Source organism: Watersipora subatra, chromosome 6 (genome assembly GCF_963576615.1).
Source record: "Watersipora subatra chromosome 6, tzWatSuba1.1, whole genome shotgun sequence".
NCBI lineage: Eukaryota > Metazoa > Bryozoa > Gymnolaemata > Cheilostomatida > Watersiporidae > Watersipora > Watersipora subatra.
Window position 1 is genome coordinate 42,599,746 of NC_088713.1, and position 60,948 is coordinate 42,660,693.

The window sequence follows — 60,948 nt, forward strand, 5'->3', positions numbered from 1 at the left end:
GTTTGGATTCTCTTTATTTCGATGGCGTACTCGAACATTGTAGTTATTGTTTTGACATGTGATGTTATTACGTGATGTTAAAGGCCAATAAAAGGCTCAATATAAAACGTCTCGTAGTAGTAGTTTATGACAAACACGTTGGGTTCTACCGGAAAGCCCCTATCAAATATAGATGCTCGTTACTTTACCGTTTTATTTCCGCCAGGTCTAATCATCTAGTCGTAATCTGATCATGTGACCCATACTTCCTGCCAAATAGCGCGAACAATTTCTGCAGCATTTTTCGACCATCTATTACAGGTGACAAACAGGCTCGTCATGTTTATCAGAGGATGACACGCACTCCTTTGAGCTAAGGTTAAAAAAGTAAACAAATTGTTATGGTAGGTTTTGAGATATCAGTGCTCAAAGTGACAGCATTACAATGATGATGAAACAGACGTGTAAGGACAATAGACATGGTTTTATTGAATGTGTGAAGTATATTTGTGAAACCATTTCGATGAATGTTGCATGAAAGTGTAAACAGAAGCAAGCCATCGTGTTGACCTACAGTACATCCCATTTGAGCCGTTTTGAAAAGGGATTCCGGCATTTTCGTGATGACTGCGATTAACTGTTCGTTTTTGAGCTTTTAAGAGCATTCCCACACATTTTGCACCTACAACACAGCTGAGTAAGAAACAGTGCTTTTTTATATACCAAATAACTAATGTGAATTTTGTTGCAATTAAACACTCACTCATAAAACCTCTTAACATGGACACGAAGCTGAGTGGTTTACTGCGAATTTAACTACAATGGGCCACTCTTTCATGTGAATCAATAGCTCCTACTAATGTAATATTGAAACTAGTGAAAAAGAAGTGTGAAACTACATTGTTTAGTAAATAAGTAAAATATACAGAGTTTTAACACTAAAACCTTGATAAACTATAAAACATTGACATATCATTTAAAATAAATATATACAATGCATGTAATGAGCACATTCAAAGAATTATAACAAAAACCAAAAAATTCAATGGGGAGATAATTACTAATTGTCACAAAGGCTCTTATTTATAGTACATGTTATTGTAGAACCTCCTACATGTGAGTTTGCTGGGGACTGTGCTGCTGTGACATGTGAAGCAGGTGTTGGAAATGCTGTTGATGAAGAAGGCTGCCCTCTCAGAGGCTGTCCTTGCCGAGGGTCTGCAGGTCAGAGCAAGTACCTATGAGCAGATTTTATACAAAACTATTACCCTGGCAATCTATTGAGCTGTGATACAAAGATCATGCAAAGATCATCCATCATGCAAAAATACCACCTATATATAAACTTCAGTCTTTGTTTTTTGAACACTTTATGTCAACTTATAGCGATTGAAATCCAGTAAGAAAAAATCATTATAGCAGAAGATTTGGTCTCCTAACCTTCCATTCATGAGGCAACAAGCAACAAGCTAACCTATTAAGCTACATGAGTTACAATAGATTTATAGTCAGATAGTCATTATTTGAGTTAAAATATGTATAGGGATTCGAGGTTAAACGCAACGTCACTAAAGCTTGCTCTCACAGCTCTTATTAGTAATTGTAACAATACTATACTAGCTCACTCAAATTAGCCAATGGTCACTACATTACCTGCCATTGTTTGTAAACTGTTTTTATTACCTGCGCAACGTAGGGCATTTACCTAGTATTTTATTATTAGTGAGGAACACAAGCAAAAAACAATCAAAAATTCTCCAGTTTTTGTCAAATAGTATTGCATAACTACTAAGGCTACATAACTGCCATACAGCAATCTAATATTTTGATCGTTCTGTGTAATAAATATCTGTACAACTATTCCGAAATGCAGCAATGTGGTCAAGTGCTGCAGATGATAGTGTGCTTAGCTGAAAAGGTTAACTGCCATGCCACGTAATCCTTTTTAGCTTTCATGATTTTTGTTGGAAGTTGGGAGATTGTTTTGAGTGAGAAAATAGAGTGTTTTTAAATACTAGCAACTAGTCAAATGCCCGGCTTTGCACGGGTGTTAAAAACAGCTTATAAACCGTGGCATGTAATTTAATTTTCTAACAATTGTCATTAGCCTGGCACATTGCCAATGACTAATTTGAGTAAGCTAGTAAACTTACTAATAAGAACAGTAAGAGCAGGTTTTAGTGACGTTGCGCTGTAACAGGGAGTACTATGAGTATTTTAACCTAGATAATGACTCATATCACAATAAATAAAATGCATCTCACATAGTTTAATGGATTCATGTATCACCCGGTCAACGAGAGGTTCTGAGATCAAATCTTTTGCAACACACATTCTTCATTGCTAGATACTAATAAATTGGTGTCCACATTTATTATAATCTAGCTCCAATATATGTCACTAAGCATTTATTTTTGTTGCAAAAAAGAGCATTTCGACTCATTGCAAATCTACATCATATTCCTGCATATATTATTCCAACGAATGATCTTACCAAATCTCTGAGTTTTTCTTACTCTGCCTATGCTAAATATTTATTTTACTTCAATTCAATGTTTCAAGATTTTTCATGGTGTGCATCCTTGTTTTTTACATGACAATTACAGGTTCTCAACTCATTTCAACTTACGTGATATGAACAAATTGCATACAATCACTAACAATCCTTTTAAAAATGTCATTGCCAGCTGCTTTAACAATCTTCCACCAAATATCCGTTCTCTTAGCAGAGAAAGGCATTTTAAACGCTATTTGTCAAACTATTTATTCAATTTTAATGGCTAACTGTTGCTTTTTTCCCCTTTTTTTGTTTTTTTTTACTATTGTTGTATGGCCTAATTTAAAAAACATTTCTATTTGTGAAATGAAATTATTGCCAATAAAGTACTATATATAACTATAGCTAGAAAGACCAAATGACAGACTTAGAGATTTATATATATACATGTAGATGCAAAATAATATATTTTTTATTTAGACTGTCCTCCACTAGTTGGTTGTTCATTGGACTGTTCTACTCAAGGAGGTTATGGGAGAGATGCTAACCGCTGCGTCATCTGCGAGTGTGGTGAGTGTGTTTTAACATCCTTTCCTTTTTTACAACCAAAAAACTATGTTTTGATTGCTTATTACAATGTTTTCAATTTAGCTTTAAAAACCATTGAATCAGATACGTGAAATAATATAAAATTATTCCATTGATGTAAATGAATCTGCTTTTCAAAATAAAATTTAGGTCAGAAAATGTACAAATAATTGCATCTCATGATATCTGATAGCTGTCTAAAGTGGCAAAGAATCGAAAGAGCATCTAGTGAGTTTGATTTCATAAATTGACAGCCATTTTGCATTTGAAAAGCTTCCACAAAACTTGAAATTAGTATATGAGTATAATAGGAGGGGTAATTAGTGACATTTTTTGGTTTTTGATGTATGTACTAATTCCTTTTAACTCTTTTCACTTAAATATTTGTATGTATATAGTTTAATATGTTCTCTAACAAGGTATATCAATCAGTTTGAAAAAACCTTTCAAGGTGACCAAGGGAGCCATTTCATATAAAACCTTGTTAATGGCACAATTTACTCCGCATTTTTCAAAAAATGATTCACAAATATTGTGTATCAAAAGTACTTTTACCAAGAAATTGGCCAAAGTTAGAATAAATTAATTAATGTATGCTTTGAGGAGAAGAAAAAGGAAACAATTTGGCCACCATCCAATGCTTGTTATGTGAGAGAGAAGACAATACCATACATACAACAGTTTTTCCAAAAAGTACCCTGACAAAAATTACCATGCCTTTCCCTATGTATGCTTTAATTTATGTATTTAATTTTTGTATGCTTTGAATTTCATGTATGCAAATGGTGAGGCCAATTTTTAGCATCTAGAATAAATTAATCTGTTGCCAAAATTGGAATGCTAAGTATTAGCTAAACATATCTACTAAACTACACCCATGTTGTTTTTATTGGCACCAAAGTTTGTAAAAGAACAAGTAAAACAAAAAGTTTTAATGCTCGTAAATATCCAAATCATAACGGTGTAAAGGAGGTGCCTTTCTTTAAGATAATCTAATCATAGTACATATCTAATTGCTATCCGTTTCAGAGGTCAAGATTGTTAGATAGCCCAGTCCAGGGGTTGGCAACCTTTTCCACTTAAAGAGTCATTTGTACCCATTTTGTGCAGGAAAGATTGCATTGGGAGCCACGAACCCCTTTGATAATTTAAATTGAAAAATAAATATTACATGTAGCTTTTTTGTTTAGCTTTTAATGCTTTTATACCATGTTTACACCAAAAAACTAGAAGGTGTGGCATGTATAATGATTTAACTGTTGAGAAAACAAAATTACACTTTTGCAAAAAGCAGTAAAATAATTTTGGCGGTTTTATTTGCGCATAAATTGTTATAAAGTGTACTATCTGTAATAGTGTTGTTGTTCATCAGTAGTGTTGTTGACAATATTGCGGACCTAAGTAGCTGGCCAGCCTTACTAGATTTTTAGTCATTTAACCTAGTTTGTTGACATAATATCAGAAGGTATCTCGTAGCGATCTGGTCCTCCATGCGAATCCGGTAGTACGTTTTTCTGTACTTTTATGTTAAAGTTAAAGCCGCAAGACGATTATGTGATAAGGTACTAATAATAATACAACATAAATAATGACGCATAGCAAGCAACAATGTTTGATTTATTACCATAATTACAATTTTTTAAATTATATTACAAAATTTAGTGATTAAACTTCTATAATTTTATGAATTATTTGACATATGGTAAAAAAATGAAAAAGAAAAGAAATGCAGTCAGAGGAAGCTGCAGCGAGGGGATGAAAGAGCAGCATGCGGCTTGGGAGACGCGGGTTGTCGACCCCTGGCCTAGTCATAGCATCTAAGGCTAATCTACCAATCTTGAGGCGGGTAGTTTCACTATAGTATTTGGTAGCTATCTACCCTAGATGTGATAAATTGAATAAGCTAAAGGTTTTATCAGTATTCCAAAGTTTTGAGATCAATGAATCTTTATAAACTAATAATTATCAATTACTCAAACACCTGGTCGGAGAATGTCTGGCCAGTATGAAAGGCAAATATCTAACACAATTATAAAAAAAATTGGAAACTACTATATGCAATTTAGTTGAAACTATTAATAGTAGCTTTAGAATAAAATATTTGGGATTTTACTCAGATGATTTGGAATAATTTTGGCTCTTCTTTATAAAAATTTTAAATAAAAAATGAAATAAAAATTTTTTTTGCGTTATAATTTTTAAAGTGCAATAAAAATTTATTGCATTCATGTATGCAAAATTAAAAACCACCTGATTTATTGCTTTTAGTTATTTCGGATTTCAGTAGTTCTCTTTTGAGGTTTTTAGAGACAAAATCTCTCCTATTATTTCTTTTGAAAAATTTGATTTATAAACAAGAATACCAGCTTGTTTGACACTAGAACTATAATGTACACCTTGGTTAACTTTGGCAAGTGTGTGTTCGTCACAGTAATAAGTTGAAGCCATTGAAGATTTTGTATAGATTTAAATGTTTGTATTGTTTTTCCTATTATTGGATTACGCAATTTGTTGTAGCTGGATGTCCTCCATTTACTCTCGATCCATCTTGTAATGGTAAGTCAACCTAAATTATAATATATTACTATATATTTATTTCAAAGAAAATATAGGTTTTAGTTTTATTTCAGAACAATAAGTTATTTAGTATCATTGTGTCGCAAATTAATTTTTTTTACAAAAAAGCATGGTTTTATGCTAAGTTCTGTCTATTCTTTAGATTTAAGTGACCAGTAGTAGTATGATTGAAATTTTCTGGATTCATACTTAGTCATGTAAATTAGTAAAACATAAAATTTTATGAAGTTGACAAGCTAGTAAACTTTAAATTTTACAATCAGCGTGTAATCAACTTTTCAGAAATCTTACAATCTGCACAAAAATTTCAAATTTTAAGCTGTTGTAGTATTTGGCACTTATAAATTATGTCGTGTATAAAAGCTTTGGCATTATAGGTCAAATTTTTATATACAAGTTTTTGTTTTATTCCAACAATCAGAGCTGTAACATAAGAAAGAGTCAGTGTAACAGGTATTTTTGTTCGAAGGACACAGAGAATGTTGAATCAAAAAACTAACATTTTCAATAGACCTACAATATTCAACTGCTAAGGTGGTAATTCAGAGAGCTAGTTGTTATAAAAAAGTATATCATCTTTAAGAAGGTGCAAAAATAACACTGCTGTAGCTTTAGTGGCTGTCAGAAAGAGAGATTAGAAAAATTATATTTGAGTTGCGAAAGTGTTTGAAGCGGGTCAAAGATTTGGTATTAAAGATTAGCAAGGGGATAAATGCAAAGCTAGTTTATGAGGTCACAAAATACGGTTTGAGGGGTTCACAGAAACCACAATTTTATTATTAATTATGCTCATATACAAACGAAATTTTACAATGTTCAGCGAAGAAAAACAACTAACAACCAGCAACAATAATATTTTCCTGACTAGAAATTCTCCTGTCATACAGCCCACGACCAAATAAAAGTGATATTGGAAAAAGAAAGGGTACTGATGGTTGAGAAATGCAATATTAGCAGTCAAATGGCACTGCAGTGCAATAGGATAACAGCAATGGTAGCTGTAATGTACTGGGTGTGGGTGTTATTACAGTATGTACAACAAATAGCAATAATGAAAGAAAAAGATTATTTGTTTATATCTCTCCCACTGCAATAGGAGAAATGCAATATTGGCCAATATTAGAAGTAAAATGCACTGATATTATTAGAATAACCAATATTATTAATATAGTAATAATATAAAACCAATGCACAATTTTGTTTACATTTCAAAACGTCATAGCTAACAATATCAAGAAGTTGTGATATTTATATAGATTTTTAGAAAATCTGTACTACGTAGTCATTGTTCTGTAGTCATCCAAACTTATAATTAGATATTGTAATAATCTCATAAGGATCGTTAAAACAAAAAATCATCGTCATTTCCTTTACTTACACTGCTTTGGACATCAGTTGGAATACCAAAGTAGTCAAAAGTGTTCAAAATGTCAGTTACTTTGAAATCAGCAAAAAAGAAACGATTATATTTCAGTACTTCTACTTTAATTACAGAAACCTTTGGCAATTCGACAATGCTATAAACTGGTGAAATGTGCACGTTATTTTTTTGTGAAATGCGCACAACTTAATGGTTCTATTCTCTGTCACTCGGCATTTCGTTTTCCGGTCTTAATTTTGATAAAAATAAGGCTTGGCAAGTTTTAATAACGATTTTCGGCCAAATTAATCTGTCTATTTGTGTATAATCCGATTAGAAGGGTAAGTTTTAAGATATTGTCAAAAATTTACAAAGACTTGATAACATATTTAAATAGGTTTGTATGTGTTTTGTATCGTTATTATACTTAAACGACTCCATTGAAAAATTGTTAAATTTGTTGATGAGATTTCGGTTCAAGGGTTTGCGACGTGTTGATGAATAATTTCCGTAAGTTGTGTGCACACGCATTTATCATAAATCTCTCAAACAATCGCTCCGCTCATGTTTGGTCGTGGGATAATATCCTGATAAATTAAATTATCAGGATATGGCATGAGTTACTAGTTACCAAGCTTTTGGCAATTTTATTAATAATGTTATTTTACATGTACATGCATTTTATTTTGTAAAATGAATGCGCAGATAGTATCTCAACAATAGCATTTAGCATTTAAAGGGTCACATCAAATTTTAAAAAGTTTTATCAGAAAGTATAAATATTTTTTACTCATTTGAAATGCTGTTGCTGTTTATATATAATTATTATATATATAATATATATAATATATTATATATATAATAATTATATATATAGTAATATATATTAATATAATAATATGATGGTAATATAATTATATATTATATATATAATAATATATAATAATAATATATATATAATAATATATTATATATATAATATATTAATTTATCTATATTTATATATATGTATATACATATATATAAGATATAAAAGCTTTTTAAAAGAATAAGCTATTTTGCAAAACCAGCTTGTAGTTCTCAGCTGTGTTATGTAGCCATTGTACCAACAACTGCATAATATCTTTATAATTTTAGCTCCTGTTTGTAACTTCAACGGGGACTGTGCGGCTGTCTCCTGTTTTGCTGACTTTGGAAATGCTGTTGATGAAAATGGCTGCGCGCTACCAGGCTGTCCATGCCATGCTGGTCGAAGTAAGTATTGTGTGATATGTAGACTCAGGTCTGATGGGGTAATTTAATCTGGCACTATAATTTAAATAAAGATTTGACAAGTTCGGCTAAATTTGATTCGGAGTTTTGCAGCGTGAATGGTTTTTAACAAAAAATTCATTGAAAAAAAATTGCTAGCCTAAATAATGAGCAGGTAATGACTTCATAGCTGGTCTAATTAGGTTCGAATCAAAATATCGTTAATTTCAGTTTTTTTGTTAATCATTCAAAGTGGTGATGTATAACTCATTAGAAAAATAACTTGTCCAACTCTTTTGTAATTTAGAAAAGCAACACATAAAAAATAACAAGACTAAATACTATAACCTCTCTTGCATAATCTAAAAATTAAAAAATTTCCGACCCACTTTTTCTTTGGTGAAGTGCCGATAACTCTTACTCATGTAATTTTGAGTTTTATAAATTCCAAGTTATTTGTATAAAAACATCTCAATTTTGTATAAAATCTAGTGATTTATTAGAAGAATTAAGTTTTATAGCATTACACAACTTGGTATTGAAATACATAATTTACAAATAACTAAATTTTATGAAAATATCTCCTAATGGAAGCTTTAAATTTCTAACATTTTAAACTTTGGCATTTTAAAATATGATGCTTGCATTCAATTGGAACCTTGTATGTAAAATATCATAAGTCTAGAGCCTTGTTTACTGTTTGAGACATTTTAGCACCTTGAAACAATTTTATTTTTGCAGATTGCCCTGTGCTTAGAGGATGCACAATTAACTGTACTAACCGAGGAAGTTACATGCTTGACAGAAATGGCTGTGTCACCTGCGAGTGCAGTAGGTTTAACTCATGTTATAGCAGTTTCTATTTTATTGCACTTTAAATATGAGTGTAAAAAAAACATTTAAACTGACGTTTTATGTATTAAATATTATTCATTCAAAGAGAAATAATTCCATTGTTTATTACTATAGTTACACATATAGGGGTCAAACCCAAATACATTTGTAACTTTGTTGATATAATATCATCAAGAGTTATGTTCTCTTGTTGATTGTTACTTTATATTTGGAGTCGTGATCTCATTTTCTTGTATTAACTGAGGATAATGTTTTAAGCGCCATGCTACTCACAAAGCCTCTAGGAATAAGTGCTTGTTTATTCTTTTTTGATTTATATTATTATCAAATTATTATTATTTATATTATTATATTATATATTATTTATATTATTGCTGATGATAATAATAAAAATAATAATAACAATGATAGGAATAATCTGCATATTACATAATGCGTTTTTGTTATGTTATGTTATAGCAATGATATACAGCCCAACATGGGGGCTGTATATCATTGGTTATTGTTACATTCTCTGGCTTAAAGTATAAGTCGGGAACAGAATTATAATATACAGCTAAACGAACACTCTAACTCAAGCTTGATTAACTGTATATAAAGTGTTGGCATACCACCAGTCTTAAAAAATATTCGTTAAAGTATTTCACGCCAGCAAATAAAAAAATCTTCTGGTGAACTAAATATACAGACTCACTAAATTGATTTGTCTTTTTTGTCTTTTTATAGAAAAATCCAGATATTCAGTATTCTTTATTTGTAGGACAGAGAAGACCCTTTAACCAGGGTAGGTGTCCACGCTTTGGAGCAAGTGGCACAAGGGCATGTCAGAATGACGCTGACTGTCCCGGATACAGCAAATGCTGCCAAAAGAGATTAGGTCAGGAAGGCAAAGTTTGCCATCGCAGAAGGTAAGTCATAGAAAACTACCAGAATATATTGAAAAATGAAATGCCAGAACTGTGTTGGCTTTCATAGAGCAAAATATCAGTTCTGTCAATATACTAACTATTGTATAGTAGTGTATTGAGTATATTTTAGTATACTAAAATATTGTGATGGAGTTTTGTTTGGGTCAATGGAATACTATACTGTATATCATACATTATAGTAGTGGCGTACACAGGCTGATAGTTATAGGTATAGTATAGGTATAGTGGTATAGCCTTTATAACATATAGGCCAAAAACTCTTACTGCATCCCCGTCCATGCGCTCCATGTCCTTAGTGTCCAAGTGCTGTATACCCGTTATGATTCCAGCTTTTCTCCACCTTCCACAATTTCTTTTTATTAATAAACTAGCCAAATACCCAGCATTGCACAAGCATTAAAACAGCTTATAAACAGTGGTGGGTAATGTAGTTGCATGCCACTTGACATTAGTCTGGTCAATAGCTAATTTGAGTAAGCGAGTATCCGTATTGCTAAACTTACCAATAAGAGCCGTGAGAGCCAGCTTTAGTGATGTTGCGGCGTAATGCAGAGTTGCTAGGCTTATTTTAACCCAGATAACGACTCATATTGCCCAATGGATCCATAGTGTCTTGGGTAGTGCAATAGGTTAGCTTATCACCTAGTGAACAAGATGTTCTTAGATCGAATCTTCTGAGATATGGATTTTTATTGCTAGATACTAATTACTATAGCTGGACAGAACAAACAACAAACATATGACAAACTTTGAGACTTATATATAAACTGGAAATAAATGATGTACTCTAACTTGGATTAGTTTAATGCTAGCATAATATGGAACTTAAAAAACTATTCTGGATCGCTTTGTCTCTAATCAGCTCATTGTCATACTGCTTGTCTGATCATGCTTTTGTTGACATATAAATACTATCCCCTGCTCTTGTTGTCATATAAATAGTATCACCTGCTCTTGTTGTCATATAAATAATATCCCCTGCTCTTGTTGTCATATAAATAGTATCACCTGCTTTTGTTGTCATATAAATAATATCACCTGCTCTTGTTGTCATATAAATACTATCACCTGCTCTTGTTGTCATATAAATACTATCACCTGCTCATGTTGTCATTTAAATACTATCACCTGCTCATGTTGTCATATAAATACTATCACCTGCTCCTGTTGTCATATAGCTTCTGTTTCTTTTAGAGGTTTTTGGTGAATGCTGACAGTCATAACAGGCAGCCTAAAAGATGAGACTAGGTGAAAGGTTACAGACAGATGCATCAACTTAACTAAATTTCAATGTTCTGAAAAATATTCTTTCATCATTTTTTTTACTGTTTAATATAAATATATTACTTTAACCTTAGATATAATGACTAATGCTATTATTTCTTCGTTTCAATGGGTTGACTGACTCTGAAAAACTCGTAGACTGTGATCTTTATAAGCACAGTAAAACAGACTCAAAACAAAAAGAAATTATTTTTAGACTTGGAAAACTAGTGAAATTTTTAAATATCAATAACATTTTGTTGCTTTAATCTGATCAAATGAATTAAGTTCTTAATTAACTGAAATTTATTTTTAATTCGATTTTATAAATTTAAAGTTGAATGTTAAATTAAAATTTAAATTTTTGAATTTCAAATTTCACTGAAATAAATTTTAAATTGGTAAATTTAAAATTTTAATTTTCAAATTTATTTAAATAATTTTATTTTTTTTAATTATTTACTGAAATTGTTGTTACCAATCTAAGATGACTAATCGTGATTGACTTAATTAATTGTTTTATTCTCTATTCTATGAGTTGGTAAATCATTTGGTTGAAGTATGAAATGTTTAATCAAACCAGCTGGGTAGTTCGAAACCACACAATCAGATGTTATGTGGCTAATAATTATTTTAAAATACACTCACTTGAGTTTTGTCACATGTAAAACTTTTTGCTGTTTACTATAAAGATATTACTCTAAACTTGTATCTAATTGCTAATATCATTATTATTTACATGTAGGCCTATTTGCCACAAGGGTTTGATAAATTGAAAAAACCTGATCCTTGCTAAAAAAAAAGTGAAACAGATTTCAAATTGAAAAAATACTATTTTGATAGGCTTAATTTATTAGCCCAGTTTTTAATCAATAATGTGTTATTGGTATAATCTGACCAAACTAGTTACATCCGTGCGATTACTGCAACTATCCTTACTAATCCAAGATAAATAATTGATATTGACACTATTGAATTTTTGATTTTCTATTGTTTGAGCTAGTAGATTCCTTAGTTAAAGTATAGAATATCTATTTTCACCAGTTGGGCAGCTCAAAACATTTTCATCATATGTTGACAAGTAATAGAAACAAAATCAAATTTTATATCAATGCAGCTAGCTTGATAAACTAGTTTTTTAAGTTTAAACATTATTTATAACATCATATTCAAATAAAAAGTGATTAAAATAAATTTATAGGCCCTCTGAGTTACAGTAACTTAGGAGTGGTGGTGCTGATTTTTCATCCACTTTCCACTGAAAATCAGGTGTGCTATAAATTTTTTCGACGATCTCGGAAACTGTTTTTATGTGAAAGTATTAGTCTAATCACTAGGTAATATTTGTTAAAAAGTACTAACACATCACCCCTTAGTTTGAACTATTTACTCTTACTACAACTTTCAATTCACTATCCTGACCCCTTCGCAATCGCAGGCAACACCGGGCATTCAGCTAGTATTTAATATAATAAGAGCTGTGTTTGTGTATCCATCTGCAAATGCAAAGCTATGCTTAAAGCAATAGGGAAAAAAGGTTTTACAGAGAAATTTAACTAGGGTATTTGAGTTTTGCAATGAAGTGCATTACCAACCGAGTCTCGTGACAGGACACAAGTGCACGGGACCGTAAAAAACGGTATTGTTTGCTGTCCCATACTTAGAGAACTATTTGTAATCCGCATTTAAGCTTTCAATTGTTATGCTATTGAAATTTAAAACAAGGTTTTTTGTACTAAAGTTAAAAGTACTGTATTAATTGGCTTTTTAATGCTGAAAAAACACAAAATTTCATCAGAAAGTACATATTGATTTTTTTATCACTTTCAATTGTTTTTGATGTTTGAGTTAATTCGAATGCCATGATATTTCAAGATTAAAATCAACAATAACTTGATCTTGGTTGAAACGCCCAGAAAAAAATAAGTGCGAAATGACGTCACTAGTTGCTATCGTTGCTATAGTTGATATCAGCTATTGCGTTCAAGTTGCAGCGTTCTCTATTCTGTCAGTCCCTTTGCAACTATAGACGCCACAAATGCACTATAATTTATATCAAGTTTGGTCGATTTTAATTTTAAAACATCCTAGCAGTCAGATCACCTCAAGCATAAAAAACAATCAGAAAGGATAAAAAATGCCGACACCAATTGGTAAAACCTAATAAATATTGTTATAATTTTTGTTCAGAGCAAAACAAGTAGGAGTAATGAAATTTTATTTATAGGAAAAATGACATTAAACTTTTCACAATGAACAACACAACTAAATTAAAGAATTAAACAAAAGAAAGACCATTATTATAGTCTTCTGCTAGCTTCTGAATGTCCGCCACCTCCGGTAGCTCATTCTTGAAATTAAAGTCGTCGCAAAGGCGCATGGCTACAAAAGCATAAGCGACAAATAATATTTTCCAATTAGTGTCAAAATGACCTTGCTGTTGAATAACAATTTTTTGCTTGCTGTCATCAAGTTTGATTTGTGTAGAAGCTGCCTCCTCATCCTCAGTAGCTTTTTTCTGAAACAGAACGGTCATTCCGCGTTCCTTGGCCTTGATCGGTTCAGCTGGAAATTCTTCTGTATATTCAATGGTTCGACGCACTAGTTTTGTCTTAGTGATTTCTCCGACTTTGCATCCATTAGCTTTGTAAATTGTTGTAGTCGGTTTACTATCTTCATAATCAAAATTAATCAGAACTCGAGAATCGGAAATTCCTCTAATACTATACTTTGGAACTTTCGGATCTTTAAGACACTCTTCAGCAATAAAAACTGAGCGATAGAGCATGCAAACATCGGTAAGAAAATAGTAATTCATCTTACCTTGTTCTCCTACTCTGTTGATGCAAATGTGATCGGGAAACGATATTACGACAGGACCTCGTATAGATTCCCTTGGTGTCTGATCGTCTTTTTTGTCCATTGAGGGTATCGCAATTTTTCCAAGATGCGGAACAACGCTGATGTGATCAAACAAACATTGCATATTTCCGCTGCAGGATGCAGCGTCCGGTTCAGAGAACTCTGTAGCCAGCAGACTATATGTTTTCATAGCGGTAACTATGAACAATGCTCGCGTAACCGCGTCGACATCTGTCGTTACTTGCAAGAGAATGCGATTATGAGTAAGGACTGATTGGATCACGCCGATAATCTTTGTACTGGTTAGACGATATTCGATCTGTCTCGGCGTTGCTCGATACCTAGACAAAGATATTTTTTTCTTTTGACCTTCGACACAAACGTCGTTGTTGCCCACTTTACCTACAGGTTTTCCTTTGCACGAAACGGTAGAAATGCCTACATAGTCATCGGCATGATCTGCTGTGCAAACTGTAACAGCGCCTGTTAAGTTTGTGATTGTTAACGATCCATCGTTTTTAACGATGATATAGCAAATCGGAACGTGATCTTCTGCTTTTCGGACAACGTAATATCGTATCGAATTAAAATATTCTTCACCAACATACGCAAAATAGTCGATGGTGTAGTTGTTCAGTTTCTGAAGATCGTCTATAGATTTCATATCAAATATTTTTCCATAATTAGCTGGTTCACGTCTCTTATCTACACACCGAGTCGTTTTTGACATTTCTCTGTTCTGCTCAGCGCCATCACCTGATAATGCTCTTACTGTGATGGATGGTGGTTTTCCTTTATCTCTTCGCATTGAAGACATCATGGGTCTTCGAGGGTCATCCCCAGCTTTGCCAGCTGTTGGTTGCACGCAAGCTTTATTTTCAATAACACCACCCCTCGGGTTAGACTGTTCTTTGCTTGCCATTTTATCTGTTCAAAAAATTGTTTACCAATAGTGGCTTCACAAAAGAAAGTTTTCATTTCTGTGCATTCTTTGCATAGCACAAAATTTTAAAGAAAATCTTGGTAGGAATTTATCCATTTCCGCAATTTACTAAATAGCTGAAAGTTTTGCATTTAAAAAATAATAAAAAAGTTTTTTGCACAAAAAATTAATTTTTACTCAATGCATGCAACATTTATCATTCAAAACTTTACATGAAAGTGTTTGTTTATTTTTGTTTACTGTGCTATTTTGGTTTTTTGTGTTCATTTCTGTGTAATTCATACCGTACCAGCTGCAGTGACTACAGATCGATACTGATTGCAATAGTCTTGTTGGCTATATGAATTTAAGCATTTTTTTCCACTTGTGGGCATGCATTGTTCTTCTGGTACTGCTTCACGGGTTTATACAACACAAATTATACAACATTTACCACTCTAACTTTTAAATTCAGGTGTTTGTTTATTTTTGTGTTCAGTGTTATTTCTGTGTAATTCATACTGTACCAGCTGCAGTGACTACTACTGAGATCTATACTGATTGCAATAGTCTAGTTGACCATGTAAATTTAAGCATGTTTCTTCATGTATGGGCTCATATTTCTCTTCTGATATGGCGTCACGCATAACGCTAACTGAAGCGTTATGCATGGGCGTGAGTGCAAGTGACAGATTCATATCAACTTTATTTGGCAGCTCCTTGGTTATCTTTAAAGGCTAAACAACTATCTCAGTTAAAAGCACACCTCAAAGCACGTACATGTACATTGTACAAACAGCATTTGCTTTTATACGTTTATATGAATAATTGACAGGAAGTGACAATATCCAATAAGCCAATCACAAGATACAAAAAGGGAACGCGTCAGATATAGTATTTTAATTACTATATTATAATTAATAATTACATATTATTGTGTAGATGAGTAACTCAGTTGTACCTGATAAATCCTGATAATGAATTTGTAGTTGATGTCTGGATGTTATGTTGAGATACATTTATTTCACCAGCTGTGTTCGTCAGTCTAAAGAAATGTTAAGAGTGTTAGGAAAAAATAATGCCTCACACAGAAATCAAACCTGGATATTTAGATTTAAAGCCAAACTCACTACCACTGTACCTCTTGGTACATACTATAATAATTATGCACATAGTTGTTCCATGTGACGGCCTCTCACAGTGCATGAGACTGCTAGGGTAATAGCAGTAATATTTGTCTAAACTTGTCAGCTTTCTAGCCAGATGTCAACTGTAGCAATTTATGTATGAATATAAAAAATATGCAATGCAACTAAATATATACGCCTATAGGAATACACCGCAAAATTAAAAACTAAACCAAAATAAATATCAGATTGATTATGCAGTGCAAAAGAATGTTGTTTTTTTGTTCACAGAAGTCAATAGGACAGACAACTCTTTGCAGAAAAATAAAATATCTACTAGGTTTTCATTTGTGCAGCTGACTGTAACACCTGCATTTCTCAACATTTAACCGAGGCAGACAGATAGGCGGTTGGATTTGGCCCGTATTATACTAAATGATATTGTAAAAGAACTTTTCAAAATGTTTTGACAGATGCATAGTAGCTTTTTAGAAATTTCATTGTATGTTGTTGTTAATGAAAGACAAATAAAATATTTTTTGTTGCCATGTATTTTACCTTTTTTAAGGCAGCAGAGAAGAGATAAAAAACATATATTATAAACAAAAAGTGGGTTGCAATGCACTCAATGATTAATAGAAGTGACAGCCATGGTGTTTAACCTTGAATTACTTTGTTTTTGTGATATTAACTACACAGATTTGTCTGCTTTCAAACAACAAGCCACCTGCCAGAAGTTTGGTGAAAAATATTTACAATATAAGATGAAAAAATGTTAAAAAAAATTTTTAAATATAAAAAATATGCAATCAATCATTAATCAATAATCAATAATCAATCATTAATATTTCTTAAACATATCGACTTGATGATAAAAAATAGACTATCAGTTCATGCTCTAATTCAGCTCAAAAAGCTAGGAGTAAGACATAAAGGCCTATTACTTTTTACAAGAACCGTATATTGTCCATTTCGTCTATTTGTTGTTTCATATTACGCTTCTCAAAGCTGGTACCACATTGTATTAAAAACTGACAAGAAAAAATGAGAAGCTGTTCAAAAAATAATATTTAATACTAATTAATATAATTAATTATAATATAAATTTTACCTGATATGAACAGCTATGAACTATGCTTAGCTATGTGTAAGATAAAAGAGCTTATCACTCTTCAAACAGAATCGTACATGTATATTGTCCATTTTGTCTTACACTTCTCCAAACTGGTATACTTTTGTATCGAAAACTAACAAAGAAAAATTAAAACGGCTTTAAAAATTATGTTTCAGGGTTATGCTTCCTGATATGAACAGTTATGACCAGTGTCTAAATGCTCTTAATGCTGAGGAGCTAAATGTGTGTTTAGATATTAGCTGTCTAAAATAGTCAAACTGTATCTCCAATCTGCTTAACCATCCATTATATTCCCACTTCTCCAAACAAAAAACAGCTTCATCTTATACCATCTTATATCATCTTCATCATACCCTAAGACACTTTTATTTCGCAAATATTTAGTTTCGTGAGTAGCACACAGAGTAAAGTTTCCCTGCAACTTAATTTCGTGGCTCTGATGAGTGCGAAAATATAGTGATGTGAAAATAAATGCAGTGGAACAAACAGATTAGATTCCTCAGGTCCAGTTCACTAGTAAGAAAAAATTTTCAATTTGGGACTAGTTTGTATTTGTAAACCGCAGGTCGAATGTGTGAGCGAGATTGATAATTCAATTTGATCGCTTGCTGCCATTTGTTTCTTGGACTATCAATGATGTCTAGGTCATCATTGACAGTCCATATGACGATACATGGACGATTTATGACGATTTTACTGTGACGATATATGACGATTATGACGATATATATCGTCATAATCATCATATATCGTCGATTTTATATGACGGTTTTAATATGGATCATTATATAAAATATGACGATCATATTGTGGATATCAATGAACAAAGCTATTTAATTTTGCCTTTTTGCTTATTCGTTATGATAGTTTAGTTTTGCTCATGAAATTTTCGCGAGAGTATGACTCCGCGAAAATGCGAAAGTTAGATGACGCGAATACATAAGTGTCCTAGGGTAGGTTCCCAAGCTAATTCTATTTCAAGTGATTCCTCAACATGGGTATATCATCATATATCATCCTCTTTTTACCAAGAACGCTACACCTTATACCAAACACTAACACCTTACCAATTTACATTATGGAACAGCATTATGCAAAAAGCTTCTTCTGTCAGCACACATCATTTATTTTACCATTTTCTTTTTTGTGTTCCAATTTGCTCGTAATGGCATTGACCGGTGATAATCTATCTATTTATTTGTGAGCTATTTACATGTTGACAACAACAAGTGTTCATCAAGGAATAAATCAACTACTACGATATTATAAACCTCTAATCTTGTAAACTTGGTTGAAACCCTCACACTGAAGACAACAATAATAATAAATAATAATAAATAATAATACTAACACACTATGAAAATAATATAATAATAGCAAATATATGTATAGTATAATGTATATGTACTATATTATATTATATATTATATATAACAAAATATATAATATATATAATACATAATAATATTATATATTATATATTATAGTAATATTATAATATATGATATTATTATATATTACATAATAATATTAATAGTAGTATAATATATATTATATAATATATATTATATATTATAATTTATAATATAATATATTGCATATATTATATATATATTATATATATAATATATGCAAATAATATAAGTGATAGTTAAAATGTGTTATATAATATCAATTTCTGCTGGTCTTGAAGCTAGTCTACAAAAGTTTTGTAGACTATGGTTTCGTTTTGTTTAACCCTTCCACTGACATTCATGTACAAATTTAGCTATCGATCTAATGCTAGCCATTTTATCGAAAATTGCCGATTTTGCTTCATGATATGTCGGCAAGGTTTTTCAAGTTCAACCTTTATCTAAAACTTTTTTGTTAGATATTTTATTTTTCAAACATGTTAAAAAATTGTGCTATATGAAAAAATTCAATGTATCTTTATTTTGTGCATTGCTACAGCTATGTGAAGCTACAATTGTTACAAAGCTAAAACGCTCCTCTACAATGTTTCTTACTCTTTCAAAACTGTCACTTTCATCATCATAGTTAGTGCTGCTATTCTAACTACCTGTAGAATCACAAAAATGTAAATCTGAACCGGCTATAATGCCATCAAAATAAGTAATTCTGTTTTCTAACTGGGACGATACTTACGAAGGCCATAATAACCATAAATAATCTGAAAGGCAGAAGTAAAAATTTTGGTTTTCAAGTTGGAAAATCTCAAACAAAAATCCAATATTTTAGGCTAATTTTATAGAGAATTCTTGGGAAAACACTGTCAATATTGTAAAAGTCTTAAAAGTTGTTTGTTATTTTGTCAACAGATAATAAATTAACTTAATTAGAATTTAGGATGAGGCAAGTGCTAGTCAATTAGCTAGGAAGAAATATAATAGGCACATAATTTTTACAACTATTCTGCTTCTGTTAGGTCAGGTCAAAGATGGTTACCTTTTCATTAACTCAATTATATTATTTTAAATTCATACTTTTTCTTCCATAATATCTTACTCAGTAAATATAAACTCACACAAAATATTAATAGATTTTATCTAAACATATCAGCATTTTTCCATCATTTTGGACTGTTTCTGATGTTGGAGATGATCTGACTGTCAAAATGCTTCAAAATTAAAAATGACAAAACTTGTTCGCAGAAGACAAATATATGTGAAATGAAATCACTAGTTGTTATCAATGTTATAGTATATACTGCCTACTGTGTTCGTGTTGCAGTGTTGCGTCTTTAGTTGTATTCTACATCTTAACAACACTTTTGCTTAATCTGTTCATTTCAGTTGTGGTCCAGTTTGGTTGATTTTAATCTTGAAACATATCGGCAGTCAGACCAACTAAAACTTAGAAAACAAACGCAAATGATAACAATGTACTAATAATTTATAATAAAATCTGCTAACATTTTATGCAAGTGCATCTTTGAAGGTCTTGGCTTTTTAGACAACTAGACTAACTTAAACATTTAAATCAATATTTTTCGACAATTATCTCAAAATTTTTACAGAAAAAAAACAAAATTTTCTAAAAAAATAAACTAAAGTTTTTAAAAATTTTAAACCACATTTTTAAATAAAACATTGTACTAATAATTCATAATAAAATTTGCTAAATTTTAAAAATTAAGTGCATCTTTGAAGGTCAGATAACCTTTCATACAACTAGAAAAACATTTTCAGACACTTAAGTTAAGATTTTCAGACAATTACACCAAAATTTTCACACAAAAAAACAAAAATTCCCAAAAAGTAAGTTGAATTTTTTTAAAAATTTGACCACCATTTTAAAATAATTAAACATATTCTAAATATTAGTTTAAATACTTGAAAAATTAAACACAATTAATTAAATTAATACAACAACAATTATTACAGAAATCATTTGCTAATTGATAGCTCAAATGCAAAGTTAGCATATTTGGATGAGGTCATTCAAATTTTTATAGCATAATTTTTAAAATTTTTCTGAATTGAAAAGATCTAGACATATTTTCAGAAGAAATAGCTCAGAAAAAATTGCTGAGCAATAAAGAGGCGAGCGCAACAGTTTCAAGATTGTGACAGGTGAGTGCAGGTGCTCATCGGTTTTTAATCATACCAGTTCTCAACCTACTAGACATTATCGGAAGGATGGACCCTAATCAAGCAATGGGAGGTGAAGCGCCTAGAAGAATATTTTATCGCACTCGAGGAAGTCGACCTGGACAGGCAGGATATTATCAGGATTTAGAAGATTGGACTGATATCGCGTGTTTCGCAGGGGTAGATAACTACACTATTAATAAAATCGCACAGCATGTTCTCCCATCGGGTGAATTTATTGCAAGTATATTTGTGTTGAGAAATGCTGAAACTCAGGCTCCTCTGCTCCTTATCTACTTGACACAGTCAGGATTTGCAATCTTTTCCAACTTGACTGGGTCCTATACTCTGCTTACTGCAAACAACATTTTTAACCCGCATGGTGAGAGTATTGTTCTTGAAGCTGGTCACCAAAGGATTGGCACAGTCGCGCACAAAGTGATTAATGATCACGCTGGAAATAACATCTACGCAAACCTACATCATCTGCAACAACTGAATAGATTAACCGTTCGTTGCAAAAGTTTAACGAAAGACTGGAGTCGGCCTAATATCATTAGTACGCTTTGGAACTTCCAGAGAATTCTAGTCCAGTTTACGGAACCTGAAATTCCCAAAATTTGTCGAGCACTAATAATAGTAGCAGCCGTTAAGTTCTATAACGTAATGTCAAAAGAGTTTGCCCCTCCAGCTGTAGTTAATTTTGGCGCAGAGAATATCCACCCTGGTCTCTACGATTTAGTCTGTCAAATACCAGCTCCGAGGATGATAGAACTTCCTTTTAAAGGTGACTCAAACCCTGTACAGGTAGACAAGGACGATAGCCAACTTAAGGCAGTCACGGAAGCGCTCATCGAGTTTGCAGCTGTAAACTTTAGAATGTTCAAACACTACTTTCTTGTAACCGACGTTACGAAAAATGAACTTATATTTACGGGTGAAAAAAGTAGCATCCAACGGTATCCGGACTTCCGTGTAAGGAACTTTTATTCTGATTCAACTTTGTTTTCTTATGAAGTGCGGGAAGAAAACCCACGGTCAGAAGTTTTCTTAGGCCACCAAGAGATCGGAGCTCTTTTCAATAAAACGGAGATAGGTCGATGTTTTCTATATGAAGAGAAACTTGTGGCCAATCAAACAAAGGATGAATATGGAAATCCAGTTTTGACATTTAGACGTGGATTCAAATACTTGTCCATGATTGCAACATTAACATTTGATTTAGAGAACGCGCAAGTTTACTTGAAGTTTGATGGATTATGGGATGTCTATTGGAAGGCCATCATAATTTCATTTGCGTTTAAGTCATATTTTTTATATATTAAGAAGGTGCAGCGATCACATATCTCTGGATTGAATGAATTGCGAAACATGTGCCTAGAAGCGGAATGATTTGTTTAGAATACAATTTTTGTTATTGGAAAATGCTTGAACTATAAACAAATATAATAAAATAATTTCAGAAAAAGGCTAGTATTACTTACAAATTTTCAATCTTCGGATGCAAATATTAAAATTTATTTCAGTACTTTAAGTTTATATGAATAAAAAATTGTTCTGGATAGGTTTCGCCACCTTGACATTTGGCACTCAGGATCCTAACGTATCCACTCTTGCTATTTGACCAACTAGCAGCTTCACGCAATAACCATTAATATTATAGCAGTCTCATGAGGATAACAAATTCTCGTGTAGAAGGAATTGTTATAAGAGCCGATTCTCTATGGCTTTTTGTTGTGAAAAACAAGCTCACTCCATGCACTACTAGACTCAATTGGTAATCTTAGAACTTTTATTTACCATATATATGGGCCACAGTCTATTTGATTTAAAACTCAAGAACCCGTCTTTGCAGCATTAAGAACAATTATCCTGAATAAACGATTTAATAGATTTTTGTCATGAAATAATTTGCGTTACAAAGGAAAGAAATACTAAGCATCGCTGGGCCTACTATACTAGTATACTAGTAGTAGGCCCAGCGATGCTTAGTATTTCTTAGTATATTATATATAATATAGAAGTTTCAGTAATACCATAATTCTGTACTTTTTCATGTCATCTTTGCTACTTAACCTGTCTGAGATCAGCCATGAGTACTGACTATACAAACAGGTTTTTTTTACTCTGTAATTGGTAGTTCCCAGGCTAAATTTGACACTGTGACACCTGATCATCCTAAGTCGAGTGCAAAAGCGCATTTTCAAACCTGCAATGTAAGTATGCTGTAAGACATCCTTGACCTATATTGTGTTTCAGGGAAACTGACTCTGGTGACTACCTGTGTAGGGAAGGACAATAGTTCAGATGATTCAGATGACTATGCCCAACATAGACCTAGTAACTATACAGTTAGTATAGTTAATAGGTCTATGATGCCCAATGTAAAGCAGAATAACTCATGTATGTTGGCAAATTTCCAGGGACCACCTTGCGTTGGACACAACGTCTTTGTTGTCTGAACGCTTAAAGGTTGTTCATACTATATTGGTGTATGCTGATACTGTCCTCTTGGCAATTATTTGACGATATGTGCATGGTAAACTGACAGCATCGTCATTGGGGAGGTTTTCAGCTGTCAAACTTGCCTGATTGTTCACCAAGCATCCATAACATCCTGTACAATGTGTACTATTTTGACAATAGTGATTGGCCATAGCGGATTGTTCGATCTATACTTTCTTTTATGACAGCTCGAGCGGGGCTAGTATTTCATCATTTTCGTGATGTACATGTATTTTCATTGTATAATGACAATGCTATGCTGTAGAAATTTCGCTGATGTAAACACAGATGGATTTGTGATAGTGTGAGCATTTTTATTACAGACGATCATTGAAGTATTGTGGGATTGAACCCGACAGACATTGGTATATATAGTATATATGTAATAGTATAGTATATATAATAGTATATAATAATATAGTGTGAACCAGTCTTTACTGCTGCAATTGTACTAGGATTACAGGTGGAGTAAGGTTTTTAAAACAAATGTCTGTACATAGCTTTGAAGCATTGCAAATAGAATCGATATTAATGAGCCGGTTTTGAGGAGCTAATGCTCCTTTTTTCTTATCTTAGCCTACATGTGCATGTGTACAAAATACATAGTAATTTGCAATGTATATTGACCTAACTAGGACCATTTTTTTGTAGTGAAGTAACACTTTATCAGTCACAAAATTAGTCTGCGACCAATTTATTTTCTTGTTTTTTAATGATGGTGGTTTGGTCAAGCAGTTTAACAATTAAGAGCTTATTACAATTGCGGTACCAAATTAATTAATTGCGGAATTAAATAAATCAGTGAAGATTATTTCCAAAAGATGCAAGTTATATAATAATACCTTAATACAACTATAATAGCAGTCTGTAACACTGTAGCACTGAGCAGACAAATCCATATTTTAAGTGACCCTCGTATATCATGGAAATGTTTAATACGCAGTCAGGCATATTGTACCTTTAAAATGAACCTACACACGATTTTGGTAGATTTTCTCAGAAGGTATCAGTAGGTTCTATCATTTGAGATTGTTCTGGATGCTTGAGGTGATTTGACTGACAGGAGGTTTCAGGATTAAAATCGACAAAGCTTGATCGCCATTAAAACGCTAAAAAAATACATCATCATCATTGTGATAGTTGGTATCAGCTATTGCGTCAAGTTACAGCGTTACGCGTCTCTATTCTGTCAGTCTTTACAACTATAGACGTCATGATCGCACTTTCCATTGATCTGAGCGTTTTAACCGCAACCAAGCTGCGTCGATTTTGATTTTGAAACATCCTTCTTAAAAACAATCGCAAACGATAAAAAATACTAATATTTTTTGATAAAAATCTGCAAAAGACATTGTGTAAGCTCCTGTTTAATAGATTTTATCAACCGCTCTAGAGTTACCATAAATGTTTCGTATTTAAACATTGCCAAAGTAACAGTAGATTTAGTTAGTGCACTTGGGCTTTCACCCACCTTCAGCGTTCTTGCTACTAATGACATTGATGAGCAAGTGCCTGCAAGTTATGCATGATTGTTGCTAGCTTTGTGCAAGGGGCTGACACCTGGAATATTTGATCAATTATTTAGTATCTCAAAACATTTCATTGATTAGTAATTGTGGTTTGTTGTCAGTAGTATAAATTTTGATTTACTCATGACATAACTTAACACCTTGTGCTTTCATTCTAAGTAGAGGACAAAACTAGACTTGGCAAGAATCATAGACACTCATCTGAAGGTAAACCAGCTAACCATTTTGTCCAAGAAAGAATGTTACAAATACATCTGTAGCTTATTCGAGTTTACCAAGAGAGACGGTTTGACACAAACAACTTTGCTGAGGGAGAAAGGTGAGATACATGTCTGAGAATAAAACCACTGTGAGAAGATGGTGTTGTAGCATCAGACTCGTAAGTGATTTTCTGCGGTTGGGTAGGCACTTCCCCTTTCCAATAATATTGAAAATTAGCCCATATTTACTGAGAGAAGTAGCCTGACTTTCTCCAAACCAGTTTCTTTGGGAGGTAGTCAAGCTTAGGCTATCAGTTTTAAAAAACAACTAAACTAATTAGGTAGTTCTAAGCTTATGCAAATTTATTTTTGCGGGTGGGTAGGCACACCCCACACCCTTGTAATGAGAATAGTTAATACGAAGTAAACTGTTGGTAAAACTAGTAGCTGTACATTGAAGCTTGTTACAATTACAATGGTTACAATTAATCCCTGCAATAGAGACACTGTGAATCACTAAGAGCAGTCGGTGTTGTAGCCTCAGGCTTGTCAGAGATTTTTTGCGGTTGGGTAGTCACTTTCTCTTTCCAATGATGTTGAGAATAAGCCTAAATTTACTCTGAGAGTTAGCCTAAGTTTTTCAAAACCCATTTTTACATGGAGCAGTCAAGCCTAGACTGCAGGTTTTTAAAAAAACTCAACAAAATAGGTAAAATTCTAAGCTTATACAGGTCTATTTTTGCGGGTAGGTGGGCACACCTCCCCCCTTCCTTCCAGGGTGAATACTTAATGCTAACAAAAGGGTTGGTGAAGATAGCAGCCTTACATTGAAGCTAATGCTAGCTAGTGTCCCAGCTAGTTACTAGTAAGAGAGACAGTTGCATGTTCGCTTGTATAATAATTAAAGAACATTCCGGTAAATCGTAATTACTGTTTATACTATAATATCTACTGTGATGGCCTTGGTAGCTGACTCCACACTGTAAACGGCTTTGGTTAGTTCATCCTGAAACAAGCAAACTAATGAATGTATTAAGCTAAACAGATATTTTTGTGAAATTTGTCAAGGGTGATAGCCAATAGAAACACATAAAGTATCTTCATAGTTTCAGGTAAGGCTGTAAAATGTTTTTGTTAACAATGGCTTTGTTGAGACTGAAGCTAATGCAGACAAAACTGGTTTGCTCTTTGAACCAGTTTTACACAATAATTCCTGCATATTAATGCAATTTAACAGTTGTTCTATAAATGATTACCCTACCCTTTTTTATATGAATATCCACTCCTAGTAGTAATACTTCCTTCAATGAGTATCTTCTCCTAGTAGTAACGCTTCACTAACAGTAAACTTTTAGAGTGATTAGCTCTTATTTACTACCTTTAAATGTCAAGTTCAACGCTAGAGTTTGCAACTTTATAATTTCACGATAAAGTTTGAATTTCCCTGTGACCGCAAAACCTCTAATTGAATGTCACCTCTATTTGAACGTCACCTCCAATTGACTGCCACCCTGAGTGAAGGGTTGAAAAATAGACAGCCATGGCGGCGTTCAATTAGAAGTTTTACGGTATCTTAATTTCTCTTTCTAAAGCTTTTATGCTTATGTTGTTGCATAACATATATCATAAAGCTTGGAATTGTCATCTTTAACATAGTCTAAAAATTGCTAGACCATTTTGTCTGCCTACCTTAACTTTATCCCAAGCAGGCTCATCGCTCGTGTCTATCTCATATAGGGAGTCATGTATACCAGGAAAAGCTGAGCTGCCATACAAATTGTTGGCAGCTGGAGCAAATACCACGTGTCTAAAATAGAAAAACACTCAATGGAGTTATATTTTCATGACCTTCTATAGTGCAATAACAATTAACCTCATTTTGTTATCTTCTGTGTTATCTGTCTAGCTGAAACAAGCGTAATTTCTTATTGATAATGTGGTGGACGCCGGGTCATAATTCGTGTAGATATTTTTATATGTTATATCTTACATGCTGTGTTGTTCTTTTTATTATATCGTTATTAATTTGTCCATATATTATATCGCGATTTATCGCTGTATTATAACCATGCCAACAGATTAGCGGTTCTGTTTATTACTAATGTTATACGGCTTTTGATCAGTTTCACTAGTCGGAACAGGCGAGTTTATTGTATATAAAGAAGCGCGCTCACTTAGTTGAGCAGAGAAAATGGCCTTACGCTCCTCGGCTCGTGGATTTTCCTTCTCTAATAAAAAATTGATCGAAACCACACACAATTTATTTCTTTAGAAAATAGTCTCGATTGTGGCAAGTAAAGGACGGCAAATTTTTTTACAATAGCAAAAAACAAAGTGAATAGTATATAATTGCGTAACAGTGTTAATGACTTAGTACACAACAGATTGTGAGATCGCACTCAGTAAAATTACTGGTTATGATCTGATATATGATTTATTGTTAACATCAGATACGCTTTAGTGTTACTTATACTTCCTGTTACTTTAGATAATGTTTATATGAACCAAACTGGCTGCAAGGCTTTGTGGTAGTGTAATTGTCTTCGCATCGGTGCACTTGCCGCATGTATAGGTTTGATTACTGTGAGGTCGATCTTTTTTGCCGAATTTTGGCTTTGAAAAGACAAATTCGACTTTTATCATGGTAATCATTTAAATTAGCTCAAATTACTAGCTTAAATTACTCAAATTCATTTTAGTAACTTAAGCTCAGTTACTAGCTTAAGTTACTCAAATTCATTGGGTAACGAAAACTAGCTTATGGCAACTACATTATAAACGGTTTTAAATCTTGAATGAATGCGTGGCATAAGAATTACAAAATGCTTTTCAAAATCAATTTTAGTTAAGCTTCAAGTTTTTGAATATTCAAATTATGCAATGGCTAAACGCAAACAGAAATAAACAAGCACCTTTATTTAAAAGTTAAAATGGTAAAAGTTGTATATGTTAAATAAACTTTCTGAGCAAAAACCTTTTTATTATTATTCATAGGCGATTATCTAGTATTTTTAAAAGACTTTGCATAAAGACTATCACAATACAACATACAGTAAACATATAATAGTGATAGCCAAAGTCAAAGGAGGATTACTTGATGTATTTCCTGTCGAGGATGCCGAGTGGGTAGAGGAAGGCTCTCTCTAGGTTCAAGAGCTGATCATTGACAGTCCTTATATCCAGCCAACTATAACAAAGTATATATTATGTATGTTGTCTACTTGACTTATGTACACACTGTACACGTTTAGTATTTCCAGCAGCTTCATGATATACACTCTTACTGTCTCTCTACTGTATGGCATACGCTTTTCCTGTTTCACTACTGTGTAATATTCACTCTTACTGTTTCTTTACTGTATGATATACACCTTTCCTGTCTTACTACTGTATGATATACACTCTTACTGTCTCACTACTGTATAGAATACACCTTTTCTGCCACACTAACTGTATGATATACAAACTATCTGTTGCACTGACTGTATGATATACACACTTCTTGTCTCACCACTGTATGGTATACACTCTTCCATCTTCACTACTTGGTGATATACATTATTTCTGCTTTACTACTGTATGATATACACTTGCTGTCTCTTTACTGTATAATATAAAGCTTTCTTGTCTTACTTCTGTATGATATACACTCTTACTGTCTCACCACTGTATGGCATACACTCGTTCTTTTGTAGCGCTGTGTGACATGCATCTTTTCAGTCAATAACCTATAATTTAGTTTATCATCAGGCTTCCTTTTTCAATCAGCTGCAAAGTTTTAAGGAAATCCTTAGTTAACTGTTTTTTTCTTATTTGTGGTAGTTCCGCAGTGAGTAAAGAAGATTATGGCTCAAAATTTACTCATATGAAGTTGTCTCACCCTTACACAAGCAGAAAACAAAACAATAAAAAGTGAAAAATCAACTAAAAAGTGCAGAAGCTATCACCTGATAACTACTAACCTTGGATCGCGATCAAAAATAGATGCAACCTTTTCATCAAACTTGATGGCTTCAGCAGCAAACTTATCAATAGAATGTGACAGATAATCTGGAAAAGAGAAAGCAACTAGTGAGCAGCTTTCAGAGCATTCCTATATTTTGGTGAAGTTTAATTGTGAAATATGAACTTCATATATTCTATTGTAATAAGCTATAAGTTTGAAAGAGATACTAAGTATTTAATAATCCCGACCTATTTATTTAGTAGGTCAACAATGATTGCATAAGAATATCTTATTTTAAAGAAGAACTTGCACGAAAAATTTTTGGAGACTAGCTCAAGGTATCAATATTTTTTTTATCATTAGCGATTGTTTTTGATGTTTGAGTTAATCCGATTGCCATGATATTTCAAGATTAAAATTGACAAAACTTGATCCTAGTTGAAACGCCCAGAAGAAAAATACATGCAAAATGACATCACTAGTTGCTATCGTTACCATAGTTGATATCAGCTATTATGTTTAAGCTGCAGCGTTACACATCTCTCTATTCTGTCAGTCTCTTTGCAACTATAGATGTCATAATCACACTTTTTCTTGATCTGATCGTTTTAACTCCAATCAAGTTTCGTCGAATCTTAAAACATTCTGGCAGTCAGATCACTTTAGACATCAACAACAATTGCAAATAATAGAAAGATACTCTCTGATAAAGTTACTAAAATTTTGTGGAATTTTTTCTTTAATGCACCATAGCTTAGCATTGTAAAAACAATAACACTTGTTACTCCATAAAGAGGGAGAAGCTGTAATTACTTGTATTGAAAACCACAACCCTTCCAATCAGCTCATAAGAAATCCACCATTTTAGTTACTAAATAAAAGTTCAATGTAATGTGATCTTTACATAACTTGAGCAAAAGGTTCACCAAAAAGACATTCCTCCTACAGATATCTATTATACTAAAACTTGCGTACTACTGACCAAGTATTCCAGCGCACCACGCTTCCATCAATCACATCACAACATCTTTGAACGTTTTGCCTTATTCCAAACTTGCTTATTTTCTCATTTGTGTTACAGGTTTTAAAGTTCTGTGTTTACTATGCCTAGAATATTCGTAGTTATCCTTCCACATATGACAAACATTGTTTTCTGTTCCATGACACCAACATACTACATCCACCATCATATGTTTCAGTTGAGGAACTTCCAGTTACTGCAATCTACAATTCACTACTCCGACTCTTTCAAAATATTATTAGATTACCAACTTTTAAAACGCATTTGTTCAATTCACTTAACAATTCCTGGTTTTGGTTGTCTCACTTCTGTTTTGTAATGAAAAACATCATTTTTATAATGATTACCAATGAAAAGTTATGCATACGTACATTTATTTATAGTAACAAGAAGATATAACCAGGTATATTTCAGAAGCATAACCAGGTACAACCAGTTATACATACAAACGCACACAAATACATTGTATATACATTGTATATATACACGCACATGCATGCATATGCGTGTATACGTAAACACACTGGTGCATGCGTATATTCAATTATTCACATAGTCATACACAGGCACACGCGCATGCACAAATGCACACACACGCACACACGCACGCACATACATACATACATACATACATGTATACACACACGCATATGTATGTATGTACATACGTACATACACACAAAGATGCACATATGTATGTATGTACATACACACATCCATACGTACACACACGGACATACATACACAGATACATGCACAGATACATACACAGATACATACACAGATACATACATACACACGTACGTACATACATACATAAATACGTACGTATGTACATACGTACATACATACCTAACTTACATAATATGTATGTACATATGTACATATGTAGATACATATGTACGTACATACATATGTACATAGATACATATGTACGTACATACGTATGTAAGTATGTAAGTACGTATGTATGTACGTATGTATGTACATACGTACATACGTACATGTATACATACTTACATATGTACGTATGTATGTACATACATATGTATCTACGTACATATGTACATACATACTTACTTACCAAGAGACTCAGCTAGTGATTGATTTTTGAGGAGAAGCTTTGGTCTGACTGCTGAGTTGAGTTCCTCATAAACATGTCTCAGACGAACAGCGTAGTCAGTAACAACAAAAGGCACTATTACTGAATCTGAAAGGTTCCTCGTGATCTCGGTAAAAAAGGTCGCTATCGATTTGTGGTAGAGGAAGTCTGGATCAAGAAAATCTTCCACAGCTTGGAAAGTCTCGTAAGACGTATGATAGAGAGGATACCAGGTTGCCAGTTTCGTCTTTGACTGTAAAAGCAGCAAACTGCAACCTGCAGAACTGCAGGTAAGGTTGAGCTTTACTTGCGTGACTACAGGTATAGTTCAACATTGACTGTTGAGCTATGTATGCAACAGTAAAGGTAAAATTAAACAGCTTGAGAAAATTAAACAACGCAGGTAACATTAAACAGCGCAGGTAACATTAAACAGCACAGGTAACATTAAACAACGCAGGTAACATTAAACAGCGCAGGTAACATTAAACAGCACAGGTAACATTAAACAACACAGGTAACATTAAATAGCGCAGGTAACATTAAACAGCGCAGGAAACATTTAAATTTGAATATAGTTATACTCAGCTACCTGATAAGCTGCATTTAAAAGATCGCTCAGATCAAATTTTAAAAGACTTTATCGGAAAGTAAAAACATTTTTATAGTACTTGAGATTTGTTTGTTGTTCAAGTTGATCTGACTGCCAGGATGTTTCAAGATTAAAATCAACAACACTTGATTGTGGTTAATACGCTAAAAAAAAGACTTCTCCAAAAATGATGTCAATGGTCCTATTTTCTGTTTGTCCCTCTCATTGCATTGAAGTAGTAAGGCTATGCGCCTTTATTGACTAATATTTTATTTGATTATTAGAATGAAATTTTCAAAATAGCCTCAGATACATTCTTATTGATGTTTTAATTTGTAAATGACCTAAATATAGGATGGTTAGGATTGGTCCCAATGTTTTCCTCTAAATGCTGTGAAAACATAGTTGTCCCTTATAAGCAATATGCACAACTATTGACATCATTTTTGCAGAATTTAGGCGATTAAACCGTGATCATGTTTTGTCGATTTTAATCTTGAAACATCTTGGCAATTAGATCATTTAAAGCAACAAACAAAAGTTCAAATAATAGAGAAATGTTTCTACTCCATGATAACATCTTTTAAAATCTGATGCAAGTGCTTTAAACTAAATTTAGAGTTAAATTAAATTTAACTCTAAAGGTTAATTTTGACTGCTTTTATCTGCTTTTATCTGTCTGCTGTTACCTGCCTTCTGTACCCGTTTCTTACCTTACTCTGCTTTTAAGACAGTCTGATTTTTAATTATGTGAGTAACTGCAGAAAACAAACACAGAACCTTCTGGATTACACCACAATAATATTACCCTTACTAAAACAAATACTTTAAAAAAAAAGTATTACTTTTCATTGTTATAGCAGGTTTAGTCCCTGCTTTATACATTAGTACATTACTAGAAAAATGCCCAGCGTTGGGCAGGTAACAGAATCATTACCTAATGATTTTGAGAAATTTAACTGGAACGCTAGGTCTTTACTAAAATCTTCACAAAAACAATATATGCATTTTAGGCCAGCTTAACAATCACTACGCGTATCGGTCAACAGCGCTAGTTATTAACCCCAAGCAAGAGCTTCAAGCATTGGTCTCTTAACCAATGTAGTGATTATTTGCAAATGAATCCATTGTATTCCGTGTAGCTTAAGAGTTGAGTTCACTGTCTCTAGATCTGGAGGTTCTGAGATCAAATCTAGGGCTGTGCGAATTTTTCATTGCTAGATTTTAATTGCTGTAAGTGGACACAGAGTTTCACAGAAAGACAATTAAATCTTAGATTTATATAAATATAGGGTAGTTATAGTGGAAAAGTACAGAGCTTCATATTTTCTAGTCCAAGGATGTCAAACTCAATTGTACAAGGAACCAAAATTCAAAACACACCGTAGGTTACGGGCTGAACGAAAAAAAAACAATTATTGAACACACTAAAACTAAATTTTTTTGGAACATAAATATGAATAAAAACATACAGGATTATCATTCTGAAACAGACCTAAACCTTAAATACATTGTATTCAATATTTTGCTCTCCTTAAAAATGTCTCCTGTCAAAATTATACTATATTGCATTGTCAGTAAACATATACTGAGCCATCCATTGCTTATTAATGGCTCTGTTTTCAGAATCAACTTTTCTAACTTTATAATATTTTTTGATAGCTAGACTTAATTAACAAGAAAAGTACGTTGCGTTGCATTATGGAATCTGTAGCCCAAACCCCAAACTGCTTCGTATCAATTGGCATGAATAACAATAACGTAAAATTATCTTGCGGGCCGGATATAATTACATATAGTGCGCCGAATTTGGCCGCGGGCCGTAAGTTTTACACATGTGCTCTAGTCCAAGGGTCAGCAACTTGCGACACCGAAGTCACCTGGGAAAATAGACAACTTTTAACCCTTTCAACCCTGGCTGCTTGTATTACGGCATTGGTTAGGGTGTGTCAGAAACCCTGACTGCCAAAATACTGGCATCTATATGGCTCTCTTTTGTGATTCGTGCTCTCATTCATTGGATTCACAGCACATGATAGTTGTTTATGCAAAATATAAAGGCGGGTTAAGAAAAAGCAATATACAGTATTAACTTTATAGCCTGTTTTCAAAAGGGTAGCTAAAGCACTAATAAGTAAATGTATGTTTTTCCTGTTAATAAATGCGTTTTTTCTCCATTTTAAATGTCAAAAAGTATTTGTGGCTTCCATTGAGTTTTTTTGTGAAAGCCGGGTAAAGCCTGGTTCCCATATCGATTGCGAGAACCCGTTAGGCTCGGGGTTTTCTGTTCACATAGAGCTTCATCGCTAATAACCGCATGAAAATTTTCGCTCAACACGTCGTTTCGATAATTGTGACCTTCACCTGTACAGTGCATTTCGGAAGGTTTTGCCTGCAGCTTTTCGTGAAATTTGAACAGCGCTAAACTCTTTCGTTGACCGCCGGCAACTACCGGTGGTACTCGGCGGTTCCCGGCGTGTAGGTTCACATTTTACTGCAATAGCTTGCGGTGCTGTCGCCAGTGCTTATCTGCATATATGCGGACCAGGCTTTAAAATAGCTTTTTCGGTGTTAAAGGTTAAAGGTTAAAGGTTGCTGAACCCTGCTCTGCTTTAACATGATTGTAAAGTCAGCCCACCTTGTCATATAAGTAGTAGGACTCCATGCTGGTTACTCCATGCATGTGAAAAAAGCCAGTGTGGTCACTTCCTGAGCCGAGATCACCGATCCTGTAAAACCCGTTCCAAACAATCACCATTAAAGACTGAAAATTCTAAAAAAAGTTAATCAAAAGTTTATCAAAGTTCACTACTTGCTACTTCCTCCATGCACAGCTGAAGGCAGAAATCATGAATTATTGAAGTAGATGAACAACTGTATTTTACAAGTTGATAATCTAATAGTATTGCGGAGGAGTCAGAATAGTGAATTGAAGGCTGTAGTAACAGAAAGTTCATAAACTGAAACATACGATGGTGGATATAGTATGGTGGCGTCTCAAAATAGAAAACGATGTTTTTCATATGTGCCGGCGGATAAATACAAACATTCTGGGCATAGTTTACACAGAACTTTAAAACCTGTAACACAAATAATAGGAATACAATAATTCCTGATTTTGTATTTTCATTTTTTTTATTGGCATGTAATGAAAAACATCATTTTGTTGATGATTATTAATACCAATAAATATAAATACAAATAAATATATAAATATATAAATATAAATACAAATAAATATATAAATAGATAAATATAAATACAAATAAATATATAAATAGATAAATATAAATACATATAAATATATAAATATATAAATATAAATACATATAAATATATAAATATAAATACAAATAAATATATAAATAGATAAATATAAATACAAATAAATATATAAATATATAAATATAAATACAAATAAATATATAAATATAAATACAAATAAATATATAAATATATAAATATAAATACAAATAAATATATAAATATATAAATATAAATACAAATAAATATATAAATATATAAATATAAATACAAATAAATATATAAATACAAATACAAATAAATATATAAATATATAAATATAAATACAAATAAATATATAAATATATAAATATAAATACAAATAAATATATAAATATATAAATATAAATACAAATAAATATATAAATAGATATAAACTTCAAAATAAATTACTTTATTTAATTTACTTAGAGCATTAAATTGGAGGCAAAAACTTACAGAGGTTTAGACTCGGGGTCAGTTTTATTGCCTGTCACATCCAGCCACTGTTGATAGAGAGACTTTCCTCCTGGCGCATTAACCTGCAAGTGTTGACAACTCCTATATAAGAGTTCTAACCAATCTTTCAATCTGTCAATATAGGGCTTGAGTACACTTGTGATGTAACAGAGGAGGTATATGAGTCATTCATAAAGATGAAAGGGTTTGATGTTGCTTGGACCTGTTATGATTATACATATCTCAGCAAAAGGAAAGTAAATTATTTTACAAACAAAGCAAAAATATTGCAATATATTTCAGTATAATAGAAAAGCATACATTGTCATACACTGTAGCATGATGTATTTTTGTGTACTATACTACAAAATACATAATATACATGTAACACTAAGCAAAAATAACATAATGTAGTATATTGCATCATTTTGTGAAAACTGAGCTGCATCGAAAGCAATGACAAAGCCTAAACCATAAAGAAGTCAATGTTGAAACAACCGACTATGAGAGAGAGAGAGAAGGAGAGAGAGAAGGAGAGAGAGAAGGAGAGAGAGAAGGAGAGAGAGAAGGAGAGAGAGAAGGAGAGAGAGAAGGAGAGAGAGAAGGAGAGAGAGAAGGAGAGAGAGAAGGAGAGAGAGAAGGAGAGAGAGAAGGAGAGAGAGAAGGAGAGAGAGAAGGAGAGAGAGAAGGAGAGAGAGAAGGAGAGAGAGAAGGAGAGAGAGAAGGAGAGAGAGAAGGAGAGAGAGAAGGAGAGAGAGAAGGAGAGAGAGAAGGAGAGAGAGAAGGAGAGAGAGAAGGAGAGAGAGAAGGAGAGAGAGAAGGAGAGAGAGAAGGAGAGAGAGAAGGAGAGAGAGAAGGAGAGAGAGAAGGAGAGAGAGAAGGAGAGAGAGAAGGAGAGAGAGAAGGAGAGAGAGAAGGAGAGAGAGAAGGAGAGAGAGAAGGAGAGAGAGAAGGAGAGAGAGAAGGAGAGAGAGAAGGAGAGAGAGAAGGAGAGAGAGAAGGAGAGAGAGAAGGAGAGAGAGAAGGAGAGAGAGAAGGAGAGAGAGAAGGAGAGAGAGAAGGAGAGAGAGAAGGAGAGAGAGAGAAGGAGAGAGAGAGAAGGAGAGAGAGAGAAGGAGAGAGAGAGAAGGAGAGAGAGAGAAGGAGAGAGAGAGAAGGAGAGAGAGAGAGAAGGAGAGAGAGAAGGAGAGAGAGAAGGAGAGAGAGAAGGAGAGAGAGAAGGAGAGAGAGAAGGAGAGAGAGAAGGAGAGAGAGAAGGAGAGAGAGAAGGAGAGAGAGAAGGAGAGAGAGAAGGAGAGAGAGAAGGAGAGAGAGAAGGAGAGAGAGAAGGAGAGAGAGAAGGAGAGAGAGAAGGAGAGAGAGAAGGAGAGAGAAAGAAGGAGAGAGAGAGAAGGAGAGAGAGAGAAGGAGAGAGAGAGAAGGAGAGAGAGAGAAGGAGAGAGAGAGAAGGAGAGAGAGAGAAGGAGAGAGAGAGAAGGAGAGAGAGAGAGAAGGAGAGAGAGAGAAGGAGAGAGAGAGAAGGAGAGAGAGAGAAGGAGAGAGAGAGAAGGAGAGAGAGAGAGAAGGAGAGAGAGAGAAGGAGAGAGAGAGAAGGAGAGAGAGAAGGAGAGAGAGAGAAGGAGAGAGAGAAGGAGAGAGAGAGAAGGAGAGAGAGAGAAGGAGAGAGAGAGAAGGAGAGAGAGAGAGAAGGAGAGAGAGAGAAGGAGAGAGAGAGAGAAGGAGAGAGAGAGAAGGAGAGAGAGAGAAGGAGAGAGAGAGAAGGAGAGAGAGAGAAGGAGAGAGAGAGAAGGAGAGAGAGAGAAGGAGAGAGAGAGAAGGAGAGAGAGAGAAGGAGAGAGAGAGAAGGAGAGAGAGAGAGAAGGAGAGAGAGAGAAGGAGAGAGAGAGAAGGAGAGAGAGAGAAGGAGAGAGAGAGAAGGAGAGAGAGAGAAGGAGAGAGAGAGAGAGAGAGAGAGAGAGAGAGAGACAGAGAGAGAGAGAGGGAGAGAACAATTGCAACAACAATTGCACTTTGGCCAAGTCCGGTTGTCGGGGACTCAACGGGCTCCTTGTCTGCGCCACAGTGTGGATGAAGAGGGTGGCTAGCAACCCTGCAGGACTAAAAAGACCGACAAAGGGCAGAGGAGCTCCTCTGTGTGCCAATGGCCAGCTACTAAATATATTGTTTCAATAAAAACACCCAACAGAGGGCAATGGCAAACCACTGTTGAAACTTGCCAATAATGGTCATCGTCATAGGAAGTGGGAGAATGATGAATGTCTACATTTTTACAGAACTTAGAGACAAGGTCAGACATCTACAAAATATAATTCATTAGAAAAACTGACCAGTTTTGAAGTGTCATATATCAACTTCCATAAAAGCGGAGATGCTGAAGCAACCAGGGTCTCAGTACCCATAACTCCTGCATCACAGTTAAGGTAGGTCAAGGCCCTGTCAGCTATTAACACTCTCACTTCCTGAAAAAGAAGCGCAAGCTAGCAAACTTATGTCATTATTATTTAATTCATAAAGTGATTCCGCTGAAATATTTATATTAGTTTAACCCCTTGAATAAAAGTTTAAAAACTTTGGATCGTTGGAGAAATTGCTTAGGATTACCAACACAAATTGACAACACCAGCCAGGGTTCAAAGAGTTAACAATTTGAAGCTTTGGTAAATGATAACTCAAAGAGTTGTTTTCCCATGTGATTCTACAACAGAGTAAACTCCACGAGGTAGTTTCACTTTGCTTTTCTGCACTTTTAGTTTATATGGAAGTACTAAACTTTGATCGATTTGTGGGTAATTTGCTTTTAGTTTAATATCAAATGCACTATTAGTTTTGGAAATATCACCAAAAGACCGAATACACTTCTAACCGACTGAAAAATGAAAAATTGTGGCGGACAGAACATTAGTTTGTAATAAAAGTTTCTGGTTGAAACTTTTAGTAAAGAAGGATTCAAATTAAACAAAGCTAGAAAGCTTCTTCTCTTTAACAACAAGAGCCTTTACTCTAAAACTATTTGTTTTTCTATTCATAACAAATATATACACTCTATCAGACTCGGTATGCTTCAATCATTACGTTTTTTCAGTTTTCTCTAAAGCATCACTTTTAAAGAGAGTGTAAAAACTATTTACTTTGGTTGATTCCTATTGATTTTTTATTGAGTTTCAAAAGTTTGGAGCTACACTATGATACTTGGTTTAAAAAGAATTGTGCTGTTCTAAATGCTTTCACAGTTGATGGAAAGATTGTTAATACAGTCTAGGATCAGGGAACCCACTTGTATATACACAAGATTAGGTATCAAAGTGTTAAACCCTGTGGTTTACTGGATATCCATTCTACAACAACCTACTGCAGTTTTCATTAATTTGTTGTAAATAGATTTTGTTGAGATAACAAAATTAATGCTAGTTTTATTTAACTGCAATCAGGGTCAGACAGTTACTAACTTTCATTTTAACGCAGTCAGGGTCAGACAGTTACTAACTTTCATTTTAACGCAGTCAGGGTCAGACAGTTACTAACTTTCATTTCAACACAGTCAGGGTCAGACAGTTACTAACTTTCATTTTAACACAGTCAGGGTCAGACAATTACTAAGCTCAAAATGGTAATATATCAACTGAACTTACGTCCAGCCATTCAATGGATCCTATGATTCCATATTCTTCCGCATCCCAGCTGCAGAATATTAGAGTTCTACGAGGTCTCCATCCTACAAGTTTCAAGAATTATCTGATACAAGCAACCTGGTGAACTAGTGAAGGCAAACAGACTTTCCATGATTAGTAAAAGTACTCAATTAGTAGTGCAGTGCGCTTGGTTAATGGCGACTCGGAGTTGCGACACCATGTTGAAATTTGGTTGTGAAATTTATCAAAACTATGCCTTTAATGAATGTATAGATACAATTACGCTGGCAGTTCTGTGTGCTGTAGGAGATCATCAGGTGTAATAAGTATGTGCAAATTTATTCCATGACACAGCATGATGGTCAAGTAGTGCAGATGGTACTGCGCTTTGCTGAAAAGCTGAATATTCGGGTTCGATTTCCGTGCAGTGCAATATTTTTTCTTATGCTGTGGCTTCAGACAGACAGACAGACAGACAGACAAACACGGCGTTTGTTATAGTGAACATTGTACACAAATGTTAGCCTTGATATTGTTATGAATGTATGGTATCGGCTAATATCTGCAATTTTGGCACAGACAGTACATTTATGTTTGTACAGTATTGAGACTAATATCCGTTGTAATTCAAACATTATCAAAAGGCCTGTAAAACATACAAATACTAAATGAAAAGAGAACTACCAAGAATGTAAACATAGAAAACAGCAGAAACTGTGTGACATTTACCACAATGTACTTTACAGGAGTCTAAAATCTATTTACAAGCTTGCGTACCCACAAAAGCTAGATGAAAGAGGAAAATTTAAAAATCTATGTACTTGTAAAAAGTTTACAGTTATTATTAAAAAAGCTAATATAAAGGCTAAAAGGCGGCCGATTAGCACCCAGTATTGGAGTGTCGGTCTACCAAGCTGCATGTCGTGAGTTCAAATCCCATACAATGCGATCTTTTTTTCCGAAACCTTTTATTACGGCTTCGGATAGATAGATGAACATGGCTTTTGTTATAGTTAAGATTATGTAACATTCTGGTACTTTGATTATAAAAGTTGTCGTTATTAAAAATTGTTTGGTCTCAAAATAAATTATTGCATTACAATAAAAAGTGGGAAAACCGGCCATATATTAAACACACATAATCAAGTCTTTACTAGGTGTAACTTAAGCACAGTATCAACTGCGTAAGAGTTGAAGTGTCGGTCTACCAAGCTGCATGTTGTGAGTTCAAATCCCGCACAATGCGATCTTTTTTTCCAAAGCTCCCATCACAGCTTCGGACAGATGGATAAACACAGCTTTTTTGTGGTTAAGATTATGTGACATCCTTGTACTTTGATTATAAAAATAGCAACATTTGTGTCTTTTTTAAATAAATTAGTGCATTAAAAAAGTAAGCAAACGGACCAAATATTAAACACAAATAATCAATTCTGATTGGCTGCTAGTACTCAACTTAAGTATAGTGTCACTTGCCTAACTATACACCTTTTAGTATTTATTTGGTGTAGCACCTGTTTTGAGAAGTGCAGAGAAGGCTTTAGCTGACTCCATCATAACACCCGTTCCACTTGTTGGGTCAACCGCTCCATTCATCCAGGCATCTCGATGGTTTCCAAACAGAATGTATCGATCTAAATCAGTACACATAATTGTCCAATCAGAGATCAAAAGATGCCATATTTAATTTTTGGGTTCAACTGGTTTCATTTTGAGTGAAGACGAATAAATGTATAAATAAAATAAATAAGTAAATAAAATAAGTACTAAACGAATCACAGAGTATTTAGTACTAGCTCAGTTATTAGTATGCTTTTGTTACTTTATTTTATTATCATATAAATATATAATAATCTATTTGTACAGTAGCTTTTAATTAGCAAAATAGCTTGATTGGCTAATGATTCAGGTAGTTTTAATTCATGATCAATCAGATGCTTGCCGGACAAACTATCAGACTTCAGGTTGTTCAAGATCATTTTTCTAATAAAAATTTATTGGTATGATAATATAGTTAAATATATAATCAATACATAAGTATTTATATTATTATATTACATACATAAAAAATTACATTATAGTTCTTTTCCTTTATTATTATATAAAAATATAACAAATATAGAATAATATACAAATATATGATAAAAAGTGAGTTCTAATTCTTCTTCGTGATAATATAATTGAGAGACTACATACCTTACTATGTATCTTATAGCTGCAAAAGAGTACATATTCTCTTTTAGATAAAAGTGATGGCTGAGTGAAATAGGAACAGGAGGAACTTGACTAGCTGCTATCTTCTACCTCATTAATATGTACATTATTATATGTTTCTTTATTTAAGTGTGATATAAAATATTATAAACAGTGTAACATAAAATATTGCATAATGATATTATATAAGGGAGTAGAATTTAACATAATACAATATTACATAGTATAAAATAACGTAATATGATGTAATTTAGTATAACATAATAATTTGAATGAATATATTATTATATATTATAATTTATAACACATCATGATAGTTTATATAGGATGATATAATTTAACACAATACAATAAACAGTAGAATATAATAATATATAGGATAATATAATTTAACATAATACAATAAACAGTAGAGTATAATAATATATACTACTATATAATTTAACATAATACAATAAACATTAGAACATGATAATATATACGATAATAAAATGTAACATAATACAATAAACAGTAGAATATAATAATATATACGATAATGGAATTTAACATAATGCAATATCATCTATATTGCTAAATCTCACTGTTGCATTGTATATATGTGTGCGCGTGTATGTGGTGTGTGTATGTGGTGCGTGTATGTGGCGCGTGTATGTGGCGCGTGTATGTGGCGCGTGTATGTGGTGTGTGTATGTGGTGCGTGTATGTGGCGCGTGTATGTGGCGCGTGTATGTGGCGCGTGTATGTGGTGCGTGTATGTGGCGCGTGTATGTGGCGCGTGTATGTGTGCGCGTGTATGTGGTGCGTGTATGTGGCGCGTGTATGTGGCGCGTGTATGTGGCGCGTGTATGTGGTGTGTGTATGTGGTGCGTGTATGTGGCGCGTGTATGTGGCGCGTGTATGTGGCGCGTGTATGTGGTGTGTGTATGTGGTGCGTGTATGTGGCGCGTTTATGTGGCGCGTGTATGTGGCGCGTGTATGTGGTGCGTGTATGTGGCGCGTGTATGTGGCGCGTGTATGTGTGCGCGTGTATGTGGTGCGTGTATGTGGCGCGTGTATGTGGCGCGTGTATGTGGCGCGTGTATGTGGCGCGTGTATGTGGTGCGTGTATGTGGCGCGTGTATGTGGCGCGTGTATGTGGCGCGTGTATGTGGCGCGTGTATGTGGTGCGTGTATGTGGCGCGTGTATGTGGCGCGTGTATGTGGCGCGTGTATGTGGCGCGTGTATGTGGCGCGTGTATGTGGTGCGTGTATGTGGTGCGTGTATTAATTAGTCTGTTTAAATGCATTTTCACACTTGTTGAACAATTTTATCCCAAATTCCTATGCATATGCTCCATGACTTTCACCAGGTCGCTAAATATATTTAGATTTCAAATTCTGTTTGGTTCCTGAGAGCCAGACTTTAAATTATCCACCTGGCAGTTACTTGATTGAAAATGAAAGGGATCTTGGGGTTCGCTAGGCTTGTTAGTACTATACGTATAATCAGAAACCTGTTGAGACCTGCCAACTTAATCAGACAACAGCATGCAGTGCAACTTCAACACTAACCAGGGAAAATACTAGCAGTCTACTGGAAACAACTACTAACTTTCCATGCAGTGATAGCATCGCGACACACCCCGTGCGATACTACAATGCCATATAATAAAGATTAATATAGATTAATCTATCTAAATTAATCAATTTAGATTATTAACATGAATTAAGATAAAAATAGATTAAACATAAATTAAAATAAATTAAAAATGAATTAAAATAGATTAAACATAGATTAAAATAGATTGAAAATGGATTAAGATAGGTTAAAATAGATTAATCTATGTTAATCTATCCTAATCCATCTTAATCTATCTTAATCTATCTTAATCTGTAGATCAACTAGTTGCAATATTATCTACATGTAAATAAACTTGTAGAAGCTCAGCAAAATGTAGTTTCTGTGAGTTGTCATGGTAACAGCTCTACTAATTATTGCATAGAAGAAGTAGTACAATATCTGTGACTGTAAAAGCGTGGAGCTTCACCTGGATCTACTTTCCCTCGGATAATGCCAAACACATTGGTTATATTTCTTCTCTCATCCGTGTTGTAGTTCTTAATTTGAAACTCTCTGTAAATAGAGCAAATATTACGTAATGACAGCTTTGACAGCATTAAGTACATGACTCCTTAGAACAGGGCTGTCCAAACCTTTTGCAAAGGGGCCAGATTTAGTGTGTTAAAAATTTGAGGGGCCAGATTTGGTGTGTTAAAAATTTAATGGGTCAGATTTGGTGTGTAAAAAACTTAGGAGGCCAACCTTGGGAGACGTTTTTTACATATAACAGCAATTAATATAAATAAATTTCACCGAGCCAATCTGCTTTTTATATTTTCTTTTTTGTTATAATTTCAGCTATCTTAAGCATGTGTTTTGATTCATTTGAAACATGCATATCAAAGTTGCATTGACATTATAATTGAAATATAATATTCACATAATTTCAATCTTTTAACACTAACTTTTTTGTGACAGTTCAACAGAAGTAATTGTACTCTCGGGTACAAATTACATTTGAAACATAAAAAATTATTTCACCATGGTAGTTTAATATTTATAAAATTTTTAAACACATTCCCAGAAAAATAAACAGGTAATAGTCATATCAACAAGTGCAGGGCTCATTTGCAATATGACAGTAACTATAAATGCTGATTGGATCTTTAAATGTTTATTCTTTTGGAATGAGAATTTGAAAAAAAAACGTATTTAGATTTAGTTTAATGAAAAGTGAAGTGAAGTATATTTGTTTTTATTAGCGTGATGGGTGAAATTCAGATCTAGAGTGCAAGACTAAGGCCAGGTCTGGCTCAATGGCAGTAGCATTGATGCAAAATGTGTTTTGTAAATGAGAGGCCGATAGCTGTTCCCTCACATGGCTCCTATTTAAGTTCATAACAGGGAATGTCTTCTCACACTAATACGTCGACCCAAACCAGCTTAGCATTTTCTTATTCAAATGCTCAAATCTCTGGAAACTTTCAGTTTTTGTGTATGCGTGTCAGTAACACTGGGCAATCTGACCAACGATCCAAAATCTTTATACTTTTATTAAATATAAATAAACGTGCTCATAATACAATGATATTTGGTAAAACACTAGTAAAAAGGTTGAGCAACCCATACCAAACGTCATCAAACAGAAAAAACAGCACTTCACTATTATTCAGACTAAAATATAAAAGTTCGTACAATTTAATACAAAATTTGTAAAACATTCACGGTAGCAACATATTCATTACGCTCATCATCATTTCATGACTTAAAATATATTGGAAACTGTTGTTAGTATCCACCAACAAACGATTCGTATCGATTTTTTGTGTGATATCTTTCTAATAAAATTTGTTAATAAAGCGAAGGAAGTAGGTAAAGATATTTAAAAACTGTTACAAATGGAAGTGAAATTTCTGGTCAATCAACTTGTACAAGAATGAATTTGATTGGTTTACGCTGTTACTTAACAACAGCTTTTGTAAATAAAGCCATGTGATTGCGGAATTCTGGTCTTTAGGGGTTCAGACACACTCTAAGCAATGCTGAAAAACCGGCCGTTAGGGTGCAAAGGCTAATTCAAAGGACAAACGTTAAGTCTACAGACAGGCCAGACGTTAATGATTTTAATCATTTTATGACACAGGATGCCGGCCGGATGAAAATTGACCACGGGCCGCAATTGGCCCGCGGGCCGGACTTTGGACATTTCTGCCTTAGAATATACTCGTTAATCGATTAAGCATCCAACCAAAATTCATGATTACATGATATTTGTTTTCATTTCATCAGATCGTTTGAACTAAATATAATCTTTACCTAAAAGTGGTTATTTTATAAAAAACACTGACAACTAAAATTGGTTATTTTATAAAAAAAAACTGACAACATTATTAACATCAAAGCATATGTAGTTTATAGCTTCAACACTGAGAGTACAACTAAAGTTCACAGACAGACTTACTGGATCATTACATTGAGTAAAATGTATCAAGAACAAGCCTTGAAGGCAGAGACACCTGAAAAGAATGTTAACCATAGAGTTATCTCCCCTAAAGTGATAACTGCATGAGCGTTTCCGGTGCCAACAATATAATGTTAACTATGTTATAACTATGTTATATAATGTTAACTATGTTATAACTATGTTATATAATGTTAACTATGTTATAACTATGTTATATAATGTTAACTACTTGTATAATGTCGGCAATGACTGCCACTATAAATAAAGCAGTAAACATACGATGAAATGAAGATCATATCATCAATTCATTTCATCAGGTTCAATTTATGTGATACACATTTTCATTGGTCAGACCTAAACTTCATGCATTGCTATTAGGCTAAGCTGTATGATATGCATTTTCATTAGTGTAACTTATGTGACACACATTTTTATTGGTCCAAATTGTGCTATAGGCATGTGAAATGCTCCAACCTACTTCTCATTTATTTTAAAGGTTGACTTGCAACAAAATTCACATTACAGTGAATTGGTATCAAAAGATTCACCATGTCTTACTCTGTTGTGTTGTAAGTGCCAAATATGTGGGAATGTGATTACAAGCTCTTAAAAGCTCAAAAACGAAAAAGCCGCCGTAGATTGGAATCTCTTTATTTCTCTGACGTAGTCATTACAGTTTGGTTACTGTCTTGTCACGTGATGTTCTTATGTGAATTGAAAGGCCAATAAAAAGCTCAGTATAAAACTTATCGTAGCATTAGTTTATGACAAACACTTCGGGTTTTACCGAAGACCCCGTATCAAATATAGATGCTTGCTACTTTACAGGTTTGTTTCGGTTTAGTCTAATCGGCAAGTCGTAATCTGATCATGTGACCCAATACTTCGCAAATAATTTTTGCAGCACTTTTCTATTATCACAGGTGACCAACAGACTCGTCATGATTATCAGACAATGATATGTACTCTATCGCGGTAAGGTTAACAAGTTTAACGATTTTTTACGGTAAGTTATAAGATATCAGTGCTAAAAGTGACAGCATTACAATTACGATAAAACAGACGCGTAAGAACAATAGACATGGTTTTATTGAATGCGTGGAGTATATTTGTGAAAATATTTTGATAAATAAGGTTGCATGAAAGTGTAAACAGAAACCATCCTGTAACAACTACGTCCCATTTGAGCCGTTTTGGAAAGCGAATCCAAACTACGGCGGTCTCGTGTGGCTGCGATTAACTGTTCGTTTTTTAGCTTTTAAGAGCTTGTAATCACATTCCCATATATTTTGTACCTACAGCACAACAGAGTAAGACATGGTGAATCTTTTGATACCAAATAACTGTAATGTGAATTTTGTTGCAAGTCAACCTTTAAGTATGACATACTGTCACTAGACATCTGATTGGTCAATAATCAGAACTTCATCGGAATAACTAGCCAATCGAGTTATTGGGTTAATTAAGGATTAATGCAAAAATTAATTATTATATATTTACTAGTTGAATACCCGGCCTTATTATTTATATATATATATTTATATAATATGAAAAAAGTAAAAAAGTAATGTATAAATAGATTTACATTTTTACTAGCACTGCAAAAGTAATGAAGAAAATGTGTGTAAACAGTGAATCACTCACTTGCCAGCTTGGAGAACTCCACCAAATCTGTAAGTGATCTTATCTAGCCCTCCTTTCCAGGTATCCAAATCAACTTCTTCACCACTTAGTGCCTCAAAGAAAGGTTTGATTTCTTCATAGCTCACTGGTTGTGTTGGAATTCCAGGAATCATTTTCTCCTTCCTTGCCTGTTCTACAGTCATTCTAATTGCATACTCTGTAAAATTGAAAACAGAAAAGATTAGTTGCTATTATCAGCAAAATGTCTGATATATGTTATAGTATATTGCATTAAATTACATTATATCACTTCACATCACAAACAGTATGTTATTATATTATATTGCATCTAAGTCGATTATATTATATGACATTAAATGACATTATATTGTTTTCTCATATTATATTATAATATGTTATAATATAACATTATATTAAATTTTGGTCTATTATATTAAGTTGTATTGTATTTTAGTGCATTATATTGTATTGTACTACACTGTAATATATAATATTATAATAATATGCTAAAAAAACTATATGTAGATTCATTAAAAATGTCGATAATTATAATTCACTGAAGTCTATTAGATTGTCATGTTGACCGTATTTTAATATTAATACTGGCAGCCCATCAAAGCTTTCATTCATTTTCAAACTGCTTGCTTCCAGGTGCGAGTACCGAAATGACTCTCTTGTTCAAAAATGGAATGGAAAGAATTTCCCTAAGTTCATCTATTCATAATGATCAGTTAGATTATATAACTATGTTATACTGGATCACCTGTAGTTACTATGTTATACTGGATCACCTGTAGTTACTTGGTTATACAGAATTACCTGTAATTATTAGGTTTTACTGAATCACCGGTAGTTACTAGATTATACTAGATCACCTGTAGTTGCTAGATTATACTAGATCACCTGTAGTTGCTAGGTTATACTAGATCACCTGTAGTCGCTAGGTTATGCTGGATCACCTGTAGTTGCTAGGTTACACTGCATCACCTGTAGTTATTGGGTTATACTAGATCACCTGTAGTTACTAAGTTATACTGGATCACCTGTAGTTGCTAGGTTACACTGGGTCACCTGTAGTTACTAGGTTATACCAGATCACCTGTAGTTACTAGGTTATACTGGATCACCTGTAGTTACTAGGCTATATTGAAGCACCTGTAGTTACTAGATTACACTGGATCACCTGTAGTTACTAGGTTATACTGGATCACCTGTAGTTGCTAGGTTCTACATAATCACCTGTAGTGTTTACTATATTATACAGAATCACTTATAGTTACTAGGTTATACTGGATCACCTGTAGTTACTAGGTTATACTGAATCACTTATAGTTACTAGATTATACTGAATCACCTGTAGTTACTAGATTATACAGAATCACTTATAGTTACTAGGTTATACTGGATCACCTGTAGTTACTATGTTATACAGAATCACTTATAGTTACTAGATTATACTGAATCACCTGTAGTTACTAGATTATACAGAATCACCTGTAGTTACCAGGTTATACCAGATCACCTGTAGTTACTACGTTATACTGAATCACTTGAAACTACTAGAATATACTGAATTACCTTTAGTTACTAGGTTAAACTGAACCAAATACAACATACTCTCTTTTATTTAACATTTATTTGGTACAAATTAAATTTTCTTTATCAAGGTTTTTATTTGGCAAACATTGTAGAATAAGTTTTGACAAGTTCTTTTTTTATTTGCTCAGCCAGCCTACAACCTAAATATTCCAACACTAAAACAACCACTTTTTTGCCAAGAGCTGATAACCCCTCCTCTACATATATTTTCAAATATATTTAGCAAATAACCATTAAATGGTACAACTCCCACACTGTTCAATCACACTAGATAATTGGTTGCAAACAAACCTTTAGCAGGAAAACCTGGTGTGAGTGGATCTCCTTTCGATATTGAAGTTGAACCCCTTTCCACTCCTGAGGGTGGTAGATACCAGCTATTTGGGAAGGTCTCATTGTAGGTTGCGTTCACCCCTATCACACTGTCTTGTGGATCATTATAGAGAATTACTGCAGCAGCTCCATAGTCTTGAGCTAGCCTGACCTGTATAGATCATTTACATGACCTAAGATGACTATGAAAGTCTAAGATTCAAACTTAACCAAAAGTGGTGGGATCTGTAATTGGGTAAAAATACAATGGTTCTCTGACTCCTAGAGAATTGCTAATCAGTACCAGAGCAGTTCTATACTTTCTAAAAAATACTAGCATATATTACAACATATTTATGCTTTCTAGAGAAACACAAGTGTGCACGTAGCCCATCAATATTTTCTAGAAAATACTAGTGTTTATTATAGCGGATCTATACTTCCAAGATAAATACTAGCATGTATACTATCATGAATCTATCTATACTTTTAACTTTCTAAAAAACATTTAGTATTTTAACACATCTACACCTCTTTAAACATTACTAGCTGCTATTATAGTGCATTTATTGTGAGGGTGTTCTGGCCTCACACTTATGGGTTCAGTATAAAGCTTTGTGGAAACAAAGCTATCTCTCTAGAATTTAATCAAGGTCTATATTTGAGTAGTGTGCTCAGATATATTAACATATATTATTATACTATAATTACTAATATAATAATAATTAATACTAATTATATATCAATATAATTATTTATAACTATATTAATAAATTATATTAATAATTATATATTTATTATAATATATAATTAGTATTAAATAATTACTATAATAATAGTTAATAATACTTAATTACTATATATATATTAAATATACTATAAATATATAATACTATATACAGTAAATATAGTAATATATAGCACAAAAATAAGTAAAAAATGGTTCTTTACTCTGCTTCTTTTATAAAAAAAAGACAAATAACACGATTGACATTAAAACATAAACTTTTCCAGACACAACTCGGTTTATGTGACGTGCAATATTAGCCAAAATATGCGGTTTATAGCTTCAACACTGAGAGTGAGAGTGCAACCGAAGTTCACAGACAGACCTATCATTACATCTGGTAGAATGTATCAAGAATAAACCTTGAAGGTAGACACATGATGAAAATGTTAACTACATGTAGAATGTAAGCAATGACTGCCAGTGTAAACAAAACAGCAAACATTACATGGATTGTGTACGTGACTTCTCTAAGAATGTAACAGCAATGCTGTTATAACGAAATAGCGCTAGTTAAATAAATGTTTAGCTGGCAGCGATTGCAAAGTCTGACATATTTAGGTCAACACCAATGTATCATTCTGAATAAATCTTCTTTTTTCTTCAAGATATGTTGATATTTTACTTTGATCTCAGAGATTTGATAGTGTTTTACTGTAATTAAACTTTTCAGAGAAGTAATAGTGAGTGTTTTAACAAATCTACGCATCTTTAAAAATGAACTTTGCACAAAATTGCTGTAGATTTTATCCAAAGGAATCGGCATTTTTTTAGCTTTTCCGATTGTTTTTGATCTTTGAGGTAATCCGGCTGCCAGGGTGTTTCAAGATTAAAATCAACAGAACCTGATCAGGGTTAAAACGCTGAGAAAAAAGAATTTGTAAAATGATGTCACTAGTTGTTATCATTGCGATAGTTGATATCCGCTATTGTGTTGAAATTGCAGTATTACGCGTCTTTATTCTGACTCTCTCTTTGCAACTATAGACATCGAAATTGCACTATCGCTTGATCTGAGCATTTTTACCGCGATCAAGTTTTGTCGATTTTAATCTTGAAACATCCTGGCAGTCAGATCACCTCAAAAGTTAAAAACAATCCCAAATGATAGAAAATACTGATACTCTCTGATAAAATCTACAAAAATATTGTACAAGTTCGTCTTTAATAGTAGTTTAAAAGCCAATTGTCATTACTTTAAAACAGATTTTGTGCGCTTTTTAAAATTTAATAAGTCCTCAATGGTATCAGGAAATTGTCTTACCTTGTTACCTCGGAAAATCTTGCCGTATCTGCAAATGACTATTGAGTCTGTCAGATTCAGCCCATGATCCCCAGTGATATAGACAAAGTCTTCGGCCCGACAGTAGTTTACGTAGAAGGCTTTGTTTCTCTGTAAGAGAGCAGAATAATAAGAGTTGTGACAACTAGTTACATAGGTTCAAAAACTCTACTGGGTCTGAACTAGGTTCCTTTACGGTCGCTGATCCAGAGATGTTAATTAGGTGGCACCTGACTGTTGATGTCTTCTGCTGGTGAGAGACTCAAATAACAACTACCATTGAACATAAATACAGCGTAGACAGTTATATTGTTTGAGACATTTGTAGTTACAAAAGTTCTAAAATAATAAAATGGCTTCATCCTTTTTAGAGAACCTGAATCGATCGTATCAAAAGTATTCGTGAACCTTTTATTAATCACTTATTAGCAGCTGTAGAACGGTATCAACATCTTTTTTGTAATACTATTGCTATAATGTATTAATAATTATTATTATGTTCTAGAAATAATATATAATTATATAATCTTTACTTTTTTAAGAGTTCCGTCACTCTATCCGCCTTTCCATAGCCACAGTAACAGCGTTAACGAAAAAAATAGTCTCCGCAGGAATTGAACTCAGACCCTACACAATATACATCCAGTGCACTAACCATTAGGCCAATCTCCCTCCTCACCACCTCACAGGATATTTATGATCATATTCATGGCGATCCTAAAAATTGGGAGTACAAATCCTATCCGTTGTCTGCCATCTTTATAGACAACTTTTATCTTTAAAAACACGAAGCTTCTGTAATTAATTATTGCAAACGATGCTTTTGTTTGCAAAATTTTTATTTTAGTACCAAAACAACACCAAAACATACTAGTAATCAAAAGAATGGCGGTCGTTTTCTACAAAGATGACAGCTTTTTTCGTGGATGAGCGCATGTGCAAACAGGGTGATGACGTCAAAATAATGGTGGATTGAAAGCAACCTTTCTTCCTTCACTCTAAACATGGCATTGAACAGACAGACAGGGCTCTTATTATAGTAAAGATTATGACGAGTGCCATTAATGATTGTCACGTCTGCCGATCAAAATCAGAGAATCAGACACCACGTTCTAGCATGCTGGTAGGCGAATGATTAGTCCAGATCATAGATCTATTAACTACTATAACTATTAACTATACCTATATAGTATAGTTAATAGGTCTATGGTCCAGATGTAGGAGAGTGTTGGGTTGCTAATCTGAATGTCACCAGTTCAAATTTTATACAATGCAATCTTTGTACTCAACCTCTGACCCCGGCTTCGGACAAACAGACAAACAGACAAACAGATAAACAAACAGACAACTTTGTTTATTGTAAAGATTGATAGTATGATGAAAAATAAAACTACCGCTGTAGTCATCGTAACTCTACTCATGTGTTTGTCAAAATTAGTCTAATGTTTTATATTTTGTGGATGTGATATGATGAATTGCGGGAAATGAAATTGCTGTTATATTCATCATACAAAACCCTCAATCGTTTAATTTAGTTAGAACCACACTCCAATACAATATCACATATAAGCATCACAAACTCAACTACAGCTCAACCAAGATTATCAACAATTGTATTTCATTATCTCATGATTGCATTGTTCTTGTTCGCTGCTTATTGTCAATTGCTCATTTTTTATTGACAACTGCTCATTGACTATTGTTCATTGCTTATTGCCAATTGCTTATTGTCAACCGTACGGTACTTATTGCTCATTGTTGGTTGCTTATTGTTAATTGTTCATTGCTTATTGCCAATTGCACATTGCTTATTGCTCATTGTTTGTTGCTTATTGTTCATTGGTTATTGTCAATTGTTCATTGCTTATTGTTCATTGCTTATTGTCAATTGTTCATTGCTTATTGCTCATTGCTTATTGTCAATTGCTCATTGCTTATTGTTCATTGCTTATTGTCAATTGTTCATTGCTTATTGCCCATTGCTTATTGACAATTGTTCATTGCTTATTGTCCATTGCTTATTGTCAATTGTTCATTGCTTATACTGTGTATTGTTCATTGCTCATTGCTTATTGTTTATTATGTTTACTCATCATTTATTGCCAATGTAAATATGTTGAAGTAATAGTTATTTTTAATCATATGAATTCAAATATCGTCTCTGTTAACATCCTATAATATGCAAACACATTGCGTAAAGCCTCATAATTTCAACTCATCAAACATAATTTTTTCTTGAGTGTAACAAAGTCTTTTAAAGTTTAATTTGATTCTAAGCTAAAATTCAAACAAAGTGACCAACTTAAAAGCCAAATGCCATCCAGATGAGAAGAACGATAGATTTATAGATGCGGGCAGTGCATAGGACGTTTATGGTCCTACCTTTACATCTCCAGCCTTAGCATAGGCATTAAACGGAGGCACTATTTTGTCAGCGTCAGCATTAGGCACCAGCTCCGTTTCCTCCTTTTGTGTCTGAACCTCTACGCTGTTGCCACTCCAAATGAAGGCCTTGACCAAAAGCACAAAACACTTATTTTTTCAGAGGCATCTTGAAAAATATCAAATGACAAACTGGTAATTGTTCCAATAATATGTTTAAATAAAATGCACCCACAGCCTGTATGTTTAGTTTTTATTTAATGTGACTTGAAATTTTAAAAATAATTCAAGATTTCAGCGTTTAGTCTTATCTGAATTATTATACAGGCGGCCACCAAAATCTATAAAGTACAGCATGTTTGAGTAGAATTGTACAAAACAAATATCATGAGAGGAAAATATAACGGTATTTTTAGCTTTGAAAGATAGAAAGCAGCGGTGGTCTAGTGGTCTAAAACACCTTCCTGCAAACAACAGGTTTGTGGTTTAATACCCGAAAAAAGCAACTGTGGGTGAAGAGACTCAAAGGCGTCCAGCCAAAACAACACATCCATTGCTTGTGTAACCAAGATATTACGTCTGCAATGAATGCTTTAAAAACTTGCACAGCCTCTGCTGGTACTCAATCTTTGAGGGAATGTGCACACAAAGAGTTAAAAAGTTGAAACATTTTTTTATCTCACTCGAGTGCAGTTACAGCGTACCTGGTTACGCCGAGTGGGCCCACCAGGATAAGAGAGGAGAACATTGAAGATATCTCTCTTTGTCTCAAAGCCAAACTCTTTCCAAGTTGTTTCTATTATGTCAGCAAGCTCGTTGTTCCTTTCACTTCCAGCCAGGTGAGGCTGGCTACTATATAACCTGCAAATAATGTGTGTATTGAGTAAATTGCATAGTCTATATAATGGAGTAAATTTTAAGATTGACTTGCAACAAAATTCACATTCCAGTTATTTGGTATCAAAAGGTTAACCATGTTTTACTCTGCTGTGTTGCAATTGCAAAATATGTGAAAATGTGGTTACAAGCTCTTAAAAGCTCAAAAACGAACAGTTAATCGCAGGTATCACGAAAATGACGTAGGTTGAATCTGTATTTGGTATATCTGTAGGTAATACTGTAGGTTTTGAGATATCAGTGCTCAAAGTGACAGCATTACAATGATGATGAAATAGATGTGCAAGGATAATGGGCATGGTTTTATTGAATGTGTGAAGTATATTTGTGAAAATATTTCGACGAATGTGGTTGCATGAAAGTGTAAACAGGCGCCATCTTGTGCAACTACATTCTATTTGAACCATTTTTGAAAGAGAATCCAAACTACGGCTGTCTCGTGTGGCTGCGATTTTCTGTTCGTTTTTTAGCTTTTAAGATCTTGTAATCACATTTCCACATATTTGGCACCTACAACACAACAGAGTAAGACATGGTGAATCTTATGATACCAAATAACTGTAATGTCAATTGTGTTGCAAGTCAACCTTTAAATGAAAGTGCAGTAGACCCTTATTACATAAATTCTCTTCAACGTAAAGTATTTATGTAAAGTCTTTGCATCGTATTACGTAAGAAATTCCACATAAGTTGGTGCAAGTTCTCAAATTCGATTTAAATAGCGAAAGTACCAAAATCAGCCTTGAAATATCATTTTCTCTCTTGCCACAATTAGGAAAGAAAACGACGTTCTACGGGTATTTAAATTATATGCTAGTACTCCTCGAGTCTTGTGCGCCGTGAGAGATCATCATGTGTGTCGATAAGCACAGAGAATAAGTAGCCGCACAATTACTCAGAAGTACTAAGAGGTGGCTGATCGGTGCAGTTGTTGGAGTGTCTGAGTGTGTGAATGTCACGAATTGTAGCCTCGTTGAAATCGATAGTTGAAAAAGAAAACGACGTTCTAGGGGTGTTTCGTTTATATGCTAGTACCCTGGCAGTCTAACTTGTTGTTAGATATCATCAGATGTGCTGATAAAGTTCAGAGGGTAAATAGCTGTACAAATATTTTGAAATACTAGAAGGCTGTTGATTGGTGCAAATGTTAAGCCGTGTTCGTACCAGTCGATTTGCAAACAATTTTCATAGCTGATAACTGAACGGTTTTATGCAAGTTATCAGCCTAATTCTTTCCAATCACACCAGGATTAGTTTGGACTGAGAGTGGGTGATATTCCAATTTTTATTTGCAGGGTCAGATAACATTAGCTGATATATTTTAGTGAGTCAGGATTTACATTATGTTGATGTTTCTTGCAAAGTTTCTCGTGGACATTTTTAGCAAGTTTACCACTACCCTGTTTGTACCAAGTTTGCACTGCACTGGAAGAAAATCTTTTGCTAACATCATCTGCTTTAGTTATTATAGCAAAGGTATAACATATAAGGATCTTCTTCAGATAGAGCGTCAGGCTCGAAACGCCAGGGTCTTAACTCTTCAGAATTTGACATTTTTTATCATCGCAACTCGGACATGTACACGTATGTTGAATTGTCGGACGGAACGGCCAAGCTGAAACTGTAAAGTAGCGAGCATCTATATTTGATACGGGGTCTTAGGTAAAACCCGAAGTGTGTGTCATAAACTATTGCTACGATATGTTTTATATTGAGCTTTTTATTGACCTTTCAATTCACGCGAGAACATCACGTGACAAGACAATAACCAAACTGTCATGACTACGTCAGAGAAATAAATAGATTCCAATCTACGGCGGATTTTTGTTTTTGAGCTTTTAAGAGCTTGTAATCACATTTCTACATATTTGACACCTAAAACACAACATGGTGGATCTTTTGATACCAAATAATTGTAATGTGAATTTTGTTGCAAGTCAACCTTTAAGCAAATTCTTAAATTATTAGGTCATTGCTATAATAGTTTAATATAATGGTTAAATATAATAGTTTAACAGCTGCTATTATAGCAGACCTATTATAGATGTCTATTATTATAGACCACCATAAAATTGTGGTCGATTTGTCAAAAGATTTTGCAGCATAAAGTTGTCTGCAAACAGCAATACAGTTTTATGTGTTATAGAAATACAACTAAGAGTATAGAGTATATATATATATAGTCATTTTCCAAAATTTATTTGAGATTAAAATGCTAGCCAAAATTAGGCCTGTATTCCCTGTCTGCAAGTTGGGGTGGCTGCAAATGTTAGCCGACTAGTTATGAACACCTGGGGGTTTGGGGGTGGTGTCAGCCTCCCAACGGGGTTGAGAGCAGCACCCCGAAGCTCTAGACCTTTCAAGCATCAACAACCCTCCATGTATGCATAAATGCAATAAATTGTAAGCATCAAAATCTACATAAATATATTGTTTATGGTTCATGGTAGGCAAAACTATTTTTTTATTCAACGAATGATATAAAACCCATGACACAACAGATTTCTGTAAGGGACATTGACAGAACAAGAGCTATTACTTCATTACTGCAATAGCTCTTTTTCTGTCAATCTGTCCATGGCAGAAATCTTTCACAACTGATTCTATATCTATTTCAATTCTGTATCTATTTCTTTACGTATGTGTAATATTAGAAAATTATTTAGACGAGCCTGTCCCATGGTAATAATGGATACCGATAAGAAATTCGATATTTAGCTAACATAATCTGCTTCAAATATTATAGCAATTCAGATGCTTTAATATTATAAAATTATTGCTAAAATAATTGAACGTGAGCATAATACTGTTGATAGCTCTGTTCAGGGGTACTACTAACAGAATTACATATTATCTAATTTGAAGCTATGACAAAAAATGTTCACAAATGTGAAAACAAATATGACGTTCACTTTGAATGGCAATGTGTGATATGCTGTGAAAGGAATTTCATTGGCAATTTAAATTGAAAAATGGTCTACAATTGTTGACCAATCAGACGCAGTCCAAATTTTTTTATTTGCTTACTTTGCAGCATAAGCCTTGCTGTGGAAAAAAAGTGAAAAAATTGATTTACATCGACATCAAAGATGTCTGCTCTCCTTATCTTGGTGTAAGATTACCGTAATCTTGAACCTTAAACCCTAAAGAAAAAGAAGATACATCGACATCAAAGATGTCCGCTCTCCTTATCTTGGTGTAAGATTACCGTAATCTTGAACCTTAGACCCTAAAGAAAAGAAAACAAGTTGTCAACACAAACCAAAAATACCGCAGTTACTGTATAGCCATTAGATTGACAAGTTCAGTTTAGTTTGTTTTTCCTTTCTGAAAGACCAAAAAAGGGATTTTGGAAAGATCATGAAAAGGAAGAGGCGATGTATGTATATTTGGCTCCTCGTGTAACATAAAATCCCGATAAAGTAATCGATCTCGAAACGTATTATTTACTTTTATGGGATGTCACCTGTATCTATAAAATGTTGCAGAATATCGAAACTGAACAAAACCATATAATATTTGCAATGCTGAAGTCTGGATATGTAATAATTACTAATATACTGAGTTACTAATATACAGAGTTACTAATATACTGAGTTACTAATATACTGAGTTACTAATATACTGAGTTACTAATATACAGAGTTACTAACATACTGAATTACTAATATACTGAGTTACTAATATACTGAGTTACTAATATACTGAGTTACTAATATACTGAGTACTAATATACCGGGTTACTAATATACTGAGTTACTAATATACTGAGTTACTAATATACTGAGTTACTAATATGCTGAGTTACTAATATACTGAGTTACTAAAATACTGAGTTACTAATATACTGGGTTACTAATATACTGAGTTACTAATATACTGAGTTACTATTATACTGAGTTACTATTATACTGAGTTACTAATATACAGAGTTACTAATATAGTGAGTTACTAACATACTGAGTTACTAATATACTGAGTTACTAATATACTGAGTTACTAATATACTGAGTTACTAATATACTGAGTTACTAACATACTGAGTTACTAACATACTGAGTTACTAATATACTGAGTTACTAACATACTGAGTTACTAGTATACTGAGTTACTAACATACAAGGTTGTAGTCAGTACAATTTGATGGAACAGATGCAAATGCATCTACGTAGTTAAAAGCCCATTGACCTGCTGTCACACAGTCTTAATGACAACATGACATATTGACCCTAGCGAGATAATTTATGTTTGTACTTGGAATGTGGTCACAGGCATGCACTCACTTGATAACCTTTCTTATGCTGGCAGCTGAAATGGCATCAAAGAGGATCTGAGAGTTTATTCGATCCTGAACTGGGTTGGGCTTGTTATTGTTAGCTTCATGATTAGCGCTGTCGTCAGAGGAGATGTTGCTGCTGTCGGCTGCGGCTTTACTAGCAAAATGACCAATCAGCCCTCCAACTAGTAAGCCTAAAAGAGTTTTAATTTTTATTTTGCGAAGTCTAACAAATTGACCAATAGGATTTGAGAGTTGCTTTTATCTACTAAAACTAATTAAACTTTGCTAGGCTCTAGCAAAACTGACCTCCGACCTTCAGTTAACCTTGTGTGTGTTGGTGAACAGTTATGATATATGAGCACATGAAAACATGAAACCTGTATGATTACTCGAAGAAGGTAAAAAACTTGGAACAGAGTTTGAAGGAGGTATAGAACCAGTAAGACCACTACTTGATAAGGATATAAAATATACAAATACATCAAGCAGATATGAACATCAGCGCGTGGAAAAGAGTGAACTTCACATAAACTCTTGAACTTTTGTCAAGGTAAAATATTACAGGCTTGATTCTTATTAACTGCATTTATAGACAGCTCGAAGAACCGTCTGAGATGATCTCAATGGATGCGTGCCCGCATTTCTAGCCAATAATTGAGGATTAACAGTGCCTTTTTCTAGTGACAATTTCTAAGATAATTGGTTTTGTTGGCGAGTTATAATAACACTTTATTAACAGTCAGTTACAGTTTATATTATTTTATAGTGATTCCAGTTTATGTTAGTTTATTATCTAACTACAGTCAACCCCTTCTCCCCCCCCCCCTGCTTCTTTAGACTTCCCTTCCCAGGACGCTCAATTGTCTGGATGATGTAAACTGTCCTGACAGTTTTCCAACGCGGTCATATCTGTTCGAAGAATAACAGCTATGACTAGATATGTGGCTCTCACAACAGGCGGCATGTGTTTGTGAGATTCCCGCCACAGTGTGGTACTTTAATTGTTATTTGTTATCATTACTGCTATTATTATTATACTGTACCCTATTACAGGTATAACCATATTTTACTTCCTCATATATACTGTATATGTATATTGTACCATATTGTAACCTAAGAGTGTGTGTAAGACAATAGAAGCTGTCTAATGTACGTACAGTTCTCAATTTTCAATGTATGGACTTTTTCAATGTCTGTACGTTTCAATGTCGTTCAAACATACAAGGATTGCCAGTAGAATACCTCACTAGCGCGGCATCACTGTCCTTTATCATGGTACTAGCTGTGCTACCCGGCGTTGCCCGGGTAATAAAAAAGTCTTTGGACCGAAAATTTATTTGTAATTAACATATAACAACATTTCTCATTCTAACTTTCAAACTACATATCACGAGAGAAGTATTTTGTGTAGTTGAAATAAATTAGGGGAAAATAAAAACAACTGTAAAGGCTTTAAAACTCTGTCAAACAACTGTAACTTTCAAGCTGTTAGCCAGTCATAATGCCAATGGAAAATTCCAGCAAGCTAGTTAGTAAGCTTCTAATGCCGGTAGGCAAGCTGGGCAACATTGTGTCAGCATTGTTGCCCAGCTACGCTATTCTAGTAATAGCTATAGCCGGAATGACAGACAGATATACGACATACATCACACGGACATACTTTGAGAAATATGTATATAAATAACTTGGCATTTAGTGTTCTCTACTTTTAACAGGACACTTGTGTTCTTTAGCTTAATTAAAATTGTAGTAGTTTATATTAGTCCGAACAAACAAGGGTTCTTTATATTATTGTATTTGAACACCTAATATCCTGATAATTTGCAAAAAGTTGCCTGATGCATCAAATAAATTAAATTATTGAGAACAAAATTACCGGTCTTCACCAAACAGGCTGTTACATTATTCTCCTAATGATGAATATGTTATACTGTAATTGATATATTGGAATCAATATTACACAATATTGAGAGGTATACGTCGTGACTTACCAACACAGAAAGTAGCAACTGCTGTGCTAATTATAACCACTTTAGCTCCCATCTGTGAAATATCAAAGAGCTATCCCGATGACATAAGATCCACTAATGGGTGATAAAGGGAATAAATTAGCTTCTCAATGAATAAACAATGTTTGCTCTCATCGGTGACTAAAATCATGCTGAAAGAGAAAGTGTTCACCTACTAGAAGAAAGCTATATTTATACACAATCATGTTTGGTTGAAAATTGTAATTTGAAGAGGTCATGGTAGTAAGTGTGGGTTAGTAAATGGTTACTACCAGCTGTAAACATCAATTAATCATCAGCTATCCAATGGTTAGCATGAGCCCAACTTGTAGG

The 60,948-nt window shown here is 33.7% G+C and overlaps 2 protein-coding genes across 2 annotated transcripts in view; one reads left to right on the forward strand and one right to left on the reverse strand.

The window, feature by feature from the left end:
- Positions 1–10,009, forward strand: part of LOC137398275 (antistasin-like) — a 21,809-nt gene extending 11,800 nt beyond the window's left edge. The window contains exons 6-12 of the mRNA XM_068084383.1: positions 1,084–1,203; positions 2,957–3,046; positions 5,582–5,620; positions 6,153–6,178; positions 8,139–8,255; positions 8,994–9,083; positions 9,868–10,009. Of these exons, the coding sequence (XP_067940484.1) occupies positions 1,084–1,203; positions 2,957–3,046; positions 5,582–5,620; positions 6,153–6,178; positions 8,139–8,255; positions 8,994–9,083; positions 9,868–9,984 (599 nt within the window). The 3' untranslated portion in view covers positions 9,985–10,009. The remainder of the gene's footprint in view (positions 1–1,083; positions 1,204–2,956; positions 3,047–5,581; positions 5,621–6,152; positions 6,179–8,138; positions 8,256–8,993; positions 9,084–9,867) is intronic.
- Positions 10,010–26,009: 16,000 nt separating this feature from the next.
- Positions 26,010–60,718, reverse strand: LOC137398540 (putative N-acetylated-alpha-linked acidic dipeptidase). Its single transcript, XM_068084666.1, has 18 exons — positions 60,598–60,718; positions 58,611–58,797; positions 54,135–54,291; positions 53,431–53,559; positions 51,031–51,159; positions 48,959–49,151; positions 47,069–47,264; positions 43,448–43,533; positions 40,718–40,837; positions 39,204–39,286; positions 37,902–38,033; positions 35,575–35,657; positions 34,472–34,562; positions 31,224–31,494; positions 29,135–29,222; positions 28,267–28,359; positions 26,862–26,979; positions 26,010–26,178 (listed from the first exon to the last, which is right to left on the reverse strand). The coding sequence occupies exons 1-18, from the start codon at positions 60,647–60,649 to the stop codon at positions 26,107–26,109; spliced, it is 2,280 nt and encodes a 759-aa protein (XP_067940767.1). The 5' UTR covers positions 60,650–60,718; the 3' UTR covers positions 26,010–26,106.
- Positions 60,719–60,948: the final 230 nt, after the last annotated feature.

Excerpts from the sequence above, each read along its gene's own strand:
- LOC137398540 (XM_068084666.1), bottom strand. The coding sequence starts at position 60,649 with ATGGGAGCTAAAGTGGTTATAATTAGCACAGCAGTTGCTACTTTCTGT. Across the intron at positions 58,798-60,597 it reads AGTTGCTACTTTCTGTGTTG|GCTTACTAGTTGGAGGGCTG; the intron begins GTAAGTCACGAC and ends AAACTCTTTTAG. Across the intron at positions 39,287-40,717 it reads CTCTGCACTTCTCAAAACAG|GATGGAGACCTCGTAGAACT; the intron begins GTGCTACACCAA and ends TGAAACTTGTAG.